The sequence below is a fragment of the Phoca vitulina genome, unplaced genomic scaffold (assembly GCF_004348235.1).
Source record: "Phoca vitulina isolate PV1807 unplaced genomic scaffold, GSC_HSeal_1.0 scaffold12, whole genome shotgun sequence".
NCBI lineage: Eukaryota > Metazoa > Chordata > Mammalia > Carnivora > Phocidae > Phoca > Phoca vitulina.
This window is the reverse complement of record NW_022589715.1, coordinates 13478735-13550633: the sequence shown is the minus strand read 5'-3', so window position 1 is coordinate 13550633 and position 71899 is coordinate 13478735. Positions and strand designations below refer to the sequence as shown.

The 71899-nt window shown below is 46.2% G+C and overlaps 1 protein-coding gene across 5 annotated transcripts; it reads right to left on the bottom strand.

The window, feature by feature from the left end:
* Positions 1 to 17536: 17536 nt before the first annotated feature.
* On the bottom strand, positions 17537 to 66427 carry ST3GAL5 (ST3 beta-galactoside alpha-2,3-sialyltransferase 5). 5 transcript variants are annotated; one of them, XM_032410531.1, is made up of 8 exons: positions 66295 to 66379; positions 40786 to 40909; positions 38112 to 38200; positions 37920 to 38031; positions 28423 to 28766; positions 23908 to 24094; positions 21758 to 21916; positions 17537 to 17956 (listed from the first exon to the last, which is right to left on the bottom strand). In XM_032410531.1, the coding sequence occupies exons 2-8, from the start codon at positions 40846 to 40848 to the stop codon at positions 17708 to 17710; spliced, it is 1203 nt and encodes a 400-aa protein (XP_032266422.1). In that variant the 5' UTR covers positions 40849 to 40909; positions 66295 to 66379; the 3' UTR covers positions 17537 to 17707. The 5 variants fall into 5 exon arrangements, with proteins under 5 accessions (XP_032266422.1, XP_032266423.1, XP_032266421.1 ...); XM_032410532.1 differs by lacking the exon at positions 66295 to 66379 and adding an exon at positions 52435 to 52641; XM_032410530.1 differs by lacking the exon at positions 38112 to 38200 and having other exon boundaries at positions 66295 to 66427.
* Positions 66428 to 71899: the final 5472 nt, after the last annotated feature.

Genomic DNA, 71899 nt, shown 5'->3' with positions numbered 1-71899 from the left:
AAGCTTCATGTGGAAGCCTCAGGGAGGCTCTGTCGCTTCCCTGCCAAGGTTGGCTGCCCTGGAGCTCGGGCTGTGCTCACTCCCTCCCCTGCTGCCCTACACAGCCAGCCGTGCCACCTGAGGTCCTGTCCCCTCCATGGGGGTGGGGGGGACTGATATCCTGGCCACGGGGTTCTCCCAAACCACCTCTTTCTCCTCTCCCCAACTCCCACCCAATCCCCTTAAATTGCTCAGGATCCTGAAAATAAAAGCAGGAAAGGCAGGTTGAATAGGGGAGAGGAAAATCTATCAAGAGCAAAGAACAAATGATTATCTCAGGACAAGTGCCTGCTTCACTAAAATCAGCTGGGTAGTAACATACGCCTATGGGAAAATGCTATGTCCTTGGAGTGACCTTCATGCTGCAGGTGAAGCCAACAGGACATGACTGGGACAGCGAGTAGGTTGGTTGAATCCAGTCGGAGAAGCCGGGGGGGAAGGGGTTGGGCATGGGGAATGGAGCATGCGGACTCCTCAACAAAACCAATAAAAGTGAGAAAAAGAGGTTACGGGAAAGTGGGTGAGGGCATGAACATCTAGGGAACATGGGTTGCAAAGCCAACGCTGTCTGAAAGGAATAAATATGGGGATGAGGGAGCAAATGAACTTTTTACAATCAAAGTGTCATGTTAGGTTTAGGAGTAACCCGTGCAAAGTTGTTTCTTTAAAATATTGTAATAGTTACGACAATCTTGTATATTAAAGACTGACGTATTAGCCTGATGCTTCCAGGTTTAGATGTGTGATAAATATAGACTTCTGATTTTAAGTTGGAAGGGGAACGAAAATTTGACTTTATTTTTTGTGAATACTAATAGGATTTTAAAGAAAACTGGTGTTTCACTATGTTAATACATTTTAATTTTTCTTTCTTTTCTTTCACTATGTTAATACACTTTATTTCTTAGGCATATAAGAATTTATTACTTGCTTGTTAGAGTCATTCGTTTGCTTTGTTAGGCAACTGCAGTGCTTACAAAGGAAATGTAATATATTAAATTTATAAATGCAGTTCAGAGTGTTTAGAGGAATTTAATTAAGTTTACAGATGATCTCTAAAGGGAGCTTAGGGTCTTCAAGTTGAGTTAATAGATCATTAATCAAAAAAAAATTGAAGGTCACTGTTCTTATCTTGCCATTTTTATAAAGAGAATAACAAGATTTATAAACTGAACATAACAGCTTAAGGATAACTAGGTTATTTCTATTTTAACGAAAGGAACATTAATTTAAAACCTAAATAACTGTAAGTAGTCCTTTCTGGACTGCCCTCCAACATAAAAAAAATAATTCACAATGACAGCTATTCATACTAAGAGCTAACGTTTATGGAGTGCTTTACACTGATTATCTCATTTCATCTTCCATTCCAGATGGGAGACACTGGGAGGGCAGGAATTTGCTCAAGGCCACGCATTTAGGAAGTAGTACAAGATGGACGTGAGTTGGCTCTTTGACTCCAGAGACTACATGATTAGGCCACAGTGTTGGATGATCTCTGGGGCCCGGGTTTCTAGGATTAGCACTGAGCTCCCTGGAGAACGGGCTTGCTCTCCCTAACTTATACCAGTGAATGTTGTCTTGTCAGCACCCGCCCCTGCCCAGCCACTTCGGGGCTCACCAGAAATGGGGAAGGGACTTCTGAATGCTCGGATTTGAACCCCCAAGTACCATTTGTAGATATTCGTGTCCTCCAACACACACATTCTGATACCAGCCAAGGCTTCGTGACCAGTTACAGGCATGAAGTATGGGAGCTTGCATATTTTCTTCCTCATATACGTTCGACATTTTCCCTCTTGTCTTCCCCCTAATGATTTATATAAGAAGTGCTGGTGGTGTTTCACATTACAATATGGTTTCTACGTAACAAAGTTCAGGTGGGATGGGTGACTGAATTAGAAGAGGAATTGACCTTGCCCAGAGAAGGAGGCCGTGACTAGTGGGACTTGGTGTCTAATATTTTGCGGACAGATTTACCATGAGCATTAGGGATGTTTGTGAAGCGCCTAGCCCAGTCCTCGGTAGAGATTTTAATGGCTGGTAGGCACAGTTTCAATACTATTCCGTCTGCCTGATCTTATAAACCACCAAAATGCCCTGGAAATTCTGACTGGTTGGCATTTCTTTTAGGTTTCTTGACCCAATTTCAACACTGCGTGGGTGGGTGGGGGGTTCCTCCCACATGACACGAAGCAATTCTCAGACACGAAGAACACAACTCAGTTCCAACACCATCTCTCCGGAGACCGCATCCGATTCCACCGGTTAAGGGCTCAGTCCCACAAGACTGCCCTCCACCCCCCACTTCAGATGCCAGGCACAGCCCCAGCTGTTACCAGTGCTTCTGACCAAACTGCTCATCAGGTTCTCTTAATTTGGGGGCTAGCGTGGCTCACAGAACACAGGTCAACACATTGGCCAGTTTATTAAAGGATGTGATAGAGCGTACAAATCAACAGCCAGATGAAGAGATGCAGAAGGCAAGGAATGGACAAAGGGTGCAGAGCTTCCATGCCCTTCCAGGACAGCTAACAGTCCCAGTCTCCACCTGCTCACCAACCCAGAAGCTCTCTGAACCCTGCATCTGGCATCTGAATGACCAAATATGTATTTTCTAGAAATCACTATATCGCAGCATCCAACCTGCACACTGAAAATAAGGCGCCCAGAGCCCTCTCATGCTTATGCCCCAGGATCTGTCTGAGTTTGTAAACCCTCTTTCAGAAGGTCGTGTGTGAACACCAAGCTTGTCCCTGGTACTGGGGCCACAGACCCAGGGTCCCCTCAGAAACTTCTTCCTTCTTCTCTGTCCCTATTTCTAGTCCATCTTTATTTTCCATACTCAAAGGGCAATCTTTTTCCTCTCCATCATACACGGATGAAGACATTTCATCTACATACGTTACCAAGGGCAACTGGGAAGGGGCTGTCTACACTTTCCCACCTATTTAACTCCTTCTGGCTCAAAAAAGCAAATCTGGGGAACCCCTGTTTCAGCTCCAACATGTAGAGCCTGGAAGTTTTCATTCCCATCCTAACACAAAAGAAAGCTGAACAAACTGACAGATCAAGGAGGCAGAAAATCAGTAAATAGATAGTTTAACTGAACAGCACTGTCCATTGTCTGGATCTTTAACACTTAGAGGATATTTCATCCAACATGAGCAGAATGCACATTCTACTCAAGCTCACACCAAACATTCACCAACAGTTTGTGTCCCCTCCCTGAAATTCATATAGGGAAGCCCTAATCCCCAGTGTGGCTAAATATGGAGATGGGGCCTCTAAGGAAGTAATTAAGGTTAATGACATAATAATGATGAGGCCCTGATCTGATACAATTAGTGTCCTTACGAGAAGAGACGTCATGAGAGCACATAACAAGAAGGCAGACCTCGGGAGGCCAAGGAGAGAGCCCACACCAGACACCTACCCTGCTGGTCTTGGACTTCCAGTCTCCAGAAATGTGAGAAAATAGATTTCTGTTGTTGAAGTCACTCAGTCTATGGTATTCTGTTATAGCAGCCCAAGCCGACTAAGAGCCCAAGGGAGATCACGGTCTGGGCAATAAAACACACATTAACAAATGTTAAAAAATAGAAACCATACAAAGTACAGTGAAATTGGAAAGAGCCAGCACGAGTGAGGGCCCTGGACCCTAAGTTCCACTGACTCAAGGCAAATCTTCTGATGGTGACCCCAATTCAGGCAGGCCAGGTCAGCCTCCCTGTGTGTGTCTGTCCTCGGCAAACCTCTCTCCCTCTCTCTCTCTCATTCTCAATGTGTGTGTGTGTGTGTGTGTGTGCGTGCGTGCGTGTGTGTGCGTGTGTGTGACTATGCTCCGGGACATGTGAAGGACATTCTGTAGCTATGAGGATCTGATGAGGCAGCTGAACCAGGCTTCAGAGTCCAGCCAGGTCTGCTGCTGGATTTGGTGGCCGGGTAACAAAGATTTCTGTAGCCAGGAGACAAGAGAAGTTGGCAGTTGGCTCATGGGATAGTCCTGGAGAGACATTAGAATCTTTCCTCTGGCCTCATGCAGACAGGTGCACGCAGACAGACACGTGCATGGAGCCCTTCCTCGGCCACGGGACACGATGCAACCTCCACTGACATTTTGCAGGTGAGTGTCCACTCAGCCTCAGAGTGAGCAAGATTCCCAAGGTCTTCCCTTGGCAGTGGGGCTGTGTCGTGCTGTGTCAGCTGCAGGATTAGCTATATGTCATCTTTGAGGTTCCAGAATTCTTTTTAGAAGTGGAATCTGGAGGGTTTTTATCAATGAGACAAGCCAATCTGGATGACCCTTCTCACCTCTGGAGAGCGGAGTCCACACGGAAGGTTTGGGGACTGGAGTTAAATAAGGATGATGTTGGAAGGATCCATAGCAGTGGGGTTAACACCCTTGACATTGAACCTGTTGAAGCAATATAGTAAATTTATTACACTTATACAATCATTTTTCTTTAATGTGAGATGCAGTAAAATCTTGCTTTCAGATGACTTATGCCAGCGTTCATAAAAATTAGTAAAATTTCTAAATTGTAGCATTTTAAATGTGACATTACTAATTTAAATAAATACAGGGCATCAAACCCTTAAAAAAAAGTGGAGTCTGGTTCAGGCAGCAGAAGGGACAGCTGGACTCATCCTTGGGGTGAGGTGGGGTGCGAGGCTGGGAAATTGGCTACAGATGGATGCAAAGAGAGCTGAGTATCTCTGATGTTCGACCCGCAGCACCTGAATGGCCACTGAGGGATGTCCTGGATTCTGAGCAGGCTCCTGAACCACTGGTTTTAGTGTCTTCAGAAGGATGAAGAAAATATAAATAAGACTACTTACTGGCTTTATTGAGGTATAGGTACAGGCCATATTATTCATCTATTTGAAGTGTACAATTCAGTGGTGTTTAGTATATTCAGAGTTGTGTATTCATTCATTACCACAATTAATTATAGAACATTTTCATCACTCAAAACATAAAACCTAGCACCCTTAGCCAGCATTTCCCAATCCCCCCCCATCCCAATTCTAGGCAACCATTAATCTACTTTTTGTCTCTATAGATTTGCCTATTCTACCCATTTCATATAAATTGAGTCATATAATATATGGTCCTTTTAGACTGGCTTCTCTTAGTATGTTTTCAAGGTCTATCCATGTTGTATCACTACCTCATACCTCATTCCTTTTTGTGGCTAAATAATATTCCAACGTATGGATATGCCGCATGTTATTCATCTATTCGTTAGTTGCCAGAATTTGGGTTGTTTCCATGTCTTGGCTAATATGAATAATGCTGCTGTGAGCATCCACATGCAAGTTTTGTGTGGACCCATATTTTCATTTCTCTTGGGTATGCATGTGGAATGAAATTGCTGGGTCATATGATAACTCTCTGTGTAACCATTTGAGGAACTGCCAGACTGTTTTCCAAAGCGGCTGCACCATTTTATATTTACACCAGCCATGTATGAGGGCTCCAATTTATCTACATCCTTGCCAATACTCATTATTATCTTTGTAATAATAATAATTTTAAATTTTGTTATTATTATTATTATTACAGTCATCCTAGTGGCGTGAAGAGGCATTTCATCATGGTTTTGATTTGCATTTTTCTGACGGCTAATGCTATTGAGCATCTCTTCGTATGTTTATTGGCCATTTGTGTATCCTCTTTCCTCTTTGGAGAGATGTCTATTCAGATCCTTTGCCCTTTTTAAAATTGGGCTATTTGTCTTTTTATGACCAAGTTGTAATCATTCTTTACATATTCTAGATATACGTCCATTATTGAATATATATTTGTAAAAATGTTCTCCTATCCTGTGGGTTGTCTTCTCACTTTCTTGACAGCATTCTTTGAAACACAAGTTAGTTTATGATCATATCCAGTTTATCCTTTTTTTTCTTTTGTTGCTCATGCTTTTGATGTCTTATCTAAGAAGCCAATGCCAAATCCAAGGTCAAAAAGACTTACCCTCATGTTTTCTCCTGCAAGTTTTATTGTTTTAGCTCTTATATTTAGGCCATTGATCCATTTTGAGTGAGTTTTGTGTATAGTGTGAGGTAAGGCTCCAACTTCATTCTTCTGCGTATGGAAATCTAGTTGTCTATCTTCTGCCCAGTTGTTCTATCCAAGATTGAAAGCAGGGTCTTGAAGTCTATTATTATTGAATTGTCAATTTCTCCCCTCCATTCTGTCAGCCTACCATGAAACCTCATCATAGAATGAGTGAGCTGGGATGAGGATGATTGGGGGCCCAGTATTCTTGGCCTGTCATGCCCAGGGCACAGCCTCCACCATATGGCTAGGGGCTGGGTAGAAGAAAGGAAGCCCTGACCTCTTGGCTACACTCGCTTTTTAAATTTAGAGTGGAAGAGGATGAGAAATGCTGATAGCCTGTCCCTACTGGTGAGATAAAATAGCTCTTAATCAGCTGCTGAGGGGAGAAGAAGCCTGTCTTCTCGGCCACACCACCTGAAATGGAGCTTCCATCAAGTGGAGACGGTTAGGGGTGGGGAAGGAGGGAGAGGGTGGTGGCTCAAATACTCGCTGTTTTTACCGAGTTTTAGCAGATTTTCTTGGAAAAAATCTTTCTTCATTTGCTATATGTTCTTAGGATAATTTCCAGACACTTAAACTTTTCAAAAACAATTTTAGCAGCTTTGCTTGTGTCACTGGGGAGGGGCTCTGTGCAGCTCCCCATGCTTTCAGCTTGGAAGTAGAACCAAACTTTTTTTAAACATATAAAGAATTCTTGTGAAATGATTAGAAAAAAATGAACATGCCCCACAGAAAAATGTGCAAAGAGCAACAGGCAATTTACTTGAGAAAAAATACAAATAGCCAATTAACAGAGAAATATTGAGCCTCCTTAGCAGTCAAAGATATTCAATTCAAAATAACACATTGTTTTTTTTAATCATATTGTCAAAAAAGAGAAAAATACTCAGGATTATCAAGGCCATGTGTAAACAGACACTTTCCCATATGGTTGAGGGGAGTATAAATTAGGGTGACTCTTTTGGAGAGCAGTTTGACAGTACACACCAGGATTTTTTTTAAAACATGTGTCCCTTTGACTTAGTGATCCTATTACTAGGAACTTATCCCAAGGAAATTACCTAACAAGAATTCAAATATATATTATTTATAATATTAAAATTAAAACAACTTAATTATCCTTTCTGGAGATGGTGGTTTAATAAATTATGGTGTATTCAAACATAGCCATAAAAAGGATGAGGTAGATCTATATGAATTAACATTATTAAAGGTGGGGGAGGGGCACCTGGGTGGCTCAGTTGGTTAAGCGACTGCCTTCGGCTCAGGTCATGATCCTAGAGTCCCGGAATCGAGTCCCGCATCGGGCTCCCTGCTCAGCGGGGAGTCTGCTTCTCCCTCTGACCCTCCCCCTCTCATGTGCGCTCTCTCATTCTCTCTCTCAAAAAAAAAAAATCTTAAAAAAAAAATAAAGGTGGGGGAGATTATTACAGAGAAGTATGGCTTATATGATTCCATCTATAAAATCTAATCTACCTATAATCATTTATGTATGCACATGCATAGAAAAAATTACCCTGGAGAACATATCTTAAACTCTTAACAGGGCATACCTCTGGATGGGAACGTGGTTGATTTTAATTTTTAAATTTTTGTCTTTCTGTATGTATGTTAAAATGGATCTCCAGTGGACATGTGTTATTTGTACCGTAAAGAAAAAACCCAAGTTGGGTTTTTTACTGATGGCAGGCGGAGGAGTCAGGGGCTGTGGGTAGGCAGAGACCCGCAGATCAGGAAAGTGTCAAGGCAGTGTGGGCTCTGCAGGGTCTGTCGGAGCTCCGTTGCCTCCCAGAACCTCGCTCTTCCAAACCATCCATTTAACAAGTGACAAAGTTGGGTGTAAGAGACACCGCAGAGGGACAATCCACCTGGCCTGCCAGCAGCTGGCCAGGACTGAGTCATGGCACCTGTGAGATCCCGTCTATCAGTAAGCTGGTCAGTGGAAGAAGAGCTTCAGTGTTAGGACAACATTTTCAGCCCTCGAGTCTGAGGTCCAGGCTAGCCTGGTAGCCAGGGAGGAGGTAACATCCTGAAGAAGGAGGACATACTGGAGGCTTGATAGGGTGGTCCCCCTGCAGACCCGGGAATGGAATAAAAAGAGGTAGCATCAGATCCATGGGAGTGGATGATCTCGCAGGAAGAGATCAGTGAGAAAGGGAGAAGAGAGAGGATGGAGGGCAAAAGCATGGGAGGAGGTGCGGGAGCCCGAGAAGTGGTGAGAAAGAGCAGGAAGAGGGGTAGCGCCCCGACAGCCAACCGGGCAGGGGAGCCAGCAGGCCAGACTTCTGAGTACTGGGCTCCACCCTTTGTCCCTGGGGGCCGCCTGGAAGCCCAGCACCGAGAGCTGTGCACACACCTCATGGACACTAGGCGGCGCTGTGGTCCACTCTAATGGCCACACCTTTCCAGGTTGGCAGTTTTCTTTTCATTAAAGAGAAATTAATGTGTGCTGGGGGTCTGCCAGTTCCCTGTTTAACAGATGAGAAGCCCAGAGAGGGGCTGTGAGTTGCCCCAAGGCATATGCGGGTGTTGTAGCAAAGGTAGGCTTACCTCCCAGCCTCCTGGTTCCTATCCCAGGCTCTCTCCAGTCACACCCCAGAAACAGATCTAGAAAAGTGGCTGGCAGAATCCTGGGTCATGAGGCTCACCAGGCCCGGAGCTCCAGCACCACTTTTCAGTCTTGCCCATGGTGAAGTCACGTCCCTTGGGTTTCCCATCCTTTCTCTCTTTCCAGTACCCCACCCACCACACCCTTCATCCTCTTTCCCCCTGTGGCCACAATGATGTTTCACAATGTAAGTTGGATCGAGTCACTCCCATTAACATACTTGGTGGCTCCAAAATGCTCTTTTACCCTGACGTTCATCTTAGTCTGGCCTCTAGAAGTTGTCTGATAAAGTTGTGTTGGGTCACCTCCACATCTTGGCAAATCCTTTCCCTCTGCCAGGAACTCTCTTCCCCGCCCCTCCTCTCATTCTGCTCATCACGGCTTCGGCCTCAGGTTGACTTCCCTGACATCCCCTCATCCTGTCCATGGTGGCCTTGCTCTTTGCTTCAACACATACCTTTATCATTTACTTCTTTAAGAAGTTTTCCCCTCTAGACGGAACTCCAGAGCTGTAGGACAAGGTCCATTTGGTTTGCAGCCTGTCCATCAGGGTCCAGCCGTGGCTCTTGGAAGGCTATAGACATGAAGGTGGCCGTGGTGGCAGAGGGGGCAAGGAGCTGGGGCTTGGTGGCACAGGGTGGTATCCTTAGGACACTGCTGCTCGGTACTAAGATACAGCCGGAGGGTCTGTCGGGCATGGTGCACAGTGTTTGAACAAATGGTGTTCAGGACAGAATGGTCAGCCGGAGCTGCAGAACTGAGCGCCTGACACAAGGGCCATCCACTGTTCGTTTCACTTCCATATTCTAAGACCTGGTATATTTTAGTGTGTTTGAAAATAAAGCAACCACTGGATTCTATTTCAGTTGCAAGTTTTGGAAAATGTGGGGATGTATCTGGAGCAGGTAGGTCTCAGCATGGCCTCTGTTCTGACCTGGCCTGAGCTCTCCCAGAGTGGGACAAATGGACCCTGGAGCCAGACAGTGACAAAATGTCACAAAGCTGATGGTGGACAAGCACCCCACCATGTCATTCCTGTGGATACACCAACTTTGGGCTATTTGTTCATAGGATGAATTCTTCAAAATATTTCCCTCTCCTTGCTCTCTGGTAACAAAGTTGCATCAGTGGGTCTTAATAGAGGTTTTGTATTTCTCCAAGGCATAGGCAGGACGGCCAAGTGGCTACTTAAATACAAGTTTGTGACAGAAAGGAGGTCATGTCTCTACTATGTGAAGACTTCAAAAAAGCTAAAGAAATGAAAAAAATTATCTAAATAAGCTTTTCTTCTGTTTCATATTTCAATTTTAAATAATACTTAAAATCTTATTTTAGGAGCGTTCAAAATTAGACAATAAAAACTGGACCGTCTTTTGTTCCTGCAGGAAATTATGACACCTGACAAATAGAAACAAGGTGGTTGTCTTTGCTCCTTGCCCCTGGCCAGAATCTCTTTGATTGTCAGCTCAATTTTTGCTGTCTTCCTGAAAAGGGAAGATTCTTTCTAGTTGGAGGAAAGCCAAATCATTGTTGAATACAGGACATAAGCAGGGGGTGGGGATGGACAGAGAGAAGGGAGTGGGAAGAAAATCAAGACTGGCTCTTTATGGAGAGAGGCCCGGGGAAGATTCTGGAGAGACTTTGATGTAGCTGCAGGCTGAGATGGAAGCAGTCAGAAGTCACCCCTTCTAAAAGTGGCTCCAAACGTCCTGGGATATACACTTTAAGAAACACAAAATAGGTCTCTAGGAATAAGTATAGAAAACAATAAGTATGGTGATTATATTGTCCAAAGTAAGAATCAGGACATTTGACCTGCTAATTGGACAGGACAGCTGGAACTGAGACTTCCTACCCCTTCCAGATGAAGGGTACCCAGTCAGTGTGCATGAACCCTACAGGACATGCTCCTCTGTGAAGCCATGGGTTGTACTGGATATTTCCTCACTCCCTATCAGTCTTCTGAGGGACTAGTGGTGGCTGGGTGGGGACAGTAGGTGAGGTTAGTAAGAAGATGGGGGCCTGTCCCTTCTTACCTCTCCTCAGCTCTCCCCCAGGGTTTGCAGTGCACTTGTATTCTTAAATTTAGGTCAAGTTTGTAGAGAAAAGTGACGTAGATGAGCCACAGGCAAAAGATGGGGAGGGAAAGGCCGGTACTGTGACATTCCACTCAATCTTTCATTTTAGGACAGCATTCTTAGTTTAGACTAGAATCTAATTTTGCTTGCTTGGTGTGTGTGTGTGTGTGTGTACGTGCTTGTTTTGAATCTCACTCAGTCTTCATACTAAGCATCACACTGGAAGAGCAAACCACTCCAGGACAAAGCCTCCGTCAGAAGGCCTTTTGTCCACCATTATTTTAAAAGACAAGGACACATAACTCAAAATGATCAGATCTTTGGTAATTATGTCTTTTAAAAGTAGTCTTTATCGTGTAAATTATGTATAGTAAAAGAAAAAAAAAGGCAGACAAGTATGTACATACATACAATAGAGGTAGATCGTCTTGGTTTCCAAATTCCATATAATAAACTGACTGCTTTGACTACAAAACAGAGAACCTTTGCCACAGGACCTTCCCTATTACAGTCTGAAACACCAACCCCCACATCCACACTTTGATACACTTTGGCAGGTCTTTTGTGTTCTCAGCACCCAAATTCAATGCGTGTTGGGGGGGTTCCCCACACCTCCAACAAGCAATGCTCTGACACCTACAGGTGTGTGAGAATTCAACTCAAGTCTGACACCATTCACCAGAAGATAGACTTGGATCCCAGAGGTCTTGAGAGTTCAGTCCTACAAGCGCCCTCCCCACTTGTGACACCAGTCCCAAGCTCAGACTGTTACCAGGGCTTCTGCCTTACTGGCTACAAATTGGAGGTTCCAGTGAACCCCTCCAACTCAGGATGCAAATCGCCAAGCCCTGGTGGTTATCTGTACTTCTGACCGACCGGCTAATAAATCAGAGATCCCCAAGGGCCCCTCCTCAGGTTGACTAATTCGTTAGAGTGCCTCACAGAACTCAAACATTTTACTTACTAGATGGCTCGTTTATTATAAAAGGATAGAACTCAGGAAGAGCCAGATGAGATGCAGAGATGCATGGGGCAGGGTATGGGTACAGGGCTGGGAGCTTCCATGTCCTCTTTAGGTGCGCTACTCTCCCCAATTTCCATGTGTTTGTCAGCTGAGAAGCTATCTGAACCCCATCCTTTTGAGGTTTTGTGGAGGCATTACATAGGCATGGTTGATTAAGTCGTTGGCCATTGGTGAATGATTCCAACCTTCGGCCCCTCTCTTCCCCAGGGGTCAGGGGGTGGGACTGAAATCACTTGGTTGGGTCCTCTGGTGACCCCATCTTCAGGTGCTTTCCAAAAGGGATCTCATTAACATAACACAAAACATCTTTTTTTGTTTGCTTTTTAAAAGATTTTATTTATTTATTTGACACAGAGAGAGAGACAGTGAGAGAGGGAACACAAGCAGGGGGAGTGGGAGAAGCAGCCTTCCCAGTGAGCAGGGAGCCCGATGCAGGGCTCGATCCCAGGACCCTGGGATCATGACCTGAGCCGAAGGCAGACACTTAACGACTGAGCCACCCCAGGCGCCCCAACACAAAACATCTTAATCATTCTCAACACTTGGGAATTCCCAAAGGTCTGGGGAGCTCTGTGTCAGAAACGGAGATGAAGATCTCCATATACTTCTTACGACAAGTCCCAACAACACAGCAGGTCTTTGAAAAGATAACGCACACACCTATTTTGGAAGCTTCAGCAATAAGTTGGTTTATGGATATGTACACAGCCACTAAACAGGCCTGTTCAGCTTCTGGCATATTCTTTTAAGATTCATTTAAGTCACTAAGACAATGACGTATAGAAAAAGTGATTGTGTTCATTTACTGCTTTAGTTACCTGTGTTCTGTAATAGGCAAGGCCTTGTTATAGGTGCTACGGATGGAATAAAGTACAAAATCCTGTCACTAGAGAGTTCATTCCTTAATTACAGAGGTCCTCTCGAATTCTCATTGCTTTAGGGCTGGTCGTCAGTTTTCTTCCCACCCCAAATGAGCCAGCCTGATAGGATATCTTGATATGTTACCAGTCCATTTAAAATGACTTTTGCATTTGATTATTGTCCTTACTCACCCTCAACTGGCCCTCACTGCCATGCTGTCGTCTGTCACCTGTCACATTCATGCTACTGCCTGGGAGTGTAGTGTGGTCTTTCCTATCAAGGACCTAACCAACATTTTAAATGAACTCATCGTTTTAAATATCAGTTTTTCTTGGAACCGATTTTCTTCAAGAAGTCAAAGAAGATGTGGTGTATATATATACAATGGAATATTATGCAGCCATCAAAAGGAATGAGATCTTGCCATTTGCAATGACGTGGATGGAACTGGAGGGTGTTATGCTGAGCGAAATAAGTCAGTCAGAGAAAGACATGTATCATAGGACCTCACTGATATGAGGAATTCTTAATCTCAGGAAACAAACAGGGTTGCTGGAGTGGTGGGTGGTGGGAGGGGTGGGGTGGCTGGGTGATAGACATTGGGGAGGGTATGTGCTATGGTGAGCACTGTGAATTGTGCAAGACTGTTGAATCACAGATCTGTACCTCTGAAACAAATAATACAATATATGTTAAAAAAAAAAAAGAAGAAGATAGCAGGAGGGGAAGAATGAAGGTGAGGGGGGGAATTGGAAGGGGAGACGAACCATGAGAGACGATGGACTCTGAAAAACAAACTGAGGGTTCTAGAGGGGAGGGGGGTGGGAGGATGGGTTAGCCTGGTGATGGGTATTAAGGAGGGCACGTTCTGCATGGAGCACTGGGTGTTATACAGAAACAATGAATCATGGATCACTACATCAAAAACTAATGATGTCTGGTGATTAACATAATAAAAAATTAAAAAAAAAAGATTAAAAAATAAACAAAAAAAAACCCCCAAAAAACTAAGTCAGGTAACAGGAGAGTGAAAATATATTACTTTTAGAAGTTACAAATTTCTGGTTTATAATCCGTTACAAGCATTGCTTCTGTGGGGTATCTAGTGAATATTCGTTCAGTGTCTTTCATGTCTGCACCTTCTGACAATTCACTTCCCTCCATTTCCCACAGAAGGCTGGCACGGCTACACCTGCGGTGTCTTGGGTCCGCAGCCTGACGCCAGCTCAAAACCTGACAGCCCACTTCTTCCCCCAGAGGAAATTCGCAAACTTGTCTCCCTTCCTACATGTTTCATTGACACAGCTCACTGGAGAGATCTGCTTTTAAAAAAGAGCCAAATTTCCTAGCATGTTATTTACTTTTGGTCCACTATAGCCCTCTAAAGATGATGCTTTTCTTCTCTGCTCAATGGGTTGAAATTTAATACTGGGAATTGGTCAAATCGAATCGTTTCGATAATGAAAGCTGAACTACCAAGACCGCAATTTCCTTTGTGGGGAGACGTTAATTTCTAGTCCATAAAATGTGAGTGTACACTTAATGACTAGTTCTCCTGCCCGATTTACTTGAGTCTTATATTGGGTGTTGGTTGTAGGTAAATGCAAATACCATGTTTTGACTGCACAAATCCATGCTGTCTACTATGACCTTGGGAAGTGGGGAAGGACAGAGACAGATGTGTGTTCCGGTGCTCTGTGTACTGGGACCTGCTTCCCTTTGTCCTTTGTGTTACAGTCTGAGAGCTGAGTGTGTGGTCATCTGGGCATGCCCTCACGGAGGGTCAGTGCCTGGGGAGAGGGCATTGGTCCCATGGCAGCAAACACAGGGTCCTTTGTTTGAGAGAAGCATTTTGTTACCATGTGTGAATGGAAGGAAGGCCGGGTGTCACACAGTTCCTTACTAAAAGCTCACTGCATTCCAAGGGCAATTGTGCTAACTCACAGGAACTAGTCCTTTTCTTCCGGCTCAGTGGACTTTACTGAAGTGTCCCAAAGAAAAGATGAAAAGGTAGCCCACACTTGGATGCCGGAAACCTGCCAAGGAGGAGAGTAAGTTGCCATTTCTTAATTTTCCTACGACGCTGGTCTAAAAGGGTCTCCTGGGACAGTAACAAGGCCAAGTCAACAGTCCCTTTGATAATCGGGTCCCAAAGCACTGGGGTTGGAATACAGCTACAACAAAGTGGTCCTTGGTTTTAGAAATCCTCAATAACCTGAGGAGACTGGGGCGTGACCACCTTTTTTTCTTTTACAACTGAGCCTCTGTCCGCCACGCAAACCACACTGACCGTCGATGGCCAAGAGCTCATCCCCGTTCAACGCAAGCAGTTGAGCCAAAAAGTTGGTCTGACAACTTATTTTAACTCAGGGCCCCAAGAAGTGATGCCACCCTCCAAATTGGTGAACACATGCATCGTCAATGCCTTATCGATACACTCTTGGGAAAGGAAAAACCCCGTGCAACACAAAAGGAGCCATGAGGAAGGGAAGGGGACATCTAGGATACATGAAGTTGTCTAGAAGATCCCAATTCAGCTTTGCCTAAAAACGTGACACACGTCATCGGAAGATATTCATCCAGTTCCCAAGCATTTCCCTAAGGCCGGCCCAGGTTTCTGGAGACAATTTGTTATCTGTAGGAGAGAAAAAGAAAGAAAGAAAAAAAAAAAAAAAAAACCCCAAACCTACAACTCACTGAAATTTTCTGTGGCCCAAAGTTCCGGTAAGATGTAGGTTAAAATACAGAACGCGTAGAAGTTGTCCTCAGTTGCCTCAAAAGCAAGGACCACGGCCACGTAAGAGGCATATGCGTGTGCCTACAAAGCTCTACACATTGGGAGGGGTGACATGAAGCCTGTTACTGGAGATCCACCTGTGACATCAGAAGGACCTAGAGGTCTGTTCCCCAAAGAGCGAGTGTGTGTGGGGTCGAGTAAGGGAGGAGTAACTCCAAAGCCCAGGAGCCACTTCTAACAAATAGCTGCCAAAGTGCTCAAAGTTCTTGAAGACGGTCTCTGATCAACTCTGACCGGCTGGTGGACTCCATGAAATGTTTTTGAAAAAAGTACACCTTTTTATGCACTTCGAGCACTTACTCCCTGTTAGGCATTCAAAGGCGAGAGGCCTGGGAAAAGCAATGTAAGGGGACCAGGCCTGACATGGGCTGGACACTGCCGGGTGCCGGGCCCGGAGCCAGCCAGCGGCCTGGCAGGGCAGCAGCACCTGAGTCCACGTGAGCCCATGCGGAAGTTGTCTAAGGAAGTTCCAAACCCTGGCTTCGGTCAAATTGTTAAAAAAAAAAAAAAAAAAAATTCAGATTTCAAGTAGCCCCTGAAGGACAAGGGGCTGGAGGTGGGTGGTGTAGGGCTGGCCTTCCCTGAGTCACAGGACAGCTGGGGACCATCTTCCCGAGTCTCAAGTTTCAACGCTAAGTCATTTAGCTGGTGAACATTTCTAAGCATTTTCTCTTAAACAGTATTTTATAAAAGAGAAAGCAAAATCCATAGAAAATGTGAAGTCATCAATCCAGAGAAATACTATTTGCTGATGCCGGCGACTCTGAGCTTGACCCCAGTGCCCTGGAGATCCAAGGGCCCTGTGCGCACGCTGTGACAGGCTCCCTGCCCCGCGTGTGCTGGGCGGGGGCGGAGGCCGACGACACCAGAGCGGGCTGGGAGTCAGAGCTGCAGGGGACCGGGACGGCAGAAGTGGCGAGCACAGATGAGAACCGGATGGGGCGGCGAGGGAGCAAAGTGGCTGCCCAGCCTCTGATGACAAAGACTAGAGCAGTTAAGAGACAGAAGCTGGAACAAGCCTGTGTTCCAGGAGGAAGTCACTGACACTCGACGTCTCTCCCAGAGTCCCGAGCTGTCTGGGGCGCGGCCCCGGCGGGACGAGGCAGCCCCCGCTCTGTGGCTCACGGCCGGCAGCCCCCACCGAAGTCTCCACCTAGCAGCATCCAGGGACATTCCAGGGAGATTACAGACTTTTGTTTTTAAGTGCTCAAATTAAGTAGACTATGAGAGCTCCTCAAAAGCTTTTATTCTTTTTTTTTTTGACCAGCACACTGCCTGGTACACACTGCCAGGTAGGCATTAAAAAAAAAATTTCTTTTTAAATAGGCAATTTATAACACTGGGAGGATTCTATTTCAATGTTTCAGAAAACGTGACTATTCTTGGAAAGGGTTTGTACTTCTACAACTCTGGAGATCAGAGAGTGTGTCCTCATTTTAATAAACCACCTCAGGCAGACAGAGGAACACCTCCGACTATCATTTAAGTGCTTTGGAAGGGCAGTGAAAAAAGTCTCAAGAAATTCAAGAGTTGTCATCATTTCAGCGGAGAGAATGGCTTCTGCAGCCCAGGGTGGCTTCGTATATTCAGAGGACAAAGGAAATGTCTTGTGTGTCCCTCCCCGGCCAGGGACAGCCAGCATGGCTGCCCTGGTTGATGGCTGCAAGGCTGGCAGAAGGCAGACCACAGAGAGGGGCCGGGAACTTCTCCGACCAGCCCAGGCCGCACGCAGCCATATGGCTGACCCAGTACCCGTGCTCTGGCTACTGAGCACGTCATCCCGGAAGCGCCTCGGACATGTGTCCCGCCCAACAGTGACAAGGAACCAGAATCCGGCATTCAGGGCTCTCATCGAAGGAGTGACGACCTCCATTCTCCTTCCACTCAGTTACCTGGTATTCTCTGTGCTAAGTAGACATGGACAGAGTTTTTACAAATTAAATAACGTTCTTAAAATACAATAAAACATCATCACATACAAGTCTCTTTGAAAAGTCTTTCCAATTCAATTCTCAAAATTATCTTACAAAAATGCTGTGCAAAAACACTGACCTCAAATAAATAGGGGGGGACAAAGTGGGAAGAGCGAAACTTGTTTTTCGTTTTTTAAATTAAAAGTTAAAAACACCAGCTGCACTTCAAAGGATTTGCAGGATGCAATGCATCGAGAAGACTGTGAAACCCAGCCTTCACGGTCGGAGTTGCATTGTCAGATGAGGTTGCTCCGTGTTCAGAATTCACAATGGATGCCTCCGCTGAGATCCTTCACCACGCCCTCTTTGACCAGCTTGAGGAGGAACCTGGTCTCCGTTGTCACATTATGCATGGTCTGAAAGTTCATGGCAGCCATGCAGAGATTGTCGAAGTAGTGCAAAGGTGTTCTGGGTTGACTGAGGTCATATCCAAAGCCTGCCAAGCTGACTTCATCACACAGATGTGTGGCTAAGACCACAGCAATGACACCGATGGTGGGCACGTTCTGAAGCAGAGGAAAAGACAAAACAAGGCTTAGCACCATTCACTGCTTTCTAAGTGGTATACATGCTCTGCTAAGTCAGAGGCTTGCCCTGGGCGCTGCGATGTTACACACCGCGTAGTTTTATGGGTCACAGAATCCTCAAGTCTGAATCTAGACTCTAAAACAGGGTCTGTGATGTGAAAACCTTTTAACACACCACCAAGGGTAGCTTGGCAGGTCCTCTTGCCCCAAACGAAAAGGTGTTCTTTGTAAAACTTCTACCTCCTGGTCCTATACGTGATGACCAGAACTGCAAAGCAAGTCCATTTCCTTCTTACACGACAAAAGTCTATAAGGTCTGCCCTGGAATTAGGAAAATCCCCAGGACCTCCCACCATCGCTCTTGGGACCTGCTTCTGGAGGCCGGCCCCTCCTTGCTGGCTCCCGTGGACGGTGTCGGCCTGAGAAGAGAGCAGCCTCCGCTCCCACCAGCGAAGACCATGTTCACTTCTCACCTGAAGCTGCGTCCCACCGAGGACCCTCATTTGCTTTTCTGGCAAATAACGCTTCCAGGCCATTTTCACACGTACAGCTGCTATGCCAGTTTCTGCCCACCCTCTGTGTGGGCAATTTTTAGGCCCAAATTAAGAGTTTCCACATTTGTTCCTTCTAAAATGTATCCTACTGACCGTGGCCTAAGATGCCAAATGTCTGAACCGTTCTGGATTCTGATGATATCACCACTCCCTCCCTCGTGTCCGCTATCTCGCCACTTGCAAATCTGGAATCGTGCTTTCCGGATCTCTGTCCCAGTCTTGAGCAAAAACAGTACACAGGGCAGAGAGAAATACAGAAAGACCTACGGTGGCCTAAGCACTCCCTGAAGGCCCCTGCTGATCTACTAATGACATTCTGTTGTACAGCTTTTCATGTGTAAATGTGCCTACTTTGTTCACTTGAGTCTGTGGCTTCCAGAAACAACTCTCCTTGTCTGTCAACGCGAACAACAGTGAACCCTTCAGAGTTGACAGTTTAAGTGGATTAAGGAACCTCTACAGAACTCATTTGTTCAAAGCCACCTATGCTCCTTGATGTGTGGCATCTGCGTCACTCGTCACTCGGGAAAAAGAAACTCAACAGTCACTGAAGACAAGAGAAATTAACCCAAAGAAAGATTTCTTCCTGTTCAGCCACAGGACCCAAAGGCAGTGTCCTGTCTTACCTGCAGCCAGCTCCGTACCTAGCATATCGGGAGGACTCAGTCAGTGTTTACAGAAGGAGTACATGAAATCAGCTGTGCACAGGGGCAATGTATGGAGAGAAACTCAGCAGCTATGAAAAACCGCTCAGAGCATGCTATCTCCAGAACACATCCCCTAAGATCACACCTCCTCATCTACCAGACTTCCCTCTCCGCTGGAAGGACGGGTCACCAGGCCTTCCTGACAACAAAATCCCAGTTTACTGTTTATTTCCAAGCTTTGCCCTAGGCATCTCTAGACACACATTTTTACTTTTAAATAAAAATGGAATGGTATACATGCTCGGTAACTTGATTTTCTTGTTTATTACATTATGGAGGTGTTTTCATATCCATTTGTTTTCCTTCATCCTTTAACAGTCACACAATACTGCATCAGCTAAATGTAATATGTTTTTTTTTTTTTTTTTTTAAAGGTTTTATTTATTTATTTGACAGAGACACAGCGAGAGAGGGAACATAAGCAGGGGGAGAGGGAGAAGCAGGCTTCCCGCGGAGCAGGGAGCCCGATGTGGGGCTCGATCCCAGGACCCTGGGATCATGACCTGAGCCGAAGGCAGACGCTTAACGACTGAGCCACCCAGGCGCCCTAAATGTAATATGTTTAAATCATCCCCCAATGAGAAATGTTTAGGCCGTTTTTAAGTTCTTTGTTATTAACACTATGGTAAACATCCCAGAATAGCCACCTTTGCAGATTTCTCTTTTCTCTCTCTCTCTCTTTTTTAAAGATTTTACTTTTAACTAATCTCTACACCCAATGTGGGGCTCAAACTCACAATCCCAAGATCAGGAGTCACACGCTCCACCACCTGAGCCAGCCAGGTGCCCCTCTAATTTTCTTACGATAAAATTTTTAGAGTAAAATTGCTGGGTCAAGACTCTTCACATTCACATTTAAAGCTGATATATACGGCCAAACTACCCTCCAACTTATAATTCTACCTGTACTGCCAGGCAAGGACATTATTGAGCCTTTAAATCTTTGCTAAGGAAACAGGAAAAAATGTCATTGTGGCTCTAATTTACTTTTGATTATTGGTGAAGTTGAACATTTTATCATGTATTCCTTGGCTGTATTAATTTCTTCTCTTGTGAAATGCCTGTTCATATCTTTTTCCCATTTTTTTTTTTATTGGCCCATCTTTTCTTTTTGATTTAATAAGATCTCCTTATACTTTGGGAGTATTTGCTATTATATATATGATAAAATTTCCCCCGCTTATTTTGTATTCTAACTTTGTTTCTGATATCTTTTGCTGTTCAGTAACTTCATATTTTTGTAATTAAATCTGCTAATTTTTTAAAGGTTACTTTTTAAATAAAAAGCTACCTACAGGGCGCCTGGGTGGCTCAGATGGTTAAGCATCTGCCTTCGGCTCAGGTCATGATCTCAGGGTCCTGGGACCCAGTCCTGCATTGGGCTCCCTGCTCAGTGGGGAGCCTGTGTCTCCTTCTCCTTCTGTCCCTCTTCTCTGTTCATGCCCTCTCTCTCTCAAATAAATAAATAAAATCTTAAAAAAAAAAATTGATTCATTGGGCAAACGGAAGAACCTGCTAGTCTGCCTACTGGTTACTGGTTGACCATATCTAAGAGTCTAACTCAATGTTTGTAAACTGTGACCCTGACCAGCCCCAGGTATCTGCTAGGCGGTATCTCACGCCCCCAGTGTGAGCAGCACCCCACCCCCATTTCTAAATTCCTGGCTTTCCTTTATATATGGAGATTTTGCTTAAAAGTTTAAGAATGTGGTGCCTGGGTAGCTCAGGTGGTTTAGCATCCAACTCTTGATCTCAGCTCAGGTCTCCATCTCAGGGTCATGCGTTCAAGCCCCGCATTTAAAAAAAAAAGAAGTTTAAGGATGATTTCCACTGCTTTTAAAAAAGTTATCTTTAAAGACACAGGCTTAGCTATTTGGCTCATAAAGAAACTGATAATAAAGGCATCGCCACCCTCCTGGTGTCGGCACAGGCTTTGCAGGTAAAGAATTTCTACTGCAGTGAACGAACTATAGAGAGCACAGAGGTTCTCAAATTAGGCTACAAAATAAAGTCGCCCAGGGGACTTTGAAAATCCCAGTGTATAGACCACAGCAGAGAACAATTAAATAGAAAGTTTGGGATGGGACCCAAGGGTCAACTGCAAAGCACTGCTCTAGGGGGAGAACTTTACTTACCATCACCTATAAAGTGATGATAAATGTCAAGTCTGACCTGAGTGGCCAACTGAGTTAAAAATGTAAAGAACTTTCCAGACCACCAAAGTGCCTTTCACTCTGGAGTCCCAGAGTCAGAATACCTTAAATAATATCTCAGTGACCTAAATGTTAACATGTGGATTATACTAAAGAGATGAGTCACCAGGGGAAAAGCCAAGTAAACAATGAGGAGCCCTGAAATCAAGATGCAGAACAGCAAACACACACGGAGCCTGATCAGTGACTACATTTCTACACTGGGAGATGCTTCTGGGGACACAGCTGAGCCTAAGTGAAATTTGTACAGAGGTCTCCCTTCCAACACAGAGAAGAACAGTTAACTTTCAATTACAACAAAAATACCTTATCTCGGCCCCAGAACCTTGACTGGGGCTCCGAGTATTGAAGGATGTCAAAGGCGGTCTCTTTGATAATAACTGGATTCAAAATCCTGAAGTGTTTGGGCTGTAGTGGGATTTTTTCCGCCACCTGCTTCCAAAAGAAGAGCCGCACCCAAAATGGCTAAGGGAAGAAAGCAAGCAATCATTAGGGGGACTGAATAAAGTTATCCTGCCATCAGAAGGTGGGAACATGACCCCCGCTAAGCAGCCCAGAGCCGTGGGCATGACCCCAAATGGGCTGGGGTGCTGCAGTCACTGAGATCAACGCCAGTCCGATGCCGCAGCTCAGAGTAGCAACCCCAAAGGATCTGATTTACGAAGGTGGCACTGGACAAGAAGAGGAACTGCAGAATCAGCTCTGGTTTGTTTGGGGAAGAAATTCCCCAGGGAATGACCTGAGAGGGGAAGCCTTTTTAAGACCAAAAGGCATCATTTGTCCCCCGGGGAAGACCAGGTGAACAGACCCAATTTAAGGGTATTAAGTGCCGTGAGTGCCCCATTCGGATCAGGCCCTCCCCCTGCATCCTCCCTCCACTGACTTGCTCTAGTTCCTAATCCTGTGAAGTCTCCTGGTAACCGACTGTAAGTCATTTCCTACGTGCTTCATCTTCCAACTAGACCAACTTCTACCCAATGGAAAATCCAGATCATGATAAGCTATACAGAATCAGGCTTTGCAGACAGAAATTCTCCATCAGATGGTGCTTATGTGAAAAGTCTAATATATCCTATTAATTTTGCAGACAACTAGTTTTTATGTGTGTCTATCAATGTGACAGTTGACCTCTGAAATTTATTTCAGCAAAATGGGTGGGGCCATAAAGTAATATGATCAATTATTACAACGAACAAAAGGGAGCTCATGAGGGCCATTTCCTCAACATCTGCCCCTCTGGAATTGTGTGAATTTCCTCCAACAAGGGGACCACCAGCAGAGCATTTTTATAATTTTTTTTTTTTAAAGATTTTATTTATTTGAGAGAGAGAATGAGAGAGAGAGAGAGAGAGCACATGAGAGGGGGGAGGGTCAGAGGGAGAAGCAGACTCCCTGCTGAGCAGGGAGCCTGATGCAGGACTCGATCTGGGGACTCCAGGATCATGACCTGAGCCGAAGGCAGTCGCTTAACCAACTGAGCCACCCAGGCGCCCCAGCAGAGCATTTTTAGATCTCTTGGGGAATATTCCTCAGAGGTTTTATATATATATTCTTTTGAAAATCCTCAATAATGGTTTATATTCATCCAAGTAAGTCTAATTTCTGGATTAGCCAAAAGATATGTAAATTCAAGCCTGGTGAATAAGGTAGGTGATCAGTAATAACAATTTTGGTCCAAAACCTGATATTCCCATTAAGTAATGATCACAATTAATCTTAAATTCTGAAAGTCATTCCCAACAAGGAATACTGATAGTTTCTACAAAGGCAGTAGCTATTTGAAAGACAACACAGGGGCGCCTGGGTGGCTCAGTTGTTAAGTGTCTGCCTTCGGCTCAGGTCATGATCCCAGGGTCCTGGGATCGAGTCCCGCATCCGGCTCCCTGCTCGGTGGGAAGCCTGCTTCTCCCTCTCCCACTCCCCCTGCTTGTGTTCCCTCTCTCGCTGTGTCTCTGTCAAAAAAATAAATAAAATCTTAAAAGAAAAAAAAAAAAAAAAAGACAACACAAAAGTACAACTGACCCCTGAATGATGTGGGGGTTAGGGGCACCACCATCCACTCCCCAAGTAGTTGAAATCCACAGATAACTTCTGACTCCCCGAAAACATAACTACTAATAGCCTACTGCTGACCAGAAGCCTTACCGATAATATAAACAGTTAACACATATTTTGTATATGTATTATATATTGTATTCTTACAATAAAGCGAGCTAGAGAAATAAAATGTTATTAAGAAAATCATAAGGAAGAGAAAATGCCTTTAGAGTACTGCATTGTATTTATCAAAAACAATCTGTGTACAAGTGGACCCATGCAGTTCAAACCCATGTTGTTCAGGGGTCAACTGTATACATTCCACTGTGTGTGTTTAAAAATAAAAGTCTGTAATTACAGTTAGAGACCCCTCCACTTTTTACGAAGGAACACTGGAGAGCTGAATTTCTAGTGCTTACCAGGGTTTCATTTTTTACCATTGCTTGAAGCCAGTTGAAGTCAACACTCTTAAATAAAACAGCAACAAACAAGTCATTGGAATAATATTCAAAGTCAGAGAGTGGTGCGCCCTCTGGATAAGTCATCCTGATAGTAGTTTTATTACCAACATGCTCCGAATATCCCTCAACTGGTGCACTGTTTAACCTATTTAAATAAAAAGGACAAAGATAAATTGACAAAGCAAACCATCAACTACTTTATCACATCATGCAAGATTCCTTCGTTGTGTCCCACACACGTTTATAGGGCTGGGAGGAAGCTGTGGGTTGGGGGTAAGGCCTCCCTCCCGGCAGCCTCAAGTCCCCAAGGGACGCCCACACCTCCTCTCTGAATGTCAAGCAATTCCATCCAGTCCTACCATTTTAAGCCAACCCAAACATCATATTTTGGGCTTTCTCTGGGCATCAGTAATGTTTCCTCGAAAGCTTCCCGCTGTGCTCAGATATTAGGAGTTCTTGCCAGAATTTCAGAAAGGTAATCAGAAAGGAAACCAGGGTGAGGCAGACCCAAACCACAATTATACTGACAGGGTTGGGACCAAGGAGGGCACTGGGCCCAGGTGCATCCTTAAAGCAAGGACCTGGGACACTTAAAACTGTTAGATCAACAAAGGCAAGATCTTACCAGCGTGGTTGTTTTGGGGCAGATTCTAAGAATTCTTCTGAAAGCACTACCACTCACCCAGTTAAAAGAGTTTTGTAATCTCAAAGTCTGTTTGGTTCTTCCCTTGTATTATCACACCCGTATTATCACACCCGTATTATCACACCCGTATTATCACACCCGTATTATCACACCTGTATTATCACACCCGTATTATCACACCTGTATTATCACACCTGTATTATCACACCCGTATTATCACACCTGTATTATCACACCTGTATTATCACACCTGTATTATCACACCTGTATTATCACACCTATATTATCACACCCGTATCTCGGCTTTCTTCTCTATTCCACCGCCACTTCTTCTAGATCTGATACCTACCTCTGGATTATCAAAAGATATTATTACACATGACAACCAAATGCAAGGCATGCCCCTGAGGCAGGTATCCCCCCCTTCCCCTTTCTTTTCTTTTTTAAAATAAAGGACATTATCAGGGTTGTTGGTGAAATCTGGATAAGGACTAGACAGGGCCTGTATTTTCTCAGTGTTCATTTCCTGGTTCTGCACAGTGTTCTGTGGTTCTACAGTTCTAGAATAGAGTCTCCTTGTTCTTGGGAAATGCACACTGACTTATTTAAGGGTAAAGGGGCTTGATATTTGCAACTAACTATCAAAGGGTTCAGAAAAGAATAATAGTATATATAAAGAGAAAATCATAAAGCAATGTAATAAAGTTGGAGAATCTGGGGCAAGGGTGAATGCGCGGTTCTTTGTACTATTCTTGCAACTTTTCTGTTAAATTTGGAATTGTTTCAAACCCAGAAGTTACCCCCCAAAAGTTTCTTAACTGATATTCTCCCTCATCATCAGGCTAAGCCACCATTCCTCTGTCCCCAGCACTCGGTGGCCTCCCAGTGGCCATGCATGAAGTCCATGCTCCCCAGTCTGGTGATCTGCGGGCCACCACTGGGCATCAGGCCACCTTACAGCCCCTTCCCCACTCTCCCAGCCCCACTCTCCTTGCAGTGAGCAAAATGGAATCTCTCCTGTCAAGCAGGGGCCTGAGTCAAGCAATGACACAAGCAGGTAAGGTACTGCAGCTAGGAGAGACCAGCGTCAGCTGAACCCCCAGAACTGATAATAAGCAGAACCAGAGGAGGTCTGCGGGGGCCCGAGACCAATAAAATTCCTTTAAAAGGGGAAGGATTTTGGCAGCAAACTGTTAGACTCCTCAGACCTGACCCCTCTACGTCTGACCACTTGAAAAAGGCAACTGCCGGGGAAGGCTCTGCCCGAATGATCTCCGGGCAGAACCGAGAGCCTTGGCTGCTGGAACATCAGAAGCAGGAAGTGCCGAGAGCTGACCCGGACCAGACCGAGGCTTTATCTCAACTGCACCCCACAGACTGACTTCGCGTTTGGTTCGTTCACTTCCTGCACCCTTCTGTTAGCTTGTTTGTTGTGTGGTTCGTCTTCTCTCCTGCTTTGTGTGCTGTGTAAGAAGCCAAGTTTAACCACATGTGAATTATCATCGAGTCTGGAATCCTGAACCTACTTTCTAATTGTGATTTACTTTGCTTCGTGATTGAATAAAGCTGACACTGGGGAAAGACACACTCGTGCGTGTGCCTCCAGAGCATGCTCCTGACACTCCTGCAATAATAGGGCAGGGCTCCACACCCGAGATCTCGCTGCCTGCCTCCTCCCTGAAGCGCCCAATGCCACTGTTCGGCAAGGGCCCCCTTCTCTCCCACCACACCCCCCCTCTGGCCCAGGGTGCGCACTGGTAGCACCCCTGGCTTCTCTCCGCTCCTCTTCCCGCATAAGTCACGCACCGTTAGATGGGCACGGGGCCCCGTCTGCCTGCGCACACATCTTTCAGCTGCTCGCACGGGCCCAGGGCTTAGATTCGGAAAGCCTCCGCCTGCATTTGGACTGCTGCCATCTGGCCTGGACCCTGGGCCCTCTAGGGCCTCAACGTCTTCACTGGTGACACTAACAGAGATGGCTTCACGGAGGAATGAGAACCTCCAAAGCACGTGACACAGTGTCTGGCACGTGGAAAGCATCCAGTGAAAGGCAGTGGTTATAGCCTCCTTCACCCCAACCTTTACAGTCCTCATAGCCCAACCCCACTCCTACTCCTTCACCTCACACCATTCCTGCTTTCTGGCCACTGGGGCCTACGGCACCCCTTTTACCTTTAAACTAGGCTCTTACCTGTTTCTTCTATCTCATGGCTTTTACAAAAATCTGGTTCTTTCCTACAAACCCCTTACGCCCCCTGTCCCCTCCTCCTGAGCCCCCACCTTCCTACACATTCCCCAAAAATAGGTGCTAACATTTATTGAGCAATTACCCCAAGCCCGGCACTAAATGTTTTACACTAAATTCTAAGTGCTTTACATCTGTGAACTCATTTTGTCTTCACGGTAAGCCTAGAAGATGCGTACTGTGACTGCCTCCAGATGAGGAAACGGAGGCACAGGACAGTTAGGAAACTTGCCTGAGATCACAGCGACTGGGGACAAAGGCATTATGTGAACACACCACATTTAGGCTCAAAGTATCTGAAATGGATCTTGTCATCCTCCCTCACTAACCTGAGATTTTCCCCAACTACTCCCATTTCTGACAGCAGTTCCACTAACGTCTGAGACCCCCAGACTAGAAATCCTGGTGTCCCCTGACGTTAACTGTCAGGCTGTCAGAAAGTCCTGTAATTTACTTTCTCAATATACCTCTTGGAAACGCACTAGTCTCCATTTCCACTTTCTCCGCCTCACACCAGGCCCACACACTGCATGCACTGACCACAACCTCGAAACCCAGTCCCCGGCTCTAGCCTCTCCTGCCTTCGGTCAAACTCACACACTCCTGCTGAACAAATGTGATGGAAGACCCAGCATGCACTGTACTCCTGGTTCTGCACTTCCTTCTGATAGGGAGAATTTATTAAAATGCCTCAAGAGCCTTAAAAACAATCGAATATCTTTAAGCCAACAATTCTAAGGATTCTTAGAATTATTTCCAAGGAAATAATCAGAGATAAAGACATAAGTATGAGATACGCAAGGCATTTTCACAATAACAAAGAAACTGAAAAATTCAAAATATCCAGCAACAGTAGAACAGCTAAATCACTTACGATACTCTCATTTAAAGGACTACTAAGCACTTGGAAGAGTTAATTTTCCAAGAAATATTTAATGGCCTCAGAAACTGTTTATAATATTATGTTAAAAAAGCAAAACACTTGATAAGAATATAAATGCACTCGTTAGTATGTGTATAGAACAAAAGTGGAAAAAACACAACAAATTAATAGCGGTTGGTTATCTGGGCTCTGAAGGGTTATTTTCTTCCTTACATTTTTCTGTATTTTTTTAATCTTCAAGAATGAACATATTTTGCTTTTATAAGGAAAACAATTTTTAGCCAGTGAAACCAAAAAGAATCTAGGATGAGTGGAGTTCAGGCTGCGTGTGTCCTAGATCCCTGCCGGCCCTGCCTCGCCGGGCGCACCCACACCCAGCCCTGCTCCCGGAAGCCAGGCATCCCACCAACTCACCCCCCCCCCCCCCACACCGCGTGCGCCTCTTGGTCCTCCCCAGCTCAGGCTTCCTCCTGAATCCACCCAGCCTTCCAAACCTCACCTCCTCTTCAAAGGTTCTGCCAAATTAGGGTCAGTGTGGCACAGTTTGGGGCATCCAATCATTTCATGTTTTTGTTTCAACATCTCAAGCAGTAAGCCCCCTGCAGGCAGGGACTTAAGGCGCTCCCCGCGTCCCTCACTGTTGCTGGTTCGACGAGGACCAACAGCAGTGAGGTAAACTCTGGAGATGAACCCATGTACCTTATCACAACATCGAACTGGTTCAGGGCATGGCCCAGCACTAGTCCGTGGAGTATTCCGCCACTTCCAATAACCACACAACGCCTACAGCTCTTGGCTCTCAAGTGTTCAGGCAGGTCATGCTCAGGCAGTATTTCCAAGAGGGTCTGGACTTGACTGGAGAACTGCCGGAATCCGAAAGGAGGATCGTACTTGTACTCGGCTTCATTCACTTTGGGGGCCTCCTTCACGAAAGGCGGCAAGTCCGGACTGTACTTGTGCTCAAACAACCGCGCCATCGACTTCTTCGCGAACTTGGGCCGGCACTCCTTTTGCAAGACTTGCTGAGCGTATTTCTGAGCTCTCTGGAATGAAATCACACCAATCTGAGTTGGAGAAACTCTCAGGCATTAGAAATACCCTCTGACAGATGACACTGTGTCCTGTGATGTCTGATAGAGCTCCCTGTTGAGTCCTGTCTTTCAGCATAAAACGTCTGCTTTTTTAGAGTTAACTGATGCTCAGAAACGTAAAGAAATAACCTGGGAGAATCACAGGACAGGGAAATAAACTCCACAAGAATATTTACTTCATTATACAAGGAAAGTATGTCTTTGTACCCCCACCTCCTACCCCTAGCCTAAGCTTGTTCTCCAAATAAATTTGGGGTGAGATACATACTTTGAAGTATCTCACATTTTATAAAATCCATCACATGCTACCACATGGATGAACCTGAGAACACTGTACTAAGTGGAAATAAGCCAGTCACAAAAGGACTGTCTGACTGCACTTACGTAAGGTCTCTAAAGTACTAAAGTTCATAGAAACAGAAAGTAGAATGGTGGTTGTCAGGGACTGGGGGGGGGGGCAGGGGCAAATGGGGAGATGCTGTTTAATGGGTCCAGAGTTTCGGTTCTGCAATATGTAAAAGTACTAGAAATCTGTTTCACAGCAATGTGAATACACTTAACAGGGCCAAACTGTACATTAAAATATAGTTGAGATGATAAGTTTTATGTGTTTTGCTTTTTTTTTTTTTTACCATCATTTAATAAAATTTCGTATTTCAGGTTCTTATCTATCAGGATGAGAAACAGGCTGATTTATCAGTTGGGCAATGAGCTTCATGGAGTCTGGAATGCAAGTTATTCTAAATGTAATCAGGGCACAATGTCATGTCAACATAGAAGTGGCCTCGGTTTTGTATACGATCTTCCCTGCACATTAATGCTTTGCCTCCACAAGGAACTACCGCTGAAGGCCAAGTACAGTGACCCAGCTGAATGCAGCACCCCTCGGAGGGACAGGGTCCAAAGGCCCACTGGCCCCCGGCTTCCTCCTGGCTCAGTCTGGCCAGACGCGGCCTCACAACTGCTTGGCCGGCAGTTCTCCCTCATCGTTGTGCTTTCGAAAGGTCCTTATCTCCACATTCAGCAGCGCTGGCCCTGCCTTTCCCCTCCTCCCACCAGGCTATCTTCACACACACGCACGTACCCATGCATGCGTGTATGTGTGTATGAAGTCCCAGAGTTCCTGGGATATTTAATTTTAGGACAGAATGTGTCTTTTAAACCAGGTCTATACTATAATGAGAATTACTATTGTTACATATTATTTTAAATGTATGCCCCAACTATGTTTTTCCTCAAAGTTTTATTATTTTTATGGTCTGGTTTTTGAATAATGAATATTTTTGTAGGAAAACACCTATCTTATTATAGCAGAAGGCCCCCTGCTCCTCCCTTTTGAAGTTACAGCTTCAAAGAGTTATTAGTAGCTGGTAAGAGCACACTGTCTGCATCTTGAGGACGTGGCCCCATTTCTGAAAAGGGGAACCGATACTCTCTGAGCACAGATGAGGCTGCAGACACCATACGCAGTCACGGTCTCGGTCTCCCGTCACCAAATCTCTCACACTTTAAAATATGGCCGTTAGTCTCTTCACTTTGTGGGCTCAAGGGGGCATAACCAGTTAGAGGGCTGAGCTGGCGTGCTAACCCAGTCTGATGACTTCCCGAATGCCTAAAACCACAGCCTCTGTCTACACAGAGCAGCACACAAACACCACCACAGAGAACAAGAATTTAAATACGAACTGGTATCTTTGTGAGGAATCAGTGAGAAAGCCACGCAAGGACCAGTCGTGACCCTGAGCAGCACCAGAACGGAAGGCCTGCCAAGCCCATGTCACTCCGCAGCCCGTAGAGACTCATTGACGGGGGCAGGGTGAGCAGACGGGCCAACCACACCACACACGTCTGTCTCCAGACCCGAGGCCTGAAGGTTATGAACAGCAAGTCTTATAGAACAAGAGGTTGAATCTTTCGCTATAGAACGACATGTCAAGCATCTGGTGTTGCAGATCTCCTAGGACAGAAATGAACGTCTGAGAAGTGCCCGGAGGAACCCAGAGCAGCTTCGGGACTGACGCATGACTGGAAAGAGAAGTAGGTGATCGAGCCAGAAACCTGGGCTCAGCTATCCTGGGCTGCCAAATTTCCTCTTTAGAAGTTTCATTTGGAAGGAGGGAAATTTCATTCCATTTCCATTCTGGCAAAGAGCTCCATTTCAGGCTTCAAACTTAATTTTCTAGGCTGGGAGCAGCACAAGGCTTAGTAATCACCCTCTGACCGTGACTCACTCACAGCGGGGTACAATACATCAATCCGGGGGAACGAGTGTTTGAAACACCACTGGAACCATCTACGGCGACAGTAATTCCTTTTCTCCTTCTGTTTCACCTCATTTAGAGACGTGTGACAAGCCCTGAGAAAGCCCTGGGGAGCGTTTCTTCTAACCATAAGCTGGTCCAGCCTCTCTCCTGCCTCCTCCATGCCTCGAAAGCCTGGGGAGGAGAAGCTCGCCTCGCGGAGCCGTGACAAAGAAAGGACTGTGACCGTCTGCTTCCCCCTGCTGCAGAAAGCTCCAATGCTGGAAGCCGAAGCAGGCCGGAGAGGAAGGACGCGGAGGGGTCTGGGTGGCATCCATCCAGGGTGAGGGCCACGGGGGAGCAGAGAACCGGAGACTCTCGCAAAGATACAGGAACTCCCACTTCTCTCAAACCAAGGCATGGAAACGAGGGCTTCGGTTTTTACAAGCCTTCCAGGCTGAGCTTTCTGGCTGCCCACAACGAAGAATAAACAGACAGCTGGTAGTTCCAATTGTCAGTGAGGTGGCCATTTGCCACGGGAAACCACCATGTGACAATTCACTGAAGGGTGTTTAAAAAAATCTAAGTAACTCTCCTCGGCAAAGTCTCCACTTTCGTTTCTACTGCGTAACTTTTACGATAGTACTTCTCAGAAATGTAAGTAAATGGCATAATTCTTCGTAAAAGGCAACGTTCTCTTTTCCTTCTTTAAATCCGGGACAGGGCACAGCACTGAGGCTGAGGGAGAGTTTGGGGGCTGGAGCTAACCAAACCGGGGTGGGCGCCTGACTCAGCCACAGGCCACGTGAACGGAGGGCATGAGTTAGGTCTGTGAAAGGCCGCTACTGCTCTCCTCCTCACGGGGCCGTTCTGCTGCCCCCCGCATTCTGCACTGTGCCCGAGACGTGTGAAGACTGGATACGATCACAGAACAGCGACCGCGGGCAAAGCTACTGCCACCCTGAACTCACGTTCAAGTTAGCCGTCTAGAACCTTCCCCTGGCTACCAGCAGGGCAAAATCTGAATAACCAAGTCACAGAAAGAACACCACAGTAACAACTCAAGCAGTCAGGGGCGGCCGGGGACTGGTGGCTGAGGGAGGGGGACAGACTACAACGGGTGAGGGAACTCACTTGGGTGAAGGACGGAATGTTCTAAAATTGGACTGGGGTGATGGGGGTGTAACTATGTAAACGCACGGATGCTATCAAACCGTATGCTTAGGAGGAGCAAATCTTACGGTGCGTATACTTTGTCATGGTAAACGGTTAGGAAAAAACAATCAGAAGACCTGGACGCTAGACCCAGTTCCAGATCTATTAACCAGCAGTGTAGCCTTGACTGAAGCATCCAGCCCTCGGTCAAAGCTTCAGTTCCCTCATCTCTGACATTCGAGGATGGTCTGGGGCAAAGGGCCGGCGCTGAGGACAGGAAAGAACCAGTCTAGAGGTGCAGGCGCCTGGACTAAAAACTCAGCCCAGGTCACTATGCTTACCTTGGCTACGTGAGTGTAGATCTGCAGAGTCAGAGGGAAGTAAATTTGGCCATAATTAACTACACACATAAAATGCAGTCCCCTGGGTGGTATGCAGTTTTTAGCTCTCTGAGAAGGGAGAGGGCCTAGTTCAAACTGTTGCAACCACGTGGCCCAAACCTAACCTGACAGGAATGTGCCCTCGTCTCTCCTCAAACATCTTTTAAATGCAATTTCACATCTGAAATGCGCTTTCAAAGTGTCTAGATCCTGGCAGAGACCACTGTTAGTCTTTTTAAAGAAATGGCACATTAGGGGGCATCTTTAAATAGAAAAGACAAAATCCACAACCACCACGGCCACACTTCTGCTGCTGTATTAACACAGGCCGGGTCCAGCACAACCAGACAATGCTCAGACTCCCAGGGTCAGCAGGGTCCCCCTAACACGGCAAGCTGCTGAATATCCTCAGCAGAGCTAACGGGGCCTCATGGCTTTGAGACCATCTTCTGCTAACTTACATCCGCAACAATTCAGATCTGTCTACACGCTCTTGGTGGTAAAGACCAATCTCCACCAACAGCCTGGAGACAGGGTCTTCTTTGTAGAGAGCTCATACCACCTCACAGCCATTGAGAACACCAGGACCACATCGGCCAGCTTCCGTGGCCGTTTCCTCTACTCTGGGGACTTGAGAGAGGGTTTCTGATTTTTCTTTAATGAAACATGACCAGATATCAAATTTGGGACCTGGTGAGTATGGCATTCAAGGCCTTTCCCTCTTTGGTCCTGGCTCATTTTCAGTCTTCCATCCTGCTGTTTCCCACTCCAATCCTCAATGATATCCAACTCTTGCTGTACGTCTAATTTGCAAAGCCCTGGAGAGCAAAGCCTGGAATGAAGCAGGACAACCTGTCAGGACCACTGTGAAAAGTGGGGCATTCTGACAGAGTCAACAATGTGAAAAAGCTATAAAAAAAGTCTCAAGTGAAAAGATAAAAAGCACCCCTAATTCCACCGTGGTTACAGCAGACTTTCACTTTCTACTTTATTAATTTCTGAACTGACCAAGGCTTTCACAAACACGTTTGACTTATATCACTACCCCCTGATTCTTTCTTCTTTCTCTACAAACTATAAGAGACTTTCTACTTTATTCATTTCTGTATTATCTGAAGTTTTGGACTTATTTTTGTACCTGGAAAAAATAATGATCTTTTAGACATCTTTTAGAACTGGGTTGATGTGGCAGTCACCGTGGGCTGCCTACTGGGTCTCCATTTCCCCACTCCTTAGGGAACCGTAGTTTTGTGCAGGAAGCTAACAGCCCTTCCCCAGGCAGGCAGTGGGGCCTGGGAGGCTGACCTTGCCCATCAGATACTCCCAATCCCCCTTGTCAGGGACCGGTCAGGAATCCTCACTGCAGCCAATCAGGGCAGGGCACTGGCAGCCCTGAGAGACCGTTACTGGTCCCACAGTGAACTTAGGTTTTGAAATGGCGCCATCAGCCTAAATGGAGGACTCCTATTTCATGGTTTAGGGGAAAGGGGATGGCGAGATTCTTTCTTTTTCCTGTCTACTATCCACTGGTGGATATGAGGAGAGTTGAACAGAAACTATCTGACCTATTCCTTGAAGGGATATTAAACTTAATGTACATTACAGAAAATACTCAAAGAATTGCCTGTTATTTAATGGTGGATTTTCTATTCAATTGGAGTTCAGAGATGAGACACCACACCATGGTTCAGTAATATCTCCCCTCCCTCTGGAGTTGAATATACCTAAGTACATATTCATTAACACAATATGTTAGCACACAATCCCCATCTCCCAAGGGCTTGCTTAAAGGACAAGTGGGAAAGACAGTTAAAACACTGCAGTGTAAGTGTTAGGATTAAGGTATGAAGGCGCTTCTAGAAGACAGAGTGGGATGATCAGAGAAGGCTTCTTAGAAAAGGTAACTCCTGAGCTGAGAGTTGATGTAAAAATTAGGAGCAGAGAGGCCAAGGGAGGGAAGGGCTCCAGGCAGTGAAGTTAGAAAGAACACAGCAAACATAGGGGAAAGTCTTTTCAACAAATGGTGCCAGGAAAACTGGATATCCACATTCTAAAGAAAAAGGTTGGACCCCAACCTCCCACCATATACAAAAACTAACTCAAAATAAATTAAAGACCTACATTTAAGAGCTAAAACTATAAAACTCTCAGAAGAAAACATAGGCTCAGGCAATGATTTCTTAGATATGACATCAAAAGCACAAGGAACAAAAAGGAAAAAGAGATAAACTGGACTTCACCAAAATTAGAAAATTTTGTGCTTAAAAAAAAAAAGAAACTTTTGTGCTGAAAATGACACCATCAAGAAAGTGATAAGATAATTCACAAAATGGGAGAAAATACTCGCAAGCCATATATCTGATTAAGGGACTGGTAGCCAGAATATGTAGAGAACTCTTACAACTGAGTAATATAAAGACAAATAACCATATAAAAAAATGGACAAAGAACTTGAATAGACATTTCGCCTTAGAAGACATACAAATGGCCAATGAGCACACAAAAAAAGAGGCTCATCATTAGTTACCAGGGAAATACAAATCAAAACCATAATGAGGAAGAAAGAAAGAAGCTCGACCAAGGGGTTGTGAAGGGATTTAGTGCCGGGCACCGGCAGTGCTGAGCCGCAGAAGGAGGCTGAAGAGCCTGGCAGGATCCAAGGCACAAAGAGCCCTACAGGCCAGACTCAGAAGTCTGGGTATTCTAAAGGTAATGGGAACAAATCAGAGTGTGAAACCAGGATGCACCATACCGGATTCAGTTTTTGGAAATACACTACCGCCATAGTGGGGCATGCCTGGATGCAGAAAGGCGGATAAGGAGACTGAAACTGGGGCAACGGGTGGGAGCAGAGGAACTGGAGCATCACTCCTGTTCCCGGAATCCCAGAAACTGTCTATTTTTATAAACACCATCCTTGTTTTCAAATAACTTCTATTTTAGATGAGACAACAAAACACTTAGGTAAATTACTGTATCAAATGGAGTTTCAAAGTACGGTTGAGGTGCAGCATCGAAGGCACTGAGCTGGGGACCAGCACTGAGAGCAGGGAAGAAACCAGCCTATCCTTTCCAGCCCGGTACTGATAAAATTACAGACAACCACACTTTCAGGGCTGGAAGGGATCAGAAAAGCCCTTGCACCACCGACTGTCTGATGCCTAAATTCTATCTACAGGACCAGTTACCCTGGCTTTGCTTCAAGAGCTCCAGAGATACGCCACAAGGGCGGCCCATTAATCCCATCTTCTGATGCCTGGGACCATCACCTCCTTCTCCTTTCAGCTGGGCTGCCTTTCCTGGATCCGCACGTCTGTCACTAAGGCCACCTGGGCGGAGCTGCCCCTCCCGGAGGCCCGCAGCTGCCACGTGCCCTGCACCAGGCCTTCTGTCCTGCCGGCTACGCAAACGTTCCCATCCCCTCCAAGGTTCCTCGGGGACACGGTCTTGAGTCTCTTCTCTGGTCATCCTCAGAAGTCACTGGGACTCCTTGCGGAAGCTTCCAGAGTAATAGCCGTAATGATCAGAGCACCTGTCTGAGCTCTGCAGGGATGAGCAGACCATCCCTGGGCTATTCATGTCGCCTATGGGGAGCAGCTGAAGGCAGCCATGGCACAGGCCGATGCAGACGGCGCCGGCCAGGCCCAAAAGCTGCAAAGCTGATTTTCCCCCGGCGTTACTACGGCACATCTTCTCCATCTTGGGCTTGTGAAATGGCGGGCTGGACCCCGGCACACCAGAGCTCCTGTCTCTCCTCAGTTAACCCGGTCTCGAGAGTGGTTATCTTTGCAGTCGGTCAGACGGTCTGTAGCGTGACTAACTAAATGGGCAGGAGAAAGAGGCCGCGAAGAGAAGGCGGACAAGCACAGTGAAGAAGCAAAGGCGAGAGTTCAGGGCTGTCGGGACGTCTGCAAGGCCGGCCGGGGAGGGCGGCGGGAGGCCCGAGCAGAGGCACGGGACACGTCCTGCTCCACCGGCACAGACGGGCTGGCGCTGGCGGAACGGAGAGCGGAGAGCGTCAGCCAGCCTCCGGGGACGGCCCCGCACGGGAAGGCGGGCTCTGGGACACGCGACGGTCCTGCAGGGGCCACGCTGCACATTCGTTCTTTACACTCTCTTCACCTGCCTGTCTCTCAGCACAGGTGAGAGGCTGCTTCGCAGGACGCAGAGACTGAGGGAAAAAACGCATGACTAAAAACGACTAGCAAAGGAGCTCCGTGCACATTATGTTATTCAGCTCTGAGGACCGCCCTGTCACACGGATGGTGTTGTCTGCATTTCAGCGCTGAGAAAACTGGGACTCAAAACAATTAAGAAACCTGCCCAAGGTCTCGTCTTTGACTAAGTGGCCTTTAGACTTGAATCTAGGTCAGAGATTTAATGCCCCTCCTGTGCATCAGCCTAGCTGTAACTCCTGGCTCCTGTGGCCCTGCCCTACCCGGGCGGAGAGCAGGCAGCAGGGGCTCGGACTCCACACCGCGCTGCTGAGTCCAAGCCCCGGCTCCACCGCGGACTAGTGAAGGTGACCTTACACAGGCCGCCTAATCTCCCCGTCCTTCCGTCGCCTCAGCTGTGAGGGAACGACAGTTCCAACGACGAGGGTTAAATGCGTTTATAGTGCTGAAGCACTTTTAGAATAGTCACACAGTATACATTAAACTAGATCAACTAAACTGGTTAACTAAACTAGATGTGGACTTGGGCAAGCAGCTTAACCTCCCAGCCTTCATCGGTCAGAATACTGGGCTATCGCCCCGTCGTGATGGTAACGCGCCCACACACGCTGGTCACCATTATCGCCAGGCCATCTGACTTCAAATCATCTCTTCTTTCATCCGGGACGGAACGTTATTGGATCATCTAACCACTCATATAATCCGTGAAATGAGCATTTAACAGGTCAACTGATTTAAAAAAATAAACACAAATTGAAAGGAAAAAGCTTGAAATACAGTGTGAAATCATTAAAATGAAAAATAAGAATGACGTGACACTAAAAGAACTTGCCCCTGTTCTAAGGACGTGAATGCCGGCAACAGCAGAGCAAGCTAGCCCCACGGCAGGTGCCTAGAGTGGGTCAGATGCAACTCACCTCCCCCAAACGACTTCAGTACATGGAGGAAGAATACTGTGGGGTGGCTGGGTTGGTTATTTGTTTTGCTGGGGGGGGGGGGGGGTTGTCTCTGATTTTGGAGCACCTAAGATGAAGTGTTTTCCTTCTGTTTATAACTTCCCTGAGGACTCATCTATAACCCTTTAGAGATGATATTTCTGTTTAAGTATAAGCTTGGAAATACTTTAATTTAAACCACACCAATGGCATATCTAACCTTTACACGGTCCGGGTCCACATAATGCATTTTTTTCATGTCACATTCTTCAGTAGTATAATTTAACTTGAGAATATAAAGGATCCACACTCCAAACACAAGCAATGTACACCTGGAAAAAAAATCAATTAGGTATAATGATGCAGTTATGTGATAATCAAGAGAAATCATGTGAAATAAGGGAAAACCTACCCCAGCTTGAGTTTGCCTGCCAGGTAACATGAAAGTACAGCCTTTAAGGGGACCTTCGTGGCTGACTTAAGGCACCATTTCTTACTTTCCTGACAAGAAAAATTAGTCATTTACGACTATCTTTGTTATAAGTGAATACAGAGAAAACATTTTTCTGCAAAGGCACCCTAATAAAATATGAATCACAATGCAGACCACTGGACTTTACAAGACCAAGTAATAGCTTTTGAGCTGCAGAATCTCAGCTTCAATTTTTTGCCACTTTAAAATACTGCCAGTCTTTCAAATACTGTATGATTCCACTTATATGAAGCACATCGTCAGAAATCACAGAGACAAAAAGCAGAACGGGGGCTGCCAGGGGCCAGGGGGAGGGGAGGGAGGGAGTCAGTGTTTAATGGGTAGAGAGTGTCGGTTTTACAAGATGCAAAGAGTTCTGGAGGGGGATGCTGTGATGGTTGCATAACAATGTGACTGTATTTGCTATCACTGATGGTAAATACTATGTTATGGCTATTTTACCACAATAAAACAAATGGGGGAAAAATACTGGGAGCCCTTAAAAAAATAAGAAAACAAAATAAATAATCTACTCATTATTGCCTCTAAAGATTCTACCCAGAAATGAGGCTAACTGAGGTGAAACAGAACCACCAGTCACCCTTAAGACCATCTATAAAAACTGTTTTTAAAGATCCCATAAACTCATATTATTATATAGTTTAAAATACACACATGCACCCACATACACACACAGGATTAGGAGAAAAGAATTGAGTCTAGTTCTGGTTCTAGAAATTTCGTTTTTTAAAAAAAGATTATTTATTTATTTATTTATTTATTTAGAGAGTTGGAGTGCAAGCGGGGTGGGAGAGAATCTCCAGCAGACTCCCCACTACTGAGCGTGAAGCCTGATGGGGTTCAATCCCATAACCCACAAGATCACAACCTGAGAAGAAACCAAGAGTCAGACGCCCAACCGACTGAGCCACCCAAGTACCCCCAGAAACCTCATTTTTAATAAGCTCTCTAAGTGATACTGATAAACTAAAAGTAAAAAAAAAAAAAAAAAGTTTAAACCTAAGTTTAGGAACCATTGTTTTAAATAATTTGTGTTACTGAAAAAAGAGTTAAGGAATAACCTTAATGGGAAAATGATCCCTTTTCTAAAGGAAGGGACAGTTTAAAAAACACAGCATCTAGCACAATATACTATACACAATAGATGCTAAATTATTTCTTAATATTTAAGGATGATGCAAGAAAGTATTGCTAGGAAGTGTTTTCAAGACTTCTTGATTCTTCTTTCAATAGGCTCTCCCATGAAAACCTGAACAAGCATCCTAATTTTCCCCTGGGATGGAGTACAATGTTAAGCGAATAGGATGCTACCATCTGTGTAAAAGCAGGGGGTTAGTAACACACACACACACACACACACACACACACAATTTCTTATGTACACAAGACTGGTAATACTGGTTACCTTTAAGTGGGGGGCAGGAAAGAGAGGATATTTCACTGAGTACTTTTAATATCTTCTGAATTTTAAATCTTGTGAATATAGTATTACCTATCCTTCTCCCCAGCCCCCCGAAAAGGCATTACATTTGGTGCATATAATTCCCTTATCTTGATTACAAACAAACAAACAAACAAGGAAGGAAGGAAGGAAGAACAGTGTGTTAGAAGCAGGCCCGGTACCTCCAGCACTGAGGAACACTGCACTGGAATGCCCGCTCGTGAGTCTGTCGTGCCCACACTGTGCGCAGCGTGGGCCCAGGGCGACCTCGTTCACTGCCATGGGCCGGCATCCCACACAGTGCTGGGCATGTCAGGCCTCAGCAAATATTGGTTGATGACAAAAGGAGATGGAAAATATTAATGTACGCTTCCTTTTTCTACCTTCCTCTTTCTACACCCCCTAAATTAGGGGTATTTTCAAAAGGGTGATTTTCTTTTTTGTTTCTTTCTCTTTTTTTAAAGATTTTATTTATTTATTTGAGAGAGAGAACAAGAGAGAGCACGAGCAGGGGGTGGGGGGCAAGGGCAGAGGGAGAGGGGGAGGGAGAAGCAGGGCTTCTCTGAGGTGGGTCTCGATGCCAGGACCCCACAATCATGACCTGAGCTGAAGGCAGACACTTAACTGACTGAGCCACCCAGGCGCCCCGAAAGGGTGATTTTCAACTTGGTTTGGCTGCTACCAAATGCAACCGCCAAGTCCCTCCCTTAACAATCTACCACTTATTAGGATATAAGGGTGACCTGGCTGACACACCTATCATCTCTTTTAGTGTTCAATATTTAAGGCTCTTCAAAAGCTGTAGGGGACTTTAATTAACCGTATTTTTAGATGAACTTGAAATGGCTAAGGGGAAAAGCCCCCTTTCATTATGTAATGGCAGGGAGCGCTGTGCATGTAAGAGCCGCTCTCTCAGGCACTGAGGCTCAGGAACAGAGCCTGGGTGCTCCCTGGCTGGTGCTGCCCTCTCAAGAAGTACAGCCTGATGCATAAACCCAGATGTCTGTGTATGGAACCTGCACTTGAGTGTGCCTTTATATGACCTTTGAACCAAGTATGAGACCCATCCTTCGGGTCCTACTGCATTCTTCTCCCAGCTCCCCACAGCTGACCCGGCCAGGGGGGTCATAAGGCCCAAGGGCTCATACTTACTTTAGGATGTCTTTTATCAACAAGTTGGGTCTTCTCATCTTGTTTTGAGCTCGGGTGTACCATTGCAGAGAGGGTCTTGAGCGATCGCTTCTCAGTTTCACACAGTTATACTCACTGGGCATTGCTGTGAAGAGAGGAAGAAGCCAGGGCAGGGAAAGGAGGGAGAGTCAAGCAGGTGATGTTTATAAAAAGCCTTTAGGGGGCACATCCATAGCATGGAATACTACCCAGCAACAAAAAAGAATGAACTAGTGATACACTCAACAACCTGAATAAATCTAAGGCAACTATGCTGAGCCAATACTAAAAGTTTACATGTTGTATGATTCCAGGTATATAACATTCTTGAAATGTCAAAATTATAGAAATGGAGAACAGATGAGTAGTTGTCAGGAGTTATGGAGGAGTGGGCTGAGTGTGGCTGGATCCTTGTGATGATGTAAATATTCCGTGTCTTGACTGTATCCCATCAATATCCTAGCTGTGATAGTATACTATGGTTTTGCAAGATGCTGCCAGTGGGGGAAACTGAGTAAGGGGTACATGGGATCGCTCTGTATTATTTTTTACAACTGCACATGAAACTACAGTTATCACCAAATAAGAAGTCTGATGTTTTTCAAGAGCCATTACCTTTTAGAGGTGCATACGAACTATTTACAGATGAAACAGGAGAAATGAGATTGGCTTCAAAAAAGTCAGGAAGGGGATAAGAGTGCACGTGGGGGAATGAATAAAGCAACACTAGCTTTAAACTGTCAAAGCTGGGCACTGGGTACATGGGGCTCTTTATACCATATTCCCAATATTCTCACGCTTTGTACATTTGAAGTTTTCCATAATTAAAAAAAGTTTAAAGAGGAAGTGTTACATTAAAAACAGAACAAAAGTGTTACACTAAGGAAAAAAAAATGGCAATTTTAAAAGATATTTTTCTTTAAAAATTATATGTTCTTGAGTATACTTGCCTATTTATTCTTTTGAATTAATTGTATTCTCAAGTTTTCAATTTCTAAATAATATTCTATGGGGTACTCTAGTAAAAATCGGTATGTCTACCCCTGCGTAAGTCTCCCCCTTCCTCTCAACTTGGTAAAACGCTGGATTTTTAGCTAGGTGCGTGGCCTCCCAGCATAAAGACTACATTTCCCAGCCTCCCTTGGAACTAGGTATGGCCTCATGACTAAGTTTTAGCCAATGGGATATGAGCAAAAGTGACTTGTACAACTTCCAGGGTGTATGCGTTGGCATACACCTTTACCCCTTTTCCTGCTGGCTGAAATACTGACACATGAGGGGCCACTGTGGACCACACAGAGAGCACACCACCAAGGGATGGTGGAGCAACAGCAGAGACGGGGCCTGGGTCCCCGGACAAGCCCAAGGACAGAGCCGCCATTCCACCTTAGACTGCCTGCCTCTGGGCTGTCAGAAGATGGAGAAATAAACTTCTATCTTGCTTAAGCAATTGTTAATTAAAAGTGAAGTCATAGCTCAGCTAATCTAGGCACCTATTATAGTATGCTATTATGATAAATTTATATATTAAGAAACAATATCTTTACTATAGTCTTTCAGCCAAGAGGCAGTTATATGTCATTACACACTTTATTTCCATTAAAGTGTCATTTCCTTTGAAAAAAATCTTTTACCAAATTGACGTTCAAGTAGTTAATGTTTTTGCTACTGGAAACAATCTCTCCCTCCACTCCAATTCTAACTGTGTAGCAAGAATTTTCCTAGATACGTATCCTTCTGAATAGTTTCAAAAAGACCGTGCCAAGGACCTCACCAGTAAACCCTTGCTGAAGAACAACTGAGACCTGGAAGTTTTCAAACACCGCAACTTTGGGGTTACTTAAACGCATGGCCAGCCAAGTGGTGGGAACCAGCAGGCTCCCTGTAACCAGTACATATATAAAACACATTTCTAAGATGTCTGTGTTTTTACAACCAGAATGACATGCAATTCACCCCGAGGCGGACCTCCAGCAAACACAGTGACTGCGGTGTCAGAGAGGAGCCCGTCTCCACCTCTGCCTGTCTCTGTTGCGCTGGACAGCGCCAACCCCGCAGGCCGTCCCCGCAGGCCAGAAGCCTGTGAACTTCCTTTCCCCCACTGGCCCGCCCGACAGCTGAGCTGTCACTGTGGGACTTCCTGGTAGAAGACAGGAGGAAGACAGGAGGAAAGAAGCAGCCTTTCCGGTCCCCTGATTCAGCACAGCCTCTGGCAGGGGTGGTGACAGTCACAGGCAAGAGAGGGTGACTACATGTGACTCCAGCAGCATCGGTGGGCATCTAGCATCATCGGTTTCCACTCGAGAGAAGTGATGACACCTCCAACAGCTTTGTGACAAGTACAAGCCTCAGCCCAGGGTGACAGAAACTTCCTGATCTCTGGCTAACACTCCTACACCTCTTTTATAGATTTTATTTATTTATTTATTTATTTATTTATTTGAGAGAGAGAGAGCGAGCAGGTGGAGGGGCAGGGAGGGAGGAGGGAGAGGGAGACTCTCAAGCAGACTCCAAGCTGAGCATTGAGCCCAACGAGGGGCTCGATCTCACAACCCTGAGCTCATGACCTGAGCCGAAATCAAGAGTTGGATGCTTAACCAACTGAGCCACGAAGGCGCCCCTGGCTAACACTTCTTTCTCACTTTGGCATCTTCAGGCCTGCTGACGTCTTTGCGATCAATCCCCTGCATAAAAGCCCTCCTTGCCGGAAGCATCTCCACGGTTTCTGGTTTCCTGCTGGGCACTGACTGGTATATCAGATGATGCTCTCCTGCCACTTTCAGGAAAGTAGGATTGTTCAAGGAAAGGAGGGGCTCTGGGGGTGACAGAGTCTACCATCCTGAAATCCTTCCTCTTCTCACTATCACTGCCATACAATACAATCCATTCAAATGCTTAAAAACAAAAATAGCTGTTTTGGTTTTTTTTCTAATCACACTGGAGAGGATCTCAGGAGAGATGAGAGATGAGAACACAGAATCTACAGCCCGACACCTGGGCTCAGCTCCTCCCCCTACCAGTGGGGAAGCTTTGGGCAAGTCACTATAACTCCTGCAAGCTCAGTTTGCTCATCTGTAAAATGGGCGTGGTCATATTACCTACCCCATCGGATTCACGTAGGGAAAGTGGGTGCACATCACAAGCACTATGCACCTGCTGGTTGTCGCTACTATTATCACAGAAAAAGGGAACTTACAGGCGCCCAGTCTCATCTGACAGGATTCATCTGTTGGGGCTTTAAGGCTCTTGTGTCTTTTGGTCACCCTCACTTCCAGACACAGGTTTGACTCTAGCCTTATCATGGAGTAGTCCTTTCTTCCGTCCATCCCATTTCCCTTCCGGGTGTCTCTGGAGAAGCAACATCCTCCTGAAGCCCCTCACACACTCCCCCACGGTCAGGTCCTGGCCAGTATCCTCTCTCTCCCCCACCCCCTTTCTCAACCTGCAGAACTTTTAAATGCTCAGGGTTCACTGGCCTCTCACCGTCCCTGCTCCCTGTGATGGCCGAGCCACTCCCAGCCTGTCTACCTTCCTTCATTCCGTCTGCACACCATGCCTGGGATACCTTGCAACCACATTTCCTCTAAAACCTCTTGAACCTTCCCTTAAACTCCCACACGCACATCTTATGACTCCAGGGTCCTGGTCTCCACCGCCAGCACAATCTTCTCGTCCCACAAATACTCACTGCAAGGCTTCACCATCTGCCTTTCACTCACTGCCTCAAGGGAGAGACCCCCCCCCCCAAGCCCCTCTCTCTGTGCGGACCTCTCACCTAAGCTCAGACTATGCGTCCGACAACCTGCCTGCTATCTTCATCTCAGACAACATTACGAAGCAGAACCTGGCACTTTCCTCTATTCCTTACATTATTTGGAAGCTGTGCCATCCATTCAGCCATCCAAGGTGAAAACCTCTGTGACAGAGGTTTCCAACTCAGGCTTCTAACTTTCATTCCCAGCCCCGGTCAATCTCCAGGGTCTCTCGATCATACCTTCCTGAACTTCTCATGCCTATTGACATTCCTCCAGTGATCAAGTCCCTGGACTCCCTGTCTTGATTCTGTCTCCTCAAAGCCATCTTTCTAAAAAAAAGTATCCTGTTTAATGGTTTCCAGCTCATCTCAGGTTCTTTGACTCCAGGTGACAAACCTGTCACACTCTGGCCACACAAAAGTACTGTTAGAAGCCCAGATGTGCCAGATTGTTACCTCAGTGCCTTTGCACGTGATGGAATTCCAATGTGAACCCCAACAATCTGCCTGGTGAACTGCTTTTCATCCTTAAACCCTCTCCTCTGTGAAGATAATTTTTCAACACCATGGCCATCCCCCGACACTTCCCCATCTTTGTTGATTGCAATGAGCTGACGTTGTCTGTGTATATTTTAGGTCTCCTCTATCATTGTGCAAGCACCTGGAGGATGAGCTGCAGGGCCAGAATTTTGTTCATCTTTGTATCCCCAACACCTAGGACAGGGCCTGGCACACAGCAGATCCTTAGGAAACCTCTCGCATTGAGTGGAATGTGCGTTGCATGCCTGTAACCTGTCTTCAAACAAGGTAAGCATCCTCCAAAAATGTTATTTTCCCCAAAATACCTAAGATAAAAACTGAAAGTTAAGGGGCGCCTGGGTGGCTCAGTCGTTGGGCATCTGTCTCCAGCTCAGGTCGTGATCCCAGGGTTCTGGGATCGAGCCCCGCATTGGGCTCCCTGCTCAGCGGGAAGCCTGCTTCTCTCTCTCCCACTCCCCCCTGCTTGTGCTCTCTCTCTCTCACTGTGTCTCTCTGTCAAATAAATAAAATCTTTAAAAAACAAAAAACAAAAAAAACCCCTGAAAGTTAACAGAAATTATAATAGCAAAAAATAAAGTATAAGCTCCACTGAAACATCTACAACGTCCAACAACAGGGCATCTGTTGGTAAATGATCACTGCAAGTCACCACTGCGGTGTGTGTGGCATTTGTGACCACAGCCTCAGCATCACCTGGGGGCAAGTGTGAAATGCAGTCTCAGGCCCCCCAGATCTGCTAAATCAAGGGATTCGTATGAACATTAAAGTTTGAGAAGCACTAGCTTGAAGTATCGGGTATATACACTGACACAGAAAGATATTGTAAGAAAAAAAGTAGTTTTATAAAAATGTATAGAGATATACACAGAATCACATTCTAGGACGTTTCCATTCAAGGTCAGAGAATCTGACTTCCCACCGAGTTTCATCAAATCCTCCTACTTGAGCTTGGAAGGTATTCTTCTGATTTACAAGAGACCATTTGGATTCCATGCCCCTCAACATCACAAAAGGACAGCCAACCTGAGTCATCTTCACAAATATACAGCTAGGTAGGTGGCCTTGAGATGCTCCCTCAGAGAACCACAGTTTATAGTCTTGTTTAGCTCTGCAACATCCACACTGTTCATTCACTTCTTTCGTCTTTAATGTTCTATTCGGTGGAGGACGGGTTGCATTTAAGGGTTCAGTTACACAAACATTAAGCCATGGGCATGTTTTGTTAACAACTGCATAACTGTGCACCATTAATCCTAAAAGTAATTATACTTTTAGCTAACAAAACGATCAGAATGCAGGAGAAGACTGTTTATATATCCATAAGTGTATATACGTACAAAGATATTTAGAAGGAAGCACACCTATATGTTATCAACAACTGTGAGTAAGCTCACTTTTCATTTTGCATTCTTCTTATACTCCTTGAATTCTGGCATTACTGCTTTTATTTCTGAAAACTTAAAGACATTTTCATGGGGGGAGGCTCCTTACCCTATGATGAAAAGAAATCTGAGAACCACTTAAAAAATATTCTTAGGAACCCTGAAGCAACTCTAGTGTGTGAGGAACAATATCTCATAAATAAGCTTAGTTAAAGGCAAAAAAGTCGAAACGAAGTTACTGTATTTGGGGGAAGTCTGCTGAGCTGGAAAAAATATATATTTATGGAGAAGCAAAATGAAGAACGTTGACATTCAGCAAGTCCAGTCTGTCTGAGGAGCAGACACTGAGCTCCCCCTGCCATTTGATGTATGGAAGCCTCATGCCCAGCTCGACCTGAACATCAGGGGGCTTCAGAAAACCGCTGAGTGAAATGAGTGGATGAACGAAGGGTGACAGAGGCCCTCCTAGAACTTCAGAGGGCTCGCGCTCATCTGCTCTGGACTGGCACTGCGGGGTGTCGCAAACATGTCCCCCCGCCACCAACTTGCGCATGCACACACAGACCGCATTCACTTTGGTGATCTGGACCCTCCACTCCGTTCGACTCATTTACCTAATGTGAAGAACGCTCAGTTTAGAATGATAAAACCACTACTGATATGCCCTACTTACCAAAACCGCCTATATGGAGATTCCCATATGCATGCTTAATTTTGTCTTTATAACAATCACTATCGTGAGACATGTAATCTATAAAGTCTTTTCTTTTTAATAAAATTCGTCTCTTGTCCCCCCAACCAGAATATAGATGGCATGGAGGCAGGGGTCTTCACTTCGCTCACCACCGAATTCACAGTGCCTAGGATGTTAAGAGGCACATGATAAGCATCTAGTACATATTTATTGAATAAATACTCAGTTTCTTATGAGAGTTTCAGAAGTGATGGTGGTTTCAGGCATTCCTCCAAGGCCTTTTGTTGGCAGGCCATCACCAACAGCTTGCTTATCTTCTTCCATCCCACGACACCCTCCTGTCCTCCTTCCCCATCTCCTTCATGGTAGCTCTTCTCCTACCATCTCCTCCTAAGTGCTAGGGTCCCAGGGCTCATAAGTTTGACCCTCTTCTCACTCAGACTGTCCACGTCTCAGCTTTGCTAACCATGTTTATGCAGAAAAGGCTTGGCTTTCAAAATTATGTATTTCTACTCACACACAAAAACATAACATATCCTTCTCAAATGCTTGTATGCCTGATGAAGAAATAATCCTTGTTAAGGCCCTGATGTATAAGGGCAAGGCCTGCGCTTTCAGTCCATTTGTAGAAATGGCACTAACATTTTCAGAATTAAGAATTAACCATTCAAGGCAAGAGCAGAATAGGCACCACCAAGCAGGACATGATGAACTGCCAAATTACCTATAGAGACAATTACTGGTACAAGAGTGGATAGGGCATTAATATTTACTGGGAGTAAAGCCTACACAGGCTATCACTAAATCCTAACAACACCTACTTCACTGGACTGCTATGCATTTAATCTGCCAAAGGTCATGCATGGAGAAGTAAGGGGCTGAGAATTCCAACCCACATCTACTCACCTCCCAGTCCATGCCCTTCCACCTGGCGGTGCTTAGGAACGGCAGATATGCATGTATGTGAAGGGTCTTTTGTTTCTAATAATGAAGGCTTGACAAGGCACAGACTGTTAGAAACAAAAATCTGAACTTGAGAAAGCAGTGAGTAAGCCAACGTGGCTGGAGTGGGCTGCCTGGGAAGGCGAACAGGTAAGCTTCGATGTGAATGTGGCAGCTGAAAGAACATGCCTGGTAAGGCGGGAGGTCTCTGAGAGCAGAGGACTTCACGGCAGGAGAAAAGGAACACCAGTCAACTGCGTGCGAGGCTGCCCGCCCAGGGACAGAGAGGCAGGGTACGGGATGCTCACTGCTGCCCAGATGAAAGGGGAGCCCGAGGCCTGCCCTGGTGAGGAGCAGGAGGGAGGGACAGGACAGAGATCTACTGAGAAATGATGAAAAGAAGACTATCAGCGACAAGACGTGTGCAAATGGAAAGCTGCATCTCAGTTCTGGAAAGACAGGTTCGGAAGTCAATTTTTGTAGTTTTGTGATGATGTGATTAATATGAGATGATAAAGAACTGGACAGAGATGCCCAGGAGGCAGCTGGAAGTATGGCTTGAGGCTCAACAGAACATCCAGCCCATCAGCCAGCCCTGCCCACCAGGTCCAAGAGAGCTAAGCCCTAAGGCATCCACAGTATGAAATTAACTAACTTCTCCTTTAGCCAGACTGGTACAAGTTATATACCATCCAGGGAAAGCTGAGAAAATAGTCCCTCAAATCGTGTTTGGGGTTTTGTGTTTTAGATGAAGACTTCTACTTGATAAAGGAGAACAGAAGACAAGGCAGGAAGCCTGCGCTCGGGGAGAAGCCAGCTTTGGGGTACGCAGACGCTGGACATGTCACGGTGCCCGTGAGAAGGCACAGCACGAGCGGAGAGCGTGGCAAAGAGGAGCCGGGTGGGGAGGGAAGAGGTACGCTGCGGGCAGAAGAAATGGAATGAGCAAAGCACAGAGGCCTGGTTAATTTGGGGAACAGCAAATGACTGGGTACAGCTGAGAAAGTATGGCATGGGATGGGGGTAGGGGTGCAGGCAGGAGTTAAGGCAACACCGTGGTCCCGTTGGACGTCCCAGGGCCGGTGCCGTCTCTGGGCTGTGGGTGCTGGCTGCCAACTGCACGCGTCAGGCCCCGCTCTGCCCATCTGCCCCACAGCTGACCGAGGAGGTACAAAAGGCTAGCCCTCTGGCCTCTAGGTGGGATCACCCTGGGAGAGCAATTTAAGCTCCAGCGCTCCCTGAGGGATCAGCTGGGAGCACAGCTTTGCTCAGCTCCTTTCCCTGCCTCCCTCCCTCCCCCACCCCAACCTGGTGCCCTTTCTCCTGGCAGCCCCCTCAATGAACCAGGGGCCCCTGACGTCTTGTTTCAGGCTCTGCTTCTACCGAACCCGACCTAAGACAGGCCATTAGGTCAGCAGGTCAATGTATGGAAGATCACAGACGGTCACGGACGATCACCAGAGGCCCTTGGGGACTTTATTCAAGAGGGGTCAAGAAACGTGCAGGAGAATCACAGGGAAAGCAGCAGGGATAGCAGAAGGGCGGGTGGAGAGGCTGAGATGCGAGGCTGCTGGGGAGCCAGCACAGCGTTCTCAGCCGCAGCAAAGATGGCGGCAGCCGGGGGTGGGGGGCCGGGGGAGAGGAAGGGCTTGGGCTGCAGCACCGACAGGCCTTGGGATGGATCCGAGGTGCTCAGCACACAGGAGGCAAGACAGTTCAAGTGACAGGGAAGACGGTGGAGTGCTCTGGAGAGAGAGGTCACCGGATGGAAGCTTTGGAGTCACTAAGATCAGTTTGGCCTTGCCGCGTCCCAAAGTCCTGTGGGCCCTCAGGTTGCTAAGTCCTGGGGACAGATGAAAACCCAGGCTTGGGGCCGTCGGGGGGAATCTCACCTGGAATATCAGTCAGGGAGTGCCCTTGGCTGCAGGCAGGAGAAACCTGGGTATCAGGGCTTTTAGCCAAGCGGGGGTTTCTTCTTCTCACAGAACAGCAAGTCCTGGGGCAAGCAGGCCAGGGCTGGTGTGGTGGCTCTGGTACGCCACCGATGTCCCCAGCTCCCACCAGCCTCTGTTCCTCCAGCCTCAGTACCTGGCCAACCTCCGCCCCACAGTCCAGGCAGGAAGCAGAAGAGAGATGAGATGGAAAGGAAGGGGAAGCACCTATATCAGGAGAGGGAAAACTTCCAGAAACGGACAGGCCTCCATGTAGATCTCTTTGGCCAGATGACAGCACGTGGCTACCCCCAGCTGCAGAGTTAGCCAGGAACTTTGGACAAGCTGGGCTGGCTGCTTCCCCAAACAAGATCAGGGTTCTGTCGGTAAGGAAGGAAAGGGGGGATCTGCAGTAGTCAACAGTAGGATGTGTCAGACCGAGATAAGATCCTGGGGCATGTGGATAAAGGTAGTAGTTAAGACTGCTCTAAAGAGATAAGATCCCCAAGGGGAAGAACAAAGTGCAGGGCCGTCTTAACCCCGGGAAGCCCACCTTCAAGGGGCTGGGGAGGAAAGGAAGAAGCACAGGAGGGACTGCTGGAAATCAGAAAAGGAAATATTAAGCAAAAATCAGTAACTCTGATGTGACGATACCATGCCTGGGTTCAGCACAGTCTGAAATTCCAATTATTTAAGAAAGCAGCATGCTAGTTCCTATGCAAAATGCATTTTAAATTGCTTTACCCTAAACAAGTAATATGGGTGCCCGTACCAAAAAGTGATTTCTAAAAGTCCATTTCATTCATTCTGTGAGAATGCAGAGATGGCCTGACAGATTGAGTCTGGAATGAGTCCCCACCTTCTAGAAACCCAAGGTCAAGGGAAGTGATAACAGGAATGTATCCAAAGCGGTGTGGGGAGGGCCATGAGAGCAAGGAGACTGTTCAGCACAGACACAGACACGATTTAGTCACAGAGCTCACTCCCTAGGCCAGCTTGCCAAGGGCACAGGACATCTGTGGGCACAGGACAAACATGGCAGGGCTGGGGGCCAGGAGCTGGGGAGCAGTGGGTCCAAGTGAAGTTCTCCACTCAACTTTCTCCTACCCTCACCCTCCAGGGAGAGGCAGCGGAGAGTAGGGGAGCAGCGTTTTAGTCAGAAAAGCTCAAGACTACACCAGTCCAGGGCCTTACCTGTACCTTCCAGAGCTCTTGGTGACATGTTACTCCTCTCCTACTGATTCCAGAAGTCAATTTGTCCTCCTTTTCCACCCAAGCAGACAAACTAGGTGGCTAATTCCAAACCAGTTCTAGCTGTGGAAATTTTTGTTTGTATGAAAGCTCACTTAGAATCCTAAGACGTAACACACATAGGCACACAATTGGGGGTGCCTGGGTGGTCAGCTGGTGGAGCATCCAACTCTTGGTTTCGGCTCAGGTTATGATCTTAGGATCATGGGGTTGAGCCCCACGTTGGGCTCCATGCTCAGTGGGGAGTCTGCTTGCGATTCTCTCTCCCTCTCCCTCTGTCCCTCCCTCTCACACACTCTATCAAATAAATAAATCTTAAAAAAAAAAAGAGGCATGCAATTGATCTTTTGCAAGGTTTCTCTACCTCAGAACTACTGACATTTGGGACTGGGTAATTCTTTGATGTAGAAGACAATCTCATGTAGGGTGTCTCGTGTAGGATGTTTAGTAGCATCCCTGGTCCTCCCCCTCCCCCAGCTGTGACAACCAAAGCTGTCCCCAGACATTCCCAATGTCCCCCCGGGGGGGGGGGGGAGCAAAACTGCCCCCAGCTTTATCCACTGGAATAAAATCATTGTCTATATTAAAATTCCAAACATCTCCACATTTGAAGTATTAAGGGTTATTAAACTCACTGCAAAAACTAAAAACTCAAAGACTGTGGACTACAAATTGAAGATACTTGAGTTTCAGTATCTAGTCTTCTTAATGTTTGGTTTGGGGGGCTTGGCCTAAAGAAACCTGATTCATCAAGGTAAATGATCATGTCTCACCTGTACAACGTGCCAGCCAACAGACAGGCACAGGCCTGCATTCACAGAGCAGGGAGGGCAGAGCACCAGCCTGCAGAGCGGAGCTCTTAGGTGTGCGTGGGGATGGAAGGCGCGCACTCCTTCCTGGATCCAAGTGACCCACGCAGAGCACCCTTAACCACCCCACTCCACTCCCACCACTGAAAGGGGGTAACTGCACGGTCCTTTCCTGTTTCTACTGGGCAGGCAGTGTCTTACTTGTCTTTTAGGAATATGAAATTTCACCCGTGATTTCAAAACCACAAAGGAAGTGCGGGTTTGAACTCTGCTGCTGAGACCACACCCAATCATCTCCAGTCTTCTAGATTTGTGCAACTGAACTTACCAGTGCCTTCCGCCAGGTGAGAACCAGGAAGGGGCTCTCACCAGACACAGGATCTGCCAGTGTCTTGATCTTGGACTCCCCGGCCTCCAGAACTGAGAAATGAATGTCTATTGTTTAAGTAAATAGTAATAAATAAATAAATCATCAATGCCTCCCCATTGCCCTGGCCAGTGGTTCTGCAAGCTGACCAGGCCCAAGAACCACTGGAGGGCGCTGTGAAGGATGCGAGTCCCAGACCTCACCCCCAGAATGTCCCACCTGGTAGGACCAAGGAAGGATGCCAAATGTGCATTTTAAGCAAGTTCCCCGAAGTTATGTGGGTGTGGCACTTTGAGAAACTCTGCAGCAAGTGCCTCATAGCTGTAATTAACAACAGATTAAGGCTCCATCTTTAGCCTAAGGATTTTCAGATCCTTCTACAAACTGTGCAGTTATATGAGAACCTGTCTTCTGAAATGAAAAATAGAAGTGTTGCTTCATGAATACAGTCCACACTCTACTAATTTTGACCACCAACCAAAATGCAAGCACGTCAGTGATTCTGAGGTAGGCTTTTTAAATCTCCTGCTAATCAACCAGTATTCCTCTAAGGTTGAGAGTACATCGTTACTGTCATTCAATTGCTGGCTTTTTACATGTTTAAAAGCGCTAAAGCAGAGGGGCGCCTGGGTGGCTCAGTCGTTAAGCGTCTGCCTTCGGCTCAGGTCATGGTTCCAGGGTCCTGGGATCGAGCCCCGCATCGGGCTCCCTGCTCGGCGGGAAGCCTGCTTCTCCCTCTCCCTCTCCCCCTGCTTGTGATCCCTCTCTCGCTGTGTCTCTGTCAAATAAATACATAAAATCTTTAAAAAAAATAAAATAAAAAAAAAAAAATAAAAGCGCTAAAGCAGAGGTGCCTGGGTGGCTCAGTCGGTTAAGCGGCTGCCTTTGGCTCAGGTCATGATCCCAGGGTCCTGGGATTGAGCCCCAGCCCCACATCTGGCTCCCTGCTCAGGGGGGAGTCTGCTTCTCCCTCTCCTCCCTCTTCCCTCAGTTCGTGCTCTCTCTCTCTCTCTCTCTCTCAAATAAATGAATAAAATCTTTTTTTTAAAAAAGTGCTAAGGCAATTAATTCTGAGTCCTTGGAATACATAAACATTCTCCAAAATTAGAACATGCCCAGGAACTACACATGGTATTTCTCCAAGATTTTACTGAAGTGACAAAGATGTCGACAGGGCAGCGCCTCCTGCAGGGTCAAATCCAGAGCCCTCTCCCCCTCCCCACCTCTCTCTCCCATTGCCCTCCTCCTCACTCCCCTTCAGCCTAGAGGCCTCCTGCTCCCACCCCCACCCCACCTTAGAATCTTCATTTGCCTCCACCCCACCTCCAGGTGGCTCTCTTCTTCACCCTCTTCATTCTGGTCTTTGTCCAAAAGTCACCTTCCTTGTAAAATAGTATTTCCACCCTGAGCCCTGTTATTCACTTCTGCTTTACTTCACAGCACTCATTACTATTCATACATATTTGCCTGTCTGCTCTCCCCACTAAATATAAGCTTCCTAGAAAAGCGGGCCTGGCGATTTCATTCACTGCTATAACCTCAAGACCTACAACATACCTAGCACAGAAAAGGCACCAAACCCTTGCTGAAGGCACCCGGGTCCCTGCAGAACAGCTAACCCAAAGTCACCATGGTCCTAACAAGAGGCAGACGTGAAAACCAGATCCTTCCCTGTGTCCAGATATCACAATCACTGGGCATTTGCAAAGTGTCCAGAGCATGCCTGATGCACGGAGAACAGGGATGGGAATCACTGTGCGCGTGTGTGTGTGTGTGTGTGTGTGTGTGTGTGTGTGTTGGGGAAGGGAGATAAACCAAGTCAAATGACTGTCCCACCCATCACCGTGGGGAAGTAAAAGGGGCAGCTGGATCTGTTTTGTTTTGTTTTTTAAGAGGAGAGGAAAGAGATAAATAGTCAACGGTTAGGCAGTTTGATAATGGCCAAGTCACGCCTTTCAGGATGTTTGCTAATACATAAAAAGTAGGTTCAGATGAGAACATTTCTACTGCCTCTTCTTCCACTAAAATTTATGAGTCTCACCTACTTTTCAAAGTAAGAACAGGAAACATAAAACTTAGCTGATTCAATGGACCCTCATACATTATGACCATTTAGGAGAGAGAAATAGGAAGCTGGAATAAGTGGAGGGAGATAGATTGAAAAAAATAATAGAAAGGGAAAGAGAGAGTGGGGGGGGGCGGACACAGAGTGGAGAAAATGGAATGGGGGCTAGGGGACAGGAAATTCCGGGAAAGGAGGGCTGGAAGGGAAAGACAGACAGCAAGGAGGAACAGAAGCTTCAGTGTTCTTATCATATTCTGTTCCCTGGGGCTGGACAGTTTCCCAGGAACTCCTCTCTGCAAATTCTGATACGCAGACCCACCCACACACCCTCCTCAGGCCCTAACTCAGAGCTCCCCTTCAGAATCCAAGCACTGCCCCTGCCCCCCGCCCCCCGCCCAGGAGAGACTCCAGCCACAGCATGGAAGGTGGCCCTCAATGGCATAAAATGCAGTGGGGGCTGGAAAAGGACCCCCTCCTCACGCAGAACATAGTAAATGCAGGATTTCTGCCAAAACATACAACCCGAGGGTCTGTCAAGGCAGGAGGGAGGCCCATCTTTAACGGGCTGGTGCCAAGGCCTTGGGCAAAGCGCACCCTCGGAGGGCCCAGTGCCTTATTTGCTGGCAAGCGCTAGACCAAAGCATCTTGGTGAAGTGCGCTGATCTCATGCATCAACACTCTCCACTGTGTTTAAATATATTTCTGAAGTTACATTCTGCCTGGGAAGCCTCTTCTCCAGGACAGTGGTAGGTGGGGTGGGGGTGGGAGCAGGAGTGAAGTCTAAACCAAGTTAAATGCGTGGACCAGAGCTGGTGGTGGACCAGCTACCTGAGGACCACTGAGTGAAGTCTCTGGAACAGGAGTGGCAGACCCCGGAAGAAAGCAAGCCTCCTGTCGGCCGAACCTGCTCTATTAATGCACTTCCACCCTGTTTTCCGCCGATACCAGGGGGGGCCAAGCCAATGGTGAAGAGAGCTCAGTGTGGTGGAAAATGACTTCATTAATGACCACGGAAAGGGGAGCCCCTGAAAAGCCCCCATGTGCCTTCTGTTGCTAAACTGGCCATAGCACGACAACCTGCAGGCTTCTGAGTTTTTAAACTCTATTTTTCGACATAACCTCAGAATGACAGAAAGATTGCAGGAACAATACAAAAAATTCCCATATACCTTTCACCCAGACTCCCCAACTGTTAACAACCTACCACATTTGCTGTCTATCATTCTATATAATATAATATGCATGTTACCTTTTTAACTGTTTGAAAGGAGTTGAAAACATGACATATTCCCCCCTGCCAAATATTTTAGTATTTCGTAAAGACAGGGATATTCCCTTACACAACCTCAATATAATGATAAAAATCAGGAAATTGTTGTTGCTTCAATACCATCTAAAGACCTGATACAAATTTCTTGAGTAGTTCCAATAATGGTCTTAGAGCAAAAAGCATTCGCGTGTGGCATTCAGCTGTCATATCTTTTCAACCTCCCTTACCCTGAAATAGTTGCTGTATCTTTCATGACCTTGGCATTTTTTGAAAAGTACAGGCCAGTTCTTTTGTAGGATGGCCCTCAGTTGAGATTTGTCTACTTCATGATTAGATTCAAGTTATACATTTTTGGCTGAAATATCACAGATTAATGCTGGGCTCCTCTCGATGCATTTTCTCAAGGGGCATACGATGTTGATCTGTCCCGCTGATGGTGATGTTAAATCTGATCAATTGGTTGAAGTGGTGGAAGGCAGGTTTCTCCATTGTCAAGTTACTATCTTTCCTTTGTAACTAATAAGTAACTTGATGGACGACACTTAGAGACAAAGTAAATGCCCTCTTCCTCATCAAATACCTATTTCAGCACATACTGGTGGATTCTCGCCCCAGTAAGGGTAAAATCCTGTGTGAGGACAAATAAGGTCAAACTTCAGGGAAAAAACTAGGGCTGGTTGAAGCAGTGATTCATGAGCAAGAATTAGCATGTGAGACTTAATTCAAATAACCCTGGGTTAAGTTCACTCTTAGCAATTAAGGAGAAAAAACAAAAACACCGCTAAATTTACTTTTGAGAATATAGGTGAGTGTCCATGAGCATGCTAGTCTCTCTCCTGGTGAGCCACGCCTGCCGGAAACTCAGCCCTTCAATTCACAAGGTGTCCGGTGGCAGCAAAAAGAGACACCCACGTCCAGAGAGCTGATGGCTAGTCATCCCCACCCCAAGGCCCGATTCTCCGGGGGCAATGCTGAGGGGCTCAGCTCGGTGATTCGAGGCCTGCCGCGGCATGGCGCAGGGAGGTGTATCTGGAAACAAACACCCCAACTCTCTACTGCCTTAGATGAGCCACAGTCAGGTTTAGGAACTCTGACTTGGCTTATTCAAGAAGTATTTTTTTTACAGCTCTATTATCACAAAGTGAGAAACTTCAGGAATTCTTTAACGGCAGAAAGAACATTTTGAAATCATGTCCTGGTTATCATACTACAACTCGGTGATATCTATCTACAACTGTTAACATTCTGGTCTATCTTTCGTCAGTCTTTGCTCTTGGCATATGTATATTTTTATCAGGACGTGGATCAAGCTGTCTACACCAGCCTTCTTCAAGCTGGGTTCCACTGGAGAATTAGGCCCAACAGAAAAGGATCTGAATACCTATTTTCTCAGTTCTCCCAAGGACGGACTATAACTAGAATCATTCCAGAAGCACAGAAGAGAAGTCAATTCATTACCTATGATGGTTGCCTTAGAGTAGTAGGGCTTAATTCTCCTGCAGAGCCCAGTTGCAGAGGGCTGGTGCGTACTGTTGGATAATTTGCTTTATTTCCCTAATAATCCTTTAAATAAACATTTAATAAAACACCAGGCACTGGGGATATAAAGATAAATATGGCACGGCCCCTTTCTTCTTTAAATGAATAATCCAGCCAGGAAAAGCAAAAATACCTTAATACCCCAAACACCAAATAGCGCCACGACAGAGGGGCAGCCAGGAACCGTCACCTCCATCACAGACGGCAGGGAGGCTTCCCTGGGGAGGTGCTGCGCAAATGAGTCCCTAAAGGGCGGGCAAGACTTCAGAGGAGACAGAAGAGAAGAACAGGCATTCCAGATGGAAGGAAGGCCATGCCAAAATGCCCACAGAGGCAGGCTCAGGCCCCATCACAGGGGACCTGGAGAGTGGCAGAAGATAGGGCTGAGAAGGAACCAGGCCCTCCAAGTGGGCCCCAAGGGGGAGGCGCCAGGCGGCCCTAAGTGGTTCTGGAGCCCGGGTGGCCAGCTCACACTGGGATGAAGGAAGCCAAGGGAGAGGGTGGTCAAGGGAGAGGTCACGGAGGTCACCGCAGCTGGGGGTGATGGGGGAGCCGAGCCAGAGCAGAGGCAGTGAGGAGGAGGCTGATCACGAGACGTGGAGGAAGATGCCACAGGGAACTTGGCGACCAAGCCAGCAGGGGCTGTTCCTCCAGCGCCCAGCCAGCTGAGATCCAGCCTGCACGAACAAACTCAGGCCAGTAATGGGAAGGAAAAAAGCAAAGCCCATGCAAGAGGGCGCCACACAGCACCACCATTCCACCATTCTCTGAGATGATTTAATGGCGGAGGTGGGGGTACCCCTCAGAGGAGGAGGCCAGAGGGAATGAGACATGACGCTGGAGTAAACGGAGGAAAACTGCTCATAGAACTGCCCCTCCTTTTTGGGTCCCTCCAGGCTCTAAGAAAACACCTTACATAATAGCTTTCCGGGGGGGGCCCCTGTGGCAGCAAATTATACATGCAAAATATGCTCCCGGAGAACAAGTCTGTGGCGGGCCCATGAATACCACAAACAAAGCAAAACCTAGAAGCTACCTTTTTAAAAAAGATTTTATTTATTTATTTGAGAGAGCGCGCAAGAGAGAGCACAAGTGGGAGAGGAGGGGCAGAGGGAGAGGGACAAGCAGACTCCCCGCTGAGCAGGGAGCCTGGGATCATGACCTGAGCCAAAGGCAAATGCTTAACCGACTGAGCTACCCAGGTGCCCCTAGAAACTACCTTTTTAACAGAAGATTTCCCTCTTGATTTAAAGAAAATACAAGTAGTTGGACTGAATAAGAAATAGGAGAAAATGAAAATCAGTAGAATTGACAGTTAACAAAAGCAACTCTGGGACCCAACATAAACAGGCTCCAACATGGGGACCTACCCCCAAACCTGAGTAAAATGAGAGACACAGGGTATGAGATGATGGGAAAGTGTGCGTGCAAGCTCTAAAAGAACCAAGATCCTCCCCTGCCCCCAAAAAGACACAAAAGGGTCGGATTCCTAAGTCCTGGCATTATGAAGAGACATCACCAAACCAGACCTGAGCAATACTCCTCAGGGACCCGCTGTGAGTAGGGAAGGGAAGGTGAAGGATTCGACAGGCAGTTCACGCAATAATCCAGGATTTGATAAGCCTTGTTGTCCTAGGAGAAGCAGACTAGTCATGTACAGCCCAAATCAGAAGGCGGTAATGACCCTAGAAAAGGAACTGGAGGGACCACAACTGGAACCCGAAGTTTGGCAGGCCCTGGCAGTTTTGAGACTGAAGGAGCGGAAACAATCCCACAGAAGGAAAAGGAAAGTTTTGTTTGGGCCACTTTAAGCTCAGAACAAGTGAAATATGTTTGAACTCTTAAAACCAACAATACAAATTTAGGTCTATAAGAGGCATGGCTAAAACAGAGACTTTCCTGTTACACCCCATACACATCCCTTTTACTCTTTACTCCAAATATTTGGGAAGCCATTATTTGGGCGGGCCCCTAAGGAGGCACACTACCACTCACATAAGCAGTTTTAATCAGGCTTGGAGTATGGGCCTGGGGCTACAGCACTAGCAACACGGACATAGTGTCTTCTCCAGAGGCTCTCATAATCTTATTTTAAAAATCAGACAAGTAGATCTACCACCAGTGTCATTATTTTCATAGTATTTCTTTCCAATTTATTCTACATGGGACATGAGGGCTGCGCTACAAGATGTCTTAGATTTGGGGAGGGGTGTGTGTCTGGGAAGGCGTTAGAAAAGGTCCTCCTGGGAAGGAAGGAGTAGGACTTGGTGGATGTGGGCAGGCAGGTGTCACCGGGGCAGGGACAGCAGGCACCGAGGGGAAAACTTCTCATGGAGTGTCTGAAGGTCCGGCCCAGGAAGGAATAACGTGCCGACAGAAGCTGGAAAAAAGCAGCAGGCCATTCCATGGCAGGTTGGAATTTTATCCCAAGATAAAAGGAGCAATAGGGTGGGGGTGGGGGGCAGGGAGTTAACTGGAATTGGATTTTGGAGAGACCTCTCCTGAGGTCAGAATGGAGATGGGGAAGTCCTCTTGTGCCCCGAGACCAGTTAGGAGGCTGCGGTGGAGACTCAGGGGAGTGATGATGGTGTGCCGGGAACGCACCAACCTGGACAGGGAACAGAGCCATCTCAGCCACCACACGTGACCTCCTCAAGAATGGTGACAGGAGCTGTTCGCAGGCATGGGAGGGATGCATCTGCCTCCTTACCATCTCCAGCTCAGACGGCCTGAGTCAGAATGCCCCCTAGACACTTCCTCTAGGTTCTGTCCCCTATAGTTTCTTAGTTTCTTAACTTCTCTGAGCCTCAAAATCCTCATTTGTAAAATGGGGATAATAATGACACCAAACTCATATGGCTTTTGTGAAAATTAAGTGAATTGACATATATAAATATATAAAATGACATATATAAAAAACCGTGACATACACATATAAAACATGTCTAGAACAGGTGAGGATAAAGTGAGTCAGGAGAGCATTTATCTTTTTTTCTGTCCTATCTATGTGTTGTAGCATGTGGGTTTGTTGGGGGGGGGTGAGTTTAACAAGATTTTCACAAAGAGCACACCCCCTCTTTGCCAACCAAAAAACACTGCTAGATTCCTATGATCCTATTATTTGCTTGGCAGACAACGGAACCTCACCGCCAGAGTTAGCTCTGACTGCCCCCTTTATCAAGACCAATCAGCTCAATGTTTACAGGCTAAGATGCAGAGCTGTGCTGTCCAACACAGTTGCCACTAGCCACATGTGGCCGTTAAGTACTTCAAATGTGGCCAAACCAAATCAAGATGTGCTCTATATAAGTAAGATACACACCGGGCTTTGAAGACTTAGTATGAACAAAAGAATTTAAATAGCTCATTAACAATTTTTATATTAATTTCATAATATAATGGACATATTGGGTTAACTAAAATATATTATTAAAATTAATTTCGGGGGCACCTGGGTGGTTCAGTCGGTTAAGCGTCTGCCTTCGGCTCAGGTCATGCTCCCAGGGTCCTGGGATTGAGCCCTGCATCGGGCTCCCTGCTCAGTGGGGAGCCTGCTTCTCCCTCTCCTTCCGCCTGCTGCTCCGCCTGCTTGTATTCTCTCTCTGTGTCAAATAAATAAATAAAATCCTTAAAAAATTAAATTAAATTAGGGGCGCCTGGGTGGCTCAGTTGGTTAAGCAACTGCCTTCGGCTCAGGTCATGATCCTGGAGTCCCGGGATCGAGTCCTGCATCGGGCTCCCTACTCAGCAGGGAGTCTGCTTCTCCCCCTGAACCTCCCCCCTCTCATGCTCTCTCTCTTTCTCATTCTCTCTCTCTCTCAAATAAATAAATAAAATCTTATTTAAAAAATTAAATTAAATTAATTTCATGGGGTGCGCGGTGGCTCAATCGGTTAAGCGTCCAACTCTTGATATCAGCTCAGGTCTTGATCTCAGGGTCATGAGTTCAAGCCCCGAGCTGGGCTCCATGCTAGGCGTGGAGCCTACTTAAAAATATATATATTAATTTCACCTGTTTTTTTAAAGTTTCCTTTTTTCTATTTCATTGGATCTACTTAAAAATTTTTTTTTTTTATTTGACAGAGAGAGAGCATAAGCAGAGAGAGTGTAAGAGGGAGAAACAGGCCCCGATGCAGGGTTCAATCCCAGGACCCCAGGATCATGAACTGAGTGGAAAGCAGACACTTAACCAACTGAGCCACCCAGGCACCCCTCATTGGATCTATTTTAATTGTTATGTTCCTAACTTCTTACTTTAGCTAATTAAATCATTACTTTTTGCCGTTTTTCTTGTTAATATGAGCAATTAAGACTGTACATTTCCTCCTAAATACCAAGTTAGTTGCACCTCACAAGTTTTTTTAGGTGTACAACTCATCTTACAAGTTTGGACATATATGTTTATTATTATTAATCTTTCAAATCTAAATATCTTCAAACTGAAATTTTCAAATTTTTCAAAGCATCTTTTAAAACGGATATAATTTAGTTGCATTATGTTCAGAGAACTTGGTCTGTATGATACTGATTCTTTTAAATATGTTAGGACTTATTTCATGACCAGGTATATACTCAAAGTATAATCTTCACTTGCTGGGACCATGTTTTCTATATAATCAGTGTGATTAAGCTTATTGTTTGTTGGAATAATCCCTTATTTGTTTTCAGTCAATTTGTTCTATCAGTTACTCAAAGATGTATGCTAAAATCTCCCACTATGGTGGCAGATTTGTCAACTTTTTTTTATCCTTCTGTTACTTTTTATTTTATATAGTTTGAAGCTGTGTTATTAGGTGCATAAGAGTTTAGAAATTCTTATATTATTCAGAAATTGAAACTCTGATGTACTGTTTCTTTTTAATTTTTTAAATGTAGCTACTAGAAAATTTTAAATTATGTGTGGCTTGGATTATCTTTCCACTGGACAGCACTGGTCTAGAGAAAGGATAAGCAAGGAGTCTGCACCAACCACCAAGTCCTGGAAGACTAAGGACTTGAATGCAGAAAATAACAAGCAAAGAGAGGAGAGGGTTGGTAGACCTGTTAAAGTACCATACTCTGTCTTTCTTTCTTGCTGCTGGAGTCTAGATAGGAAAGGAGACCAAGATGCTTGTGAAAAGCAGAAAGGAGGTGAAGACAAGACAGAAGAGGATAAAAAAGCAGAAGCTGAGAAAAGGTGGCCAGGGAAGAAGGAATTCTACACATACAATAGAACAACTACTTCTGCTCTGAATTCAATACATTTAAGCCTTTAATTATGAAAATGACACTTAGTATTAAAAACAGCCTTAATGTTCAAAAGGCAGAACTATTATTCCACTAAAGTAGAGCTTTTTTATTTGTTATTTTTATCAATTTTCTCTCTTTGAATTAATCAAGTCATATCATATGATACTTAACTATTATGATTCCAAATACTAAAAACTTGAAGGGAAAAGAAGGATTCTTAGGTTATAGGAGTTGGTGAGCCATCCAATAACTTAATCCTGGATATTTTTCCATGCCGTAAGAAGAGAACGAAAATATCCTGTATGGCCTCAAAAGACCAACCAAGAAATGGGCTTCTCCTCTAGGATGTGGTGGAATTCCAGAAATACAGAAATACAGAAGTACAGAGAAGGCAGGTCAGAGAAGTAGAAACAAGTACAGAAAGTACAATATTACAAAAGCAGAGGGAGAAGAGGTTCCCAGAAGTGTTTGCAGCAAGAAGGCTGAGAGCTGAGATAAGGTAAAGCAGTTTGGCCAGAGAAATTCTTCCCTGACAACATTGTTCTTGGGTTCCCCACAGCTCAGCCTGTCCTGCTGCCTGACTCAGGGGTGACTGGGACATGGAGGTGACTGCACTTGCCAAGAGCATATGGGGCATAGCCAGGTAGAAACGGATCATGACTCCTGGTAGGACTCCTGCCTGTCTCCTTGGTGAACAGTCAATGTTGCACTCATCAGCTAATAGAAGGGTGTACTAACACTATACTAATAAACAGTAACCACTAATTACCATTTAATAACCATATTGATCACTATACTAATAACAATGTAATTATTCAAAAATTGGAATAAAATAGCTTTGCCTGCAGCTCCCAAAGCTAAGTATACACACAACCCATGACCCCTTTATCACACACCTATTATACCCCCATCAGGAATGTATACCAAAGATAGGTACGAGAACAGTCACAACAGCATTATGTGTGATAGCCAAATGCTGGAAACTGCCCAAATGTCCATCAACAGTGCACAGATAAATATGTGATATATTATTCACCCAATGACCAAAATCAGCCAGGAGAGTGAGCACACTACAATGAGAGGCAGTGTCACGAGTGAATATCAGAAACCTTACTCATGAGGAAAGATGGCAGACACTGCAGGATCCTTGGTCAGGTGCGGGTTATCCTCGGGGAGGTAGGGACCGGAAGGGAGCATATGGGGAGCTCCTGCCTCTTGATCTGAGTGCATGGCTGTGTTCAGTTTGGAGAATTTGTGAACAGTACACTTATAGTATGTCTACTTTTCTATTGTATATGCCAAAGGAAGGAAGGAAGGAAGGAAGGAAGGAAGGAAGGAAGGAAGGAAAGAAGGAAGGAAAGGAAGGAAGGAAGGAAGGAAGGAAGGGAAGAAGGAAGGAAAGAAGGAAGGAAGGAAAGAAGGAAGGAAGGAAGGAAGGAAGGAAGGAAGGAAGGAAGGAAGGAAGGAAAGAAAAAGAAAAAGAAAGAAAGAAAGAAAAGAAAGAACGAGCTCTCCAGTAAGATAAGCCTGGTAGTGTCCTTGGACCCGTCTAACCTCATTTGTCTCCCCCCCCCTTTTACAACTTCCTTCCCCCCCCCCCCCCCCCCCCCGCATGTGTGCTTAAGCTGGGTCTCTCTCCTTGGGGAGCCCACATGTCACCACCCATATTTATGGCTTCTTCCCACCCCAGGCTGGTGATCTGTGCCCCCCTCCCCATTTTGAATACCTTTGCTAACTTAGGCCATTCACGCTGATCCAGCCCTAGCTTCTTTCTCAGCAGTTAGGAAGTTTGTACCATCATTGTGTATCTTCCCAGCGGTTTTACTCTGCCAACGCTGCCCAGCTAGACTAAAGACACAGAGCATGCCCTCTGGGAACGATTTCAACCCTCCATAGGCAGTTCAGATTAAATCGTTCCTCAGGAGCTAGAAGGGTGTGGAAGATGAACCTCCATCCTTCTCCCAGGAGCTGCTGGCTCCAAGACACACCACTTCTGCCCCACCGCCCAGCACCTGGATGGACTCCCACAGAGAACTCTGAACCTCTTTTTATTGTCTGTTCACCTCCCAAAAGCCAACCTGCTAGATACATTCCCCTCACTGCTGCCAAAGAGCATGCGGCTAACTTGGCAGTCCGTGCCAAAATCATAAGCATCTTCAAAATAGGTAGTCATAAACGTGAGTTTTTGGAATATATGCCTATCAGCCCTCTCACTCTTCCATTAACCCCCTTACGCCTTCCCAGCTCACCCATTTCTTTTCTGGCCTGAGGAAGAAATGGCTACTGATCATAACTAAGGTTCATTTCATTTTACAAAAGCAGCAGCACTCACACAATGGACAGACACGAAAAATCCTCATGACATCCTGGTTATAGGGCTCTGGCAGCTCACAGCCGTCTCCTGTCCAAGCACTGGCTGGAATTTAGGTGATCCTGGCTCTAAGACCAGAAATGTAAGACATTCTTCTAAGCTGTCAAGCTTTCCGGATTACACAAGTGAAACCACAACCCATGATGTTTTTGAGTCTGTGCTCCTTCACTCAGACATGGATTCCTCTTCCAGTTTCAGGACACGCATCCCACTATGGAAGAGGACTAGCAGTTATAAACCAAGAGGAGAGCGAGGCTAAACACCAGAGGGCAGGAGATGAGTCTCCTTCCTCTTTGTAACCCCAGCACCCAGCTCCCTGCTTGGCACCACAAGCAGGCAAGCCAAGGGTGCCAGATGAAACGCAGCACATAAACTATTCTCTCTTTTAGAAGAACGATACCTAATTAAGCAAAGGCCACGAACACGAATTAAGACATGAGGACATAAAATTCGTTTTTCAAGTCATCTACTGATTTGCAGGACTCTCTTCACTGGTAAACACATTCTTTGGTCAGAACCACTGAACCAGAGGCCTGGAAGGGACCACAGCCATCAGCAGCTCAAGCCTCCAGTAGAGACCAGGAGACAGAGCCCCACATGGGGACCAGTGTCGGCCAAGGTCACCCAGCTGGTGTGGGGTAGGGACAAGATCCCGCCTCCCCCTATTTGCCAGGTTCCTCTGAGAGATGCCCTCGCAAAACCTTACGTTACTTACACACTAACGGCGTATAATGAATGCATGCCCACGTATAATACGTATAACGGTGTATAATGAATGCATGCTTACAATTCAGAGGAAAGCAAAGGGTCACCAAAATGTGTCTCTCCCGTAGGGCTGGCTGCAGAGAGGGGGCAAGCAAGGTCACAGGCGAATTTCTACCTGCAGACGCCACACATCGCGCCTTTCCGAAGGATGCAATGGGCAGTTTGGGGACCTGCTAGTTACCCTGCAAAGGGTCCCCCAATCCCGTTCCAGGGAAATGAGTTAACTCGGCTCCGCTGGCTAGGAAGCTTCCAGCAATGAATTAAACCCCGAGCCGCTGAGGGAAGCCGGGGGAGAAAGGGCCACTGCGGCTCTACCCGACATCCTGGCGGTTCACCCCTGCGCCTCCACCACGTCCACACTGGCGCGGCGCCGCCCGCCCCGTCCACGCGGCCCACGGCCACGACTCTCAGCCCGCGCCCCCGCGAGGCGCGTCTAGGGGCGCCGTGCCCTGGGCGCTGCCCGCGGGGACAGGGGCGGAGCCACCGGGCCCAGCTAGGCAGGGGCAGGGACTGATCGCCGCCGCCGCCGCCGCCCCCAGCCCGCGGGCCCCGCTACGCCGAGAAGGGGGCTGCGCCACTTACCTCGGCCGGCAGGTGCCGCCGCCACCGCCTCGGTTCGCAGCTGCAGGGGACGCCGCTCCGCGCCGCCCGCCGCTTTCGCCCGCATGCTAGGGAGGGGGCGCCGGCGGGCCGCCAGTCCCGGGCCCCGCTCCCCCGCCCGTCCCCGGCGCCGCGCTCGCGCCCATTCAGCACCGGACCGTCCACTCCCCCGCGCGGATGCGGAGGAGGGACGTGGGGGCGGGACCGGGAGTCACGAGGACAGGAGAGACCAATCGGAGCTCGCGGAAGGGGGGGTCCCGCTGCCGCCCCGCCCCCTGGATGCGCGACCCCCTCCACCCAGAGCGGTTGGGGGAGCCGGGCGCCCCCAGCAGGACATTGCCCGGCTGCTGGCCTGGGAGGAGCCAGGGTGTCGGGCACCCACAGCTCACTTGAGCTCTGCGTGCGGTTAGCTGGTGAAGGAACGAAAGGTACAGCTGGACTGATTGTAGGCTTTTACTGCGCGTAGGACTGGTGCTTGCGGAGCCGGTGAATGGAGGGGCTTTACGTAGTCACGTGCTTCACTTGCCAGCACAACCCCCCAGGCCGACCAGGGTTCAGAGTTCCTGGGGCCCTGAGACCTCGAGAACTGCACGAGGGCAGCGTGGGCGTGTGTCTGGGGACTGGCAAAACATCTTTATGTTGTTCCACTTGTTCGAGAAGAAGGAAATAGTGATTACCCCCTAGTATTATAGATGGGTAATTGAGGCCCAGAGAGCAGAAGTAAGTTACCCTAAATCATTGGGGCATTTGGTGGCAGAGCAAGGATCAGAACCCGCACTTGGAGTGCCCCTTTGCATACCTCAGGAGTCTTCCCTTGATTCTGGAGAGGAAATGTCATACAATTTTTTTAAGGCATAAATATTAGTGAATCCCCAAATTCAAGAATTAAAAGGAGTTTAAAGCACTGGTATGTTATTTCTTCAACACAGCTGAATGTGTATAATGCGTCTGCGACATTTCTGTGCCTTAGGACTTGTTGACTCCTCGGTGAGCTCAGTGAAATTGGTCTGCCTTCAGAATTTCCTTTCAGGTACAGAGCATCGCGGCCATGTGCCGGTGATACCGGTTCCGCTTTAAAAAGGAAGATCCTAGACACTGAGCCAAATGTATTTACGTCAACTGAGAGTTTTGTCACTCTTTTTTGCAATAGTTTGCACAGCTCCCAACAGGGTTTGGAAATGTCTGTGTTCTTTCCCCGGTGGGGGCAGGGGTGCTGGAAAAAATGTGGAATCGGGGTAACAAAGGTCAGAAGCGAAATCTTGGAAGGGAAAAGGTGGGGGTGGAGGGGGGACTCTGCCGTCATACTTTCCAAAGGGATTTCCATAAAAATGTTTCCAGGTTATTCTAAGGTGAGGACACGGGAGCATTTTGAAAATATTGGAGGAAAAGCTGTCACTGAGAGATCTAAATCTAGTGGATTGGCCAAGGCTGGCCAAGCAGAGCAGCTGCGCGTGGGGGTGGGGGGGGAGGTTGGGGGGGATGGGGTGGTTGTGACAGCTGCAGGGAGAATGCTGAGCACCTCACCACTTCTCTCTTGGAGACCAGCCCAAGGTCAGCCAGCTTGATCAGACACTCTTTACCTCTCTTTGCCTCAGCTGCTCTTCCCCTTTCTCCCAGATACTCCTTGTCGGTAAAATGCCTTGAAAGCATTATGGCTGACATAAAGATCAGGGTATCCTGGCTTGGAAGAGTGGGTGTAAGGTGGGTGTGAGAAAGAAAGGGAGCTTGAAACTGCCTCCTGTCCCAGCCTAACAGGACAGCTGTTAAGCTTACCCTGCACCCACTACCTCATTCACCCCGTTCACATTTGGTGGGAAGAGAAGTTGACAAGCCCCTGCCCTAAAGCATCCTTTTTACTAGCTGCAGAGCCATCCTCAGCTACTGTTCTGCATTGAGATAGAGATCCTCCAACTATAGATTAGGATCAGCCACTAGATCTCAAAGCTTTACCTGGAATCTCTTCAAGTCATTGGCTGGTCTCAGAAAAAGCTCAGGACCCTGACTAGCAAAGTGGCCAAACTATTTGTAAATCCGGGACAGCTACCATGATTTTGTAATTCTTCAGTTCCTTGTGTCCATTACTTAGGTCATTCTGATACCTAGCATTGTGGTTGCCCCCAACATCCACTCCCTCTCCCCTCCCCTGTGATGCAACATATGGTTTAGGTAAATTTGCCCCACTCTTAACTCTATGAGTGAGCTCTGACTGGTCTAGGTCAGAGGTTCTCAAAGTATGGTCCATGGACCCCTAGGGGGTCCTTGAGGACCTTTCAGGGAATATCTGAAGTCAAAATTATTTCATAATTATCTAAGACATAGTTTACCTTTCTCATTGATGGTGCAAAGGTGAAGGTGTGCAAAACTACTGGTACCTTCATAAATCAACGTGGTGGCACTGAACTGTACTAATATCCTTCACCACCACATGCATGGTAAAAAAGTATATATTTTTTTAATTAAAAAAATGCAGTTTCATTTAAGAATATTCTTGATGGAGCAGTAAATATTACTAAATTTATTAAAATCTCAACTGTCAAGCATGTATCTTTTTAGTATTTTATATGACAAAATGGAAAATGCATATAAAACCCTTCTGCTGGGAACTGAAGCGTGGTGGTTGTCCAGGGAAAGCTCTCTTGCAGCTGCAAGCTGAACTAGCTGGTTTTGTGACGGGTCGGGGTCATGGAGCACCATTTTTACTTGAGAAAGCAACTGACAAATTATGGTTATTTGGTAGACATTTTCTTGACAATCAATTAAGTGAGCCTGTCTCTTCAAGGAAAACAATGGCCTATTGGTTGCCAATGATGAAAAAATTCCAGCTTTCAAAAGAAATTTAGAATTTTGGAAGAGTTTATAGGGACATAAACCGTAAACCATAAAACATAAACCATGGGACAGCTTCTCAATATTTAAGGACTTTTCTGATGGGACTGATGGTGATGTTAACAAATATGATTTGGGGATAATGGATCATGTGTGATGCGCCAACACTTGGAAGACCTGTGTTTACTCAGTGAATCAAGGTTTTCCAGATGACTAATGCATGATGTTACAAAATCACACATGGGTTAAAGATGAATTTTAAATGCAAGGCAGACAATGGACTTAAACCATATGAAAAGTTTATAGATAAGGTTTCAGATTCCACAGTGCAACAAGCCTTTAAGATATGACCTCTTGTAGAGTTTTGGTATAGTACCAAAGAAGAATATCCACAATTATCTTAAAAAGCTGTTAAAATACTCCTCCCTTTTCCAATTACATATGGATGTGAAGCAGATTTTCTTCCTGTACTTGAACCAAACGATTTGCAACAGATTGAATACAGAAGCAGATATGAAAATCCAGCTGTCTTCTATTAAACCAGACTTAAAGAGACTTGCAAATTAAAAAGTAAAGGAAAAAAAAGCCATTCTTCTCACCATCTTTTTGTTTTGGAAAACATAGTTATTTTGGAGGGGATATTAATGCCTTTTAAAACATAGTTATTTTTAAATTAACTTGTTATAACATGTAAATTTATTATTTTTTATGATTATTTTATTAATTTTGTTTTTTTAAGATTTTATTTATTTACTTGAGAGAGTGAGTGAGAGAGAGAGAGAAGGAGCAGGGGGAGGGGCAGAGGAAGAAGCAGACTCCCCACTGAGCAGGGATCCTGGGGACTCCGGGATCATGACCTGAGCCAAAGGCAGATGCTTAACCGACTGAGCCACCCAGGTGCCCTATTTTATTAATTTTAATAAATTTAACTTATAATTTGGCAAATATCAATCAATTAAACCTCCATTAAAAAGATTCCTTGGGATCCTCAGTAATTTTTAGGAGTGTAAAGGGTCCTAAGACTAGAGCTTCAGACCTGCTAGTCTGAGCCACCCATCTTCCTTGCCACTAGGATTGATTCCTGGGTGGCCGAAGGAATGAGATTAACCCAGTCAGAGGCAATCTCCAATGTATGGGATGTGGGAGAGAGATGCTCTCATCTCTAGCTCTACAGGAGTCCGGCAGTAGGTAGCCTCGGAAGCTGCTGCTAAGGCAGTCATTTTAGACTACAAGAAGGACTTACCTTAGAAGAGAATAATGCTGAGGGAAGTAAGAGGGAAGTTAGAAAGAAACCATTCTCTTGGGGAGCCTGGGTGGCTCAGTCATTAAGCGTCTGCCTTCAGCTCAGGTCATGATCCCTGGGTCCTGGGATCAAGCCCCGTATCGGGCTCCCTGCTCCGCGGGAAGCCTGCTTCTGCCTCTTCCACTCCTCCGGTTTGTGTTCCCTCTCTCACTGTGTCTCTCTCTGTCAAATAAATAAATAAAATATTTTAAAAAAAAGAAAGAAAGAAAGAAAGAAACCATTCTCTTTATGACATTTTTGAGCCACTAGATCAAACCAGCCCTGCAGCCCATTCCTACCACTATATACTCCAGTTTTATGAGTCAATGGAGGCAACCTCAGGTGCGCCCTTGATGTTTTGTGTACCTGTTTCTGAATATTTTTATCTCAATAGGGGCCTAAGGCCTCAGGATAGTATGCTTCCTAGGGTTTATTCATTCAGCTTTTTCATCATGTCATCAACGTAAGGTAGCTTCTGAAGGGAAGCTGGAAGGCAGAGCAGGGGCTGGGAGGAAAGGGACCTAGCACAGACAACTGGGGTCAAAAGTGCCAACAATACTTGTGAGAACAATAAGGAACAGTAGCATATGATCTTGCATAGCCAAGTTAAAGCAGAGTTTTACTTTCTTTTGCTGTTATGTGTTTCTCAAATTGGACAACATGAGCATGCATTGCTCTTTTAAGGAAAAAAAATAGAACTATTTTATTATTTTTGAATAGCCCTTGAAAAGGGCACCAGCTTAGAGAGCAGATTGGCATCAGGATATGACAAGAGAAGTCTTGGGCTAAAATTGCTAGCAGGAAGAAAGATCTGTAAGGGATGCAGATAGGCCCGGAAGATAAACTTCCTTTCATTTACAGCTTTGCCAACAGCCAACCTCAAAATTCAAGGGGATGAGCAAGAATCCCCAAAGGTTAAGGAATCATTAATTATGCCTCCATCAGAGTGGCTGGAATATTTGCAGTTGAGAGAGAGAGAGACCAATGTGAAGATTAGGTCAACACTAAAAAAGGCTTGAGATACCACATTAAGTGAAAACAAAAAACAGGACACAGATTGATGCAAACTTCTATCATGTGGGCCAAAAACAAGAAGAAAACTTGGAAAAAGAAAACAGTTGTGGTGTTAGGGTGGTAGGATCATGAGTAATCTTTTTTTCCTTTGTAAGAGATGTTCTTTCATGTTGTTATAATGTTGTTTTTTAAAATAAATAAAACTGAAGGGAGTCATTGGTTCCAATTACTGAGGTCTCAGAGGCTTTTCCAGATGGCCTGTTTCTTTTCGCCTGCCAAATGGCTCTCATCTGACACCAAGACAGAAGCTGTGCCTTCCCTAGGGCCTGGCATCTTCGAAGCTGTTAGGGGTGATGCTGTTGTGGCTATTTTGTAGGTGGCCAGAAGGAAAGGAGGGAAGGCAGCTGTAGCAGCCAAGACTGAGGCTGTATGGGAGCTGGGGGGGTGGGGGGCGGGGGGTCAGCC

Bases quoted from the DNA above. Each gene is read 5' to 3' on its own strand.
- ST3GAL5 (XM_032410530.1), bottom strand. From the start codon at position 66,379: ATGCGGGCGAAAGCGGCGGGCGGCGCGGAGCGGCGTCCCCTGCAGCTG. The intron at 24,095-28,422 runs GTACATGGGTTC...TTATTTAAATAG, and splicing joins CAGTTCGATGTTGTGATAAG to GTTAAACAGTGCACCAGTTG. The intron at 21,917-23,907 runs GTAAGCACTAGA...TTCTTCCCTTAG, and splicing joins TGGTAAAAAATGAAACCCTG to CCATTTTGGGTGCGGCTCTT.